Source organism: Cibotium barometz, chromosome 45 (assembly GCF_041138505.1).
Source record: "Cibotium barometz isolate CiBa-2024 chromosome 45, ASM4113850v1, whole genome shotgun sequence".
NCBI lineage: Eukaryota > Viridiplantae > Streptophyta > Polypodiopsida > Cyatheales > Cibotiaceae > Cibotium > Cibotium barometz.
This window is the reverse complement of record NC_141090.1, coordinates 40,340,786-40,412,874: the sequence shown is the minus strand read 5'-3', so window position 1 is coordinate 40,412,874 and position 72,089 is coordinate 40,340,786. Positions and strand designations below refer to the sequence as shown.

The following is a 72,089-nucleotide window of genomic DNA, read 5'->3' as shown; positions in this document are numbered from 1 at the left end:
CATGAAAAGAGGACTTCCTACCATATTCTAGGAATTATCATCCTAGATTAATTGAAAGAATTTCATTGTAATCATGGAGAAATTGATTTTTTATGTTATGCATAATTGATGAATTAAGAAAAAGAGGATTTCTAATAATTAAATTTTATGTTAAAAAGAGTAATCCCCATCGTATGAGTATTCTTAAAGGGTTATTTTCATTCTAGGCATAGAAAAATGTATACTAGAAATATTTTATTATAAAAGTGTGATTTTCATCATCGTAATTGATTTTTATGTATAAGTAGATGCATAAAAGAAAATTTTCTATATATTAAAAGTGTGATTTTTATCAAATTTGATTTCTATGCATAAGTAGATGCATAAAAAGAAAATTTTTATTATAAAAGTGTGACTTTCATAAAAAATTTGATTTTATGCATAAAAATATGCATAAAGAATTTTATTTTTAATTCAAAAGAGATATTCTTATCAATTTTGATTTTATGCATAGAAAGATGCATAAAGAATTTTATTTTTAATTCAAAAGAGTTATTCTTATCAATTTTGATTTTATGCATAGATAGATGCATAAAAGATTTATTTTTATTTTAAAAGTGTTAATTTCATTAAGATGAAAATTTATGCATAGAAAGATGTATAAAAGATTTATTTTTATTTCGAAAGTATTATTCTCATTAAAATGGAATTTATGCATAGTAAAATGCATAAAAGGATTATTATAAAAGTGTTATTCCTACTAAAGTTGTCTTTATGCCTAATAAGATGTGTATGAGAAGTGATAGGATGTGATAAGATGTGTATGCTTGAGCCGCCTGGAAACTCTCCAGGACACCTAAGAAGGATCCTGGAGGGTTCTGACCAGGCGATGCATGGGCTCGCGGTGCTTAGGACACCCATGCGTATGTCATGGAAGTGTACGAGGATTAATGAATGCGAATATGTATGTGAATGGATAGGATGTCGAGATGAGTGAATGGATGAGATGTGATGATAGGTGAATCAGAATGGGAATCAAAACCTAACCAAATTCTAAATTGGATCCCATCACTACAGTGGTTGGGCGGTTGGCTAACCCATGGGATTGTTGGATGGGTTTAGGCTAGACTGATGGATCTGTAAAATGAGACTCCTTTCCACCGTTATTACGATAGATGAAGTAAATCCCGGATAGTAATTGTTCTATGGATAGGAATCAACGGCTGTGCCTCTTGATGGGGAAAAAAGCGTTGATTTCTATGATCCAAGTGCAAGTTTCTTCCTTGGTCTGTGTGAGATCCCTGTTCCCACTGGGCAACGGATTCGGGGTACTAGCAGCGGAAGTAGCACTTCTCACGTAGGACAGGGGTCCCACACTCGGGGCCTCGTCCACGGATATCCGGACAAGAGACTATTCCGTCGGTTTTTCCAAAACCGAACCCGAAAAAAACTTCCTTTATCCGGAAAGCACGGACGGTTCCACCAGGATAACTTTTTACTCTAACGTAGTCAAGACCATTACTGATCAAACTGATCCGACTGCACCTACAAGGGTACTCGGTCAAATCAAGGAAGAAACTTGCACTTGGATCATTGGGATCAACGCTTTTTTCCCCATCAAGAGGCACAGTCGTTGATTCCTATCCATAGAACAATTACTATCCGGGATTTACTTCATCTATCGTAGTAACAGAAATTGAGTCTCGATTTACGGATCCATCAGTCCAGCCTAACCCCGTCCGATCCCATGGGTTAGCCAACCGCCCAACCACTGTAGTGATGGGATCCAATTTGGAATTTGGTTAGGTTTTGTCCCGGGTACCAAGGAAAAGAGTTCCAAGGCCCCCTAGCCGGAAGTTCATGCAAACATAAAACTAGCCATACCACTTACACACCCAATATGAAATTGCCTTTTTCTTAGCATCAGCTAACTTTAAAACAATCCTTTAATGAAACCATAGTACCACTGATCACAATCTTCCAATTTATCCGGTTGATTCTTAATTTCCCATCATTCCTTCATCAGAGTATCTATGGCATCATTGGCAACTAGAACGCTCACCACCTGTCCACACAGGGGCCTTTTCAATAGTTCCTCGCCCATAATACTCGGCAATATGATCACTTATAAAAATCAAGATGGACTCTCGTTGAAGATCAGCAAGATCAACCAACAGATCCATATAAAGAGCCATGGACTCATCCATTGAAGACCAGCAAGGTCAATCAACCAGCAGATCCATGCCCAGTTTCACAAAACAACTCTTACTCCTTGTTCCAATATCTTCCTCGACACACGTGTGGGTATCCAGAGCCCGAGCACCGTATGGTCAGCACCCTCTAGGATCCTTCGCAGGTGACCTAGCGCTTCACTCATAGGCCGCTTCCTTGGTCCCTCATCCACCGTACCGGAAGCTCACCATTTTAATCGAACCGAGACTGGTCAAGACCTCGGTCGACCTTGCTACGCGAGACGTCCTCCATTGACTCTCCGTCAGCAGTTGCAACTTTATCAGTTAGGTCTCCATGACCTTAATCACAAGATGGTCAAAATGCTTCCCTAGCATTCTTGACATAAAACAGCCATTTACAAACAGCATTTACAAACAGTTTACAAATACAATTTCTATATTAACTCTCATTTTTCCACATTATCCCTCATTAATCCACATTACTTATTCCACATTCCATTTATATGTGTACTCATCCAATCACATCATTTTCCATCTCTTCACTTCAGATTCCTTCACATCACATATCATATATTCACATCCATATCCACATCCACATCCACATCCACATCCACATCCATACATCCACATCCACATTCACATCCATACATCCATATCCACATCCATACATCCGCATCCACATCCATATTCACATCATACATCCACATCCACATCCACATCCACATCCACATCCATACATCCACATCTACATGCTTACCTCCATTTTCACATCCTCATTTATACATCCACATCCCATATCCACATTCATACATACACATCCACATCCACATTCACATCCATACATCCACATCTACATGCTTACCTCCATTTTCACATCCTCATTTATACATCCACATTCATACATACACATCCATATCCACATCCATACATCCACATCCACATCCACATTCACATCCATACATCCACATCTACATGCTTACCTCCATTTTCACATCCTCATTTATACATCCACATTCATACATACACATCCATATCCACATCCATACATCCACATCCACATGCATACATCTACTATCACGTCCTCATTCATACATCCACATCCCCATACATACATACATCCACATCCACATTCCCATTCACATCTATACATCCACATCCACATCTACATCCACATACATACATACATCCACATCCACATTCCACATTCACATACATCCACATCCACCTTCCCATTCACATCTATACATCCACATCTACATCCACATACATACATACATCCACATCCACATTCCACATTCACATCTATACAGCCACATCTACATCCACATTCACATCTATGCATAAACATCTTCATGCATACATCCCTTTCCACATTCATACATCCACACTCCCATCTCCACATCCACACATCCACACTCCCATCTCCACATCCACACATCCACATTCATATTCATACATCCACATTCACATGCGTACATCCATTTTCACATCCTCATTCATACATCCACATTCACATACATACATCCACATCCGTATCTACATCCATACATCCACATCCACCTCTTCACTCACATTCACATCCATACATCCACATCTACATACATACATCCACATCTACATACATACATCCATACATCCACATCTACATACATACATCCATTTTCACATCCTCATTCATACATCCACATTCACATACATACATCCACATCCGTATCTACATCCATACATCCACATCCACCTCTTCATTCACATTCACATCCATACATCCACATCTACATACATACATCCACATCTACATACATACATCCATTTTCACATCCTCATTCATACATACACATCCACATACATACATACACATCCGTATCTACATCCATACATCCACATCCACATCAACATTCACATTCATACATATACATCTACATGTATACATCCACATCACATTCATACAACCATATTACATCCATTCTCGTCCTAACACATCCCATATACATCTTAACATATCCTAACTCATCTTAACACATTCTATCACATCTCATACACATCTTATCACATCTTTTTACATCTCATACACCTCTTATCACATCCTATCACTTTCCATACGCATCTTATCAAATCTTATCACATCTCATACATATCTTATCACATCTTTTTACATCTCATACACCTCTTATCACATCCTATCACTTTCCATACGCATCTTATCAATTCTTATCACATCTCATACACCTCTTATCACATCTTATCACATCTCATACACCTCTTATCACATCTTATCACATTTCATATCTTTTTTTAAGAGAATTCTTATATTTGATAAAAGATTTCTCTACACATTTATTTATACATAAATTCCATTTAAGGAGACTAACACTTTCGAAATTAAAATCAATTTGGTAGAAAATTACACTTTTAGAATAAAAGAATTTCTCTTATGCATCTAAGTTATGCATAAAATCCATTTATGACACTTTTAGTATAAAAAGAATATAAGTCAATATTAGGTAATTTGGAAAAAATCTCACATTTTGGGAATCAATTACTCCATATAGTTTTGGACATATCTTAAACATACTAACTCCAAATTTGTCGGAGATCATAGATTTAGATTTTACTCTTCAAGATCTTTCTAATGATATGTCACATGAGGGGGTTTTTACAAACTTTTGGACAAGTTCACCATGCTTCCATTTTTCAAATGGGAATGGGATTTTTCCCAAATTATCTAATATGGTGTTATATCTTTTATGCATACCTATATGCATGAAATCCAATATGATAAAAGTAACACTCTTACAATAAAATAATCAACTTTTATGCATACCTCTATGCATGAAATTCAATTATGATAAAAGTCACACTTTTATAATAAAATAATCAACTTTTATGCATACCTCTATGCATGAAATTCAATATAATAAAAGACACACTTTTATAATAAAATAATCAACTTTTATGTATACCTTTATGCATGAAATTAAATTATGATATAAGTAACACTTTTGATATAAAACTTTATCCATTATGTATACTTCTATGCATGAAATAAAAATGGTAAAAGTAACACTTTTGATATAAAAACTTATCCTTTATGCATACTTCTATACATGAAAATAAAAATTGATAAAAATAACACTTTTGATATAAAAATTTATCCATTATGCATACTTCTATGCATGAAAATAAAAATGATAAAAATAACACTTTTGATATAAAAATTTATCCATTATGCATACTTCTATGCATGAAAATAAAAATGGTAAAAATAACACTTTTGATATAAAAATTTATCCATTATGCATACTTCTATGCATGAAATAAAAATGGTAAAAATAACACTTTTGATATAAAAATTTATCCATTATGCATACTTCTATGCATGAAATAAAAATGGTAAAAATAACACTTTTGATATAAAAACTTATCCTTTATGCATGATATTAAAATTCAATTTCTCCATGATTATAATGAAATTCTTTCAGATAAACTAGGATGATAATTCCTAGAATATGGTAGGAAGTCCTCTTTTTATGCTTTGAATAAAATTATTTTATGCATAATTTTTATAAAAATTTTGCCATAGCTCCGCTGCTATGACTGATAAATCTCAATTTTTCTAAGGGATAAAGCTTATCATTAAGGAAATAATTAAAATGATCTCTAATTGGATCATTAATCCATAATGGATTGAATCATCAATATACATAAACTAAAAGCATAGAAAAAAGCCATTAATTTGGCCTCAAGCATAGCTTAATCTTGGGTTAAGGAAAAGCTTTATGAAAAGCTTGATTTGGATTGAGAATGGGTCATGAGTATGACCATTTCTTGAGTGAGAGAGAGAAATTACATAAAAACCATTAGAATTTAAACATAAATGGAAATTAACTTCAATAGCATTTATTAAATTATGTAACTCTTCACTACTATTCCCCAATTAACTTCAATAGCATTTAAAAAACCATACCAATTAAGCTTCTCAAGCTTGAGAGGGGTTGAGAAGAGAGAAACATTGAGAAATTATAGAAAAGATCAATATTCACTAATTACCTTACAAATTGCTTGATTCTTTGTTCACGGTAGAGGCCCCCAACCAATCAATTGGTTAAGTATGTTGATGGAGCCACTAATGGGGATTGAAGAAAGAGGGAAGCTCCAAAAACTAGTGAATTATTAAATGAATTCACAGTTCTTGGCTTAGGTAGAGTAGAGTAACGATGCATAAACACTATATATTTTTCAACAAGGGGGAGGCTTCTATTTATAGGAAAAATTGAGCTCCTAACCAAACAAACTGATTCTAGAATTTTCCAAATCAGTTTGGTCAATTTTTGACCATTTTTAGGTCAGTTAAGCTAACTTTTTGGAACTAGACTTGAATTAGGAGAGAGGAGAGATGAAATATCTCAATTTTTATGAGTTTAAAACTCATTCAAGCATGTGAAATATGCACCTCCTTTAAAGAACTCCCCTTCCTTACATATGTGTCATAATGGAATCATTTTAATATTGCTCATAGTTTTTTTACTAATAAACCTTGTACATTTTCAACTCTTCATCTTATGTGAAATATGCACCTCCTTTAAAGAACTCCCCTTCCTTACATATGTGTCATAATGGAATCATTTTAATATTTCTCATAGTTTTTTTTACTAATAAACCTTGTACATTTTCAACTCTTCATCTTATGTGAAATATGCACCTCCTTTAAAGAACTCCCCTTCCTTACATATGTGTCATAATGGAATCATTTTAATATTGCTCATAGTTTTTTACTAATAAACCTTGTACATTTTCAACTCTTCATCTTATGTGAGCATTTACTCATTTTTGGATACCCAAAGTATCTCATATTTTTAATATTGCTCATAGTTTTTTACTAATAAACCTTGTACATTTTCAACTCTTCATCTTATGTGAGCATTTACTCATTTTTGGGTATCTTCTTTTACAAATTGGATTTATCTCCTCCCTACACATGGATTGATGCTATTGGCCCATAGGAACCTTAATTGGACCATAATCCAAAAATTTCTGAAAATCTAGACCCTTAGGCTAAGGTCCTTTATACCCATTTCCAATTAATTCCAATTGCACATTAGAAAGTTCTTTTTGAATTTCTGTTTCAAGGGAACTTATTTTAATAAGATGAGATAATTTTCTATCCAAAAATATTAAAAATTTAAATATTCTCTCTCTAGAATATTTTCTCTCTCTAGGTTAAAACAGTTAGAAACAAGTCTTTTATATTTCTGAAGAGGGATTGATTACAGGGGAAGTTGCTGGACATTTTGAGAGGCTGGGGAGGAATCTTACATTCTCTCCCACTTGAAAAACGCGAGATGCCCTCATCTCGCAAACTGGGGGTAATTTTGCAAGATGCACAAGTATGAGACTGAGGGAAATTTTTTTAATTAAGATTAATCACCAATTAAAAAAGTCTCAAAGAGAGTAAGGGTCAAGACAAGAACAAGATTTAAACTTTATTCATTCTTGCAACATATACAGTAAAGATAGAAGAACTCATTACACTTCCATAAGCCCGTCCATCATATGATCACAAAAGCAGCACTCACAAGCTGCGCACGTATAAGGTAACTCATCTATGGGAATGATTCTATTGGTTATTGCCACGCCTATCTCAGTGGTATGAGGTGTTCTAACAAAAGGACCTCTGAGAGGCAAGCTAAAAACGGGGTAAAGGCATATCTTCTCATGAGGAAGAAAACACGCCAGTAAGAAGACCCGCTCAGAAAACCCAAGATGCCTTGATCTCATGACGCAGTAGTATCGGGGACCCAAACCCAAGGCTTCAATAACCATGGCCAAGCGGACATTGTTGCGAAAGTGCTGCTGACCCCAAGGTGTTACCCTAGTTATGTCTTGATAGGTCCGCCATTTGGTCTGAGCTACAGACGTTCCCAATTGAGGAAAAAGTGAGCGCTCATACTGTTCTATAAAATCCTTCTTCAGAGACTCGCTTGCGTCTTGAAGGTGAGAAATCATCATGGATAAAACTAATTCCTGTTGCCAAGCCATGAAGGAGATTAAGAAGAAGGAGATCGATGGAAGTAAGATTACTGTGAGCGATAAGTAAAAGTTACGACTTATATAAAGGAAGGAGTTAGCGTAACCTAGAAGCCAACGGTATCTTGCCACTGAAGTTTTACCGTCTTTCCATGATTTGGGTTTGGCACATTATTCTATAGAAGGCGTTAAGAACTTTGAGATGAGGAGATAAAAGAAGTTCGTAGGTTAAGTCACTTACTTCCTTTGGTCCACAATATTTGGGGATAACTACTTATACTCCCCTAGAGATAAAGAAATTCTTTTGGTCCGTATTCAATTGAAGACTATAACTGTTTCTTTGATTTCTCTGACTGTCCTCTTCTTATCCGTATATTGTCTCTGTCAATCCTAGGCAACGTTTATATCTTTATGAATTGCTTGCATCTGATGTTCTAAGTCGCCAAGCATTTGACTGGTCATCTCGACCCTAATCAATGGGTCGGACCTAGTTAATGGAGTTAAGCAATCTTGTCTGAGATGGACCCTGATTAGATTGGTATGAAGGAATTGGTCTCTGAATTTGGGTTCTAGACTTCCTTGTGCCCTTTCCATGGTAGGAGTCGGGCCGTCTTTTTTGACTAAAACCTTGGCATCCAAAATACCGGTTCTCACTTCTGAACTCATCGTTCTGAATCCTTAAAACAAGTGGGCTCCTAAGAAGGTATTCTGGGGAAAGTGTCTTCCCTTTTTAAACAAAATCTTTCTTTTATTTTAGAGAGAGAATAATTATAAGATCAGAAAGGGAGATTCTTACTCCTGTATACCTCTAAGGCTGGGGGATCATTTTAATATTGCTCATAGTTTTTTTACTAATAAACCTTGTACATTTTCAACTCTTCATCTTATGTGAAATATGCACCTCCTTTAAAGAACTCCCCTTCCTTACATATGTGTCGTAATGGAATCATTTTAATATTGCTCATAGTTTTTTTACTAATAAACCTTGTACATTTTCAACTCTTCATCTTATGTGAAATATGCACCTCCTTTAAAGAACTCCTCTTCCTTACATATGTGTCATAAAAATATTGCTCATAGTTTTTTACTAATAAACCTTGTACATTTTCAACTCTTCATCTTATGTGAGCATTTACTCATTTTTGGATACCCAAAATATCTCATATTTTTAATATTGCTCATAGTTTTTTACTAATAAACCTTGTACATTTTCAACTCTTCATCTTATGTGAGCATTTACTCATTTTTGGGTATCTTCTTTTACAAATTGGATTTATCTCCTCCCTACACATGGATTGATGATATTGGCCCATAGGAACCTGAATTGGACCATAATCCAAAAATTTCTGAAAATCTAGACCCTTAGGCTAAGGTCCTTTATACCCATTTCCAAGTAATTCCAATTGCACATTGGAAAGTTCTTTTTGAATTTCTGTTTCAAGGGAACTTATTTTAATAAGATGAGATAATTTTCTATCCAAAAATATTAAAATTTTAAATATTCTCTCTCTAGAATATTTTCTCTCTCTAGAATATTTTCTCTCTCTAGGTTAAAACAGTTAGAAACAAGTCTTTTATATTTCTGAAGAGGGATTGATTACAGGGGAAGATGCTAGACATTTTGAGAGGCTGGGGAGGAATCTTACACTCTGACCAAGTGGCTTCAGGCTCGGTCGAATCAGTTTAGTTAGTAATGACCTTGTTTGCGTTAGTGTAAAATTTTATCCTGGAGGAATCGCCTGTGCTTTCCGGGCAAGAGAAGTTTTTCAGAGTTCAGTTTGGAAGAATCGAGGAATTAGTCACCTGTCCGGATATCCATGGGCGAGGCCCCGAGTGTGGGACCCTGCCCCACGCAAGACATGCTACTTCTGTTGTTGCTAGCACCCCGAATCCGTTGCACGGTGGGGACAGGGATCTTACAGTTGGTATCAGAGCAAATTGGCTAATGAGTCCTAGCTAGAAAAAGCTTTTCTTCACAGACATGTAGGCTTTTATAAACCTTGGATGTCAAGCTATCAGGCTATCATGGGCTTCTCTCAGAATCTTACCCTTTATTCCCACATCATTGGGAATGCATAACCAATTATTATAATACATGCATTCTTCATCCAATTTGTACCCAAGAACTCGACTCATTTCTTGAGGAGTCTTGCTTTCCTGCATCAAAAGGGTAGCAATAGGGGCCAAGAATTTGACACCAAAGTAATTGCAAGGCAAGGAGGCTTTTCTACTGATGAGCGCATCTACTATCACATTTTATTTCCCTGGCCGATACTTAATTTCAAAATCAAATTCTTGTAGGGTCTGCATTCATCTCCTTTGACGCATGTTGAGATCCCTTTGGGTGAAGATCCACTTCAAACTTTGATGATCTGTCATCAAGGTGAACCTCTATCCCAAAACATGATGTCTCCACAACTTCAGAGCATAAACTACTGAGAGTAACTCCAAGTCATGGATGGCATAATTTCTCTCATGTGTTTTGGGCTTTCTGGAAACCATTGGCATCAGTAACTACTTCAAAAGGTTTGGTAAAATCTGGCAGTTTAAGGACAGGGTTGGTGACCTCCCTGCATAAGAGCACCGCATAATTTCTCTCATGTGTTTTGGGATTTCTGGATTCATAGGCCACTGCATGACCTCCCTGCATATAAGAGCACCACCTAAGGCAAAACCACTGGCATCAGTAACTACTTCAAAAGGTTTGGTAAAATCTGGCAGTTTAAGGACAGGGTTGGTGACTAAGGCTATCTTCAGCTTATCAAAGGCACTCTGACACCACATAGCAGTCCACTGAAATAGGGCACTCTTCTTGAGAAGGTTAGTTAAAGGGGATGCTATCTGAGCATACACGGGTTTAAAGATTCTATACCATCTAGTTAATCCTAGGAATCCTTTGACTTCTTTTACCATCTTGGGATCTGGCCAATTTATAACTTTTTGCGGGGTCAGGAGAAATCCCATCTTTAGACACTATGAATCCCAAGTATTCCAGCTAGTCAACAAAGAAAGAACTCTTGCTCTTTTTTGCAAAGAGTTGGTGCTTCCTTAGGATCTCCAAGACCTTGCGCACATGATCTTCATGATCTACAGCATTCTTCAAGTATAGCAAGATGTCATCAAAGAAGACAAGAACAAAATCATCCAAGTATTCTCTGAGAATATCCTGAATGAGATGATTAAACGTCATCGGGGCATTAGTCAATCCAAATGGCATGACTGTGAACTCAAAATACCCATAGCGAGTATTGAATGTTGTCTTCGGGTTGTCTTCGGGATGTCTTGTTCCTTGATTCTGATCTGGTAGTACCCGGATTTGGGATCTATCTTTGTGAACATTTGGAATCCAGAAGTTCATCGATCCTAGGGATAGGATACTTATTCTTAATTGTATTCAATCCTCTATAATCAATATAGAGTCTTAACGTTCCATCTTTCCTCTTCTGAAAGAGAATGGGTGCACCCCAAGGTGAAACACTGGGTCTGATGAATCCCTGCTCTAACAGTTGTCTTAACTCTCCTTAAGTTCTATGGCTTCAGGGACTGGCATTTTGTATGCACGCTGGGCTACTGGCTGAGCTCCGGGGGCTAACTCGATCTCATGATCTGCTTCGCAAGTCGGAGGCATCTCAGTCAACTCTCCAGGGGAACACATATGCATACTCACTTAACTGCTCTATCTACAGGATTCATCTTAATGACATAAATAGCTCGCCTCTTTTTGAGCCCCTTTAACAATTTAGAAGCTTTGACTAATTGAGCACTGGGGATCCGCAAATTCCAGTTCCTTGAGCTTTATTACCATGAAGGTCAAGGAAAGAGATGGTTCGATTGTGACAATGAATGTCAGCCTAATTCTTATGGAGCCAATCCATTCCAAGGATTCCATCATAGATAAGGACATTATGGGGACCACTTACTAGAGTTGGGAGCCATGCATCGTCTCGTTATTTATAACGGGATGCTCCACTAAACCAATTTTGGGTATATATCAATTTGTTGATTTATCCACATATAAATATCTTAAAATATTCTTTCCACTAAGGTAATCATCAACATTAGTATACCCTAATTTTCTATGTGGAATTATGATGAAAACTCCTCTTTTATCATCAAATTAATTTAGATTTTTTTGTATACGACGAAAAATTCTCCTTTTTAAGTTCAATAAAAAGATATATATTTTGAATATGCCAAAAATTCCTCTTTTACCATTAAGTGATTGAATCCTGAATGTCATGGAAATTCCTCTTTTAATATTTAAAAATTCTTATGCATAAAAATAAATTTATCAAAAATTACTCTTTTCTCTTAATTAAATAATTATGCATAAATACAAAAAAGTATTCTTTCATTAATATGATAAAAATCACTCTTTTTGCTTAAAATTTCTAAACCTACAATATGGTAGGAATTACTCTTTTAGAATTATGCATAAAAATAAGATATGGATTTTTTTCTGAAAAATTTACCATAGCTTCGCTGCTATTACTAACAAATTCTCAAATTTTTCTAAAAGAATAAAAACTTGTAATGAAAATATGATAGAAGTTCTTCTTTTAAGCTTAAATTTAAACTATGTATTCATATCATAATTTTAACCATAATTATAAGCAAAATTATGATTATTCCCCTTTGATTAAGCTAATTTAAACATTCCTCTTTTCCCAATTTGTTAGGATAATCTTTTTCTCATTTAGAATGAGTTAAAGTACTTTTTATCTACTCATAAACAATATAAAAAAGAAATAACCATTATTTTTACTAATACAAAATCATGAAAATATCAATTCTTAATCTCTAGCTCATCAAGCCTTGAGTTTAGTTTTGAAATAAGACATTAACATTGAGAAACATTCTTTTGCTAAAGATTTAGCCATAAAGATGACTATTCTGTTTAAGAGAGAGATTTACTTAAGGGAAAAACATAAAAAGGAAACTGAGTTGAATGGGATGGGAGTTGCCAAAGTAACGAAAGTACCCACTCGAGTTACAGAACTGAACAAGGAACCTAAAGGTAGAAACAAAGAAGTTCAGCAAGGAGACATAGATAGAAGCCCTCCACCACCAAGCACAGTGACAACATTGTTCAATTGGGTGGAAGGAACAATTAAAAACTCCCACGTAGAGCTAAAACGACTGCATCAACAAATGCCCAAAAGTGCCTAGGTGACCCCTTGGTTCTCATGGCAAAAAAGGTGTCCAATGATTGCACAAAGGGTACGAGGTAAGCAAGGGATCATTCACTCATCATGTGCATGTTTGACTCCTTGAGCATAAAGGAAAAAATCAAAAGTATTCGATCTTATGCATTCCACGTAGTGAAAGTGAATTTTGTTCACGCCATGAACCTTTTTAAGACTTTTCACGCCGTGAACAAAATTTCAAAGGTTTATGTTGTGAAAAAATTTCAAAAATGTTCATGCCGTGAAATAGTAATTTCTCACTTGCCAATCACGCAGTGCCATGTGGCATTCTTCATTAAGGTAGCCACCTTGTCCGACACAGCGACTACATTATAAAATCACATTGTAAGATTCCTCCCTCTAGATTTTGATGATGTAAAGGTGTAAGAACCTTCCCTTCAGTCTCTTGTAATCATCCCCCCTTCAGAAGTGGAAAACGATCTTGTTTGGCCCTGTTTTGGTCTAGAAAGAGAAAATATTCTAGAGAGAGATAATACAGTTTTGAAATATTTTTGGATAAGTATTTTCTTCCAGTAAATAGGAGGAGATCCCTTGAAACAAAAATTTAAAAAGAGTTTTCCAATGTGCATTAGAAATTAATTGAAATGTGCACTAGACACCTTAGCCTAAGGGTACCTATTTTCTGAAAATTATGGATTAAGGTCCAAAGAGTGTTCTAATGGGTCTATAGGATTAATCCAAGTGTTTGAATAAGAAAAATGCAAGAATAAAAGAAAATCCTCCAAAAATGAGTAAATTCTTACATAAGATGAAGAGTTGACTAGCACTAGCACTTAATAGTACTTAATAGTAAAAAAATAGGAATTTTGACACCTCAAGAGGGTGAGTGGAGCTCATGAAGGAGGCGCCTACAATCACCATCATTACCCTAATTTTTAAATTAAAAAAATGAGATATTTTATCTCTCCTCTCTCCTCTTTCAAACTAGATCAGAAAAGTTGGCCAAACTGGTCCAAAACTTGTCCAAATTGGATCAAACTGAAGCTGGAAGCCTCTCAATCCCAGTTGGACTTGGTTGATGTCCTCCCTCATCTAAATAGACCCTCATTCCTTTATATTTTTTATCTTAGTGTATTTACATGCTAGTGTAATTCCATTATCCCTCTACCTTACCTCTCGATTGTGAAGCTTTGGGGATTCACTAATCCTCTTCTTCTCTTGGAGATTACCCTCTTTCTTGGTGGCCAAGCCTCTTCCTTGGAGGGCTACACACTTCTTGCAAGGTAAAGAATCAAGAAACCGAGGGTAAGCCTAAACAATGAAGTTTATTCTCTCTTTTTGATGTTAATCTTCTTCCTAACCTCCCTCATGCTTGGGAAGCATTTTATTTTATGGGTTTCCTCTTAAAACCATGCTTTTCTTGATTTATAATGAATTAATGTTTATGTTTAGTCTTAGGTTTATGCATAAACTAATTTTTATATTAAAAGCATAATTTTGAACATTCTCAATTCATAAAAAATATGGGAAAGTTATGCCAAAATTTTATTATTAGAAAATGATGGTTTATGCATAATAAATTTTATCCTCAATGTGTAATTTTAAGCATTCTCATTTCATAGAAAATGTGGGAAAGCTATGGTAAAATTATATCATTAGAAAATAAAGGTTTATTCAAAAATTAAATTTTATGCTAAAAGAGGAACTTTGAGTATTCTCATTTTATAGAAAATGTGGGAAAACTATGGCAGAATTTTTATCATTAGGAAATGAATTTACGCATAATAAATTTTATGCTAAAAGTGGAGTTTTGAGCATTATTCATTTACTAGAAGAATAAAGAAGGTTATGCACAAATTCTTTAGATTTGTTTAATTTATGAGAATTATGGAAATAATTATGAATAAAATTCATTTAGATAAAAATGAACTAGTAGGTGTGCATAAGTATTTTATGCTAAAAGAAGGATTTCATGATATTTTATTTTGAGAAAACTGAGAAGAGAATGTGAAAATATTCATAGGAATGCATCGAGAAAACATGGATAAATTTTAATCATAAAGAGGAATCATGAACATATTGGAATTATGAAGTATACGAGAAATGGAATCTTAAGTACAGTCTGAACGGGAAAAGGATTTCCTTGAAAAAGACCAGAAACATGCTTAGTTAGATGAATGTAAATACTTTTGATTGACTTATTCCTAGATTCCCTGGGAACGCAATCTTGAATTCTTGAAAGGACCAAGGGTCCAAAAGGGAATGAAATTTAAACTTCATTGAATTGAGTCAGGAAAAAAGTTACCTTTAACTGAGCCAAGTAATGGCCAAGACTTAGAAAGTTCTGTCAGTATAAAAACTAGAGTAACTATACTTTTAACCTGGTTGATGTGGAACTAGAGTAACTATACTTTTAACCTGGTTGATGTGGAACAAAGATTCTGATAACTAGATCAAGGAAAGTTGATAATCAAAACTAATTCGCTCAAAGCGAAAAGAGACCACCTTGTTTGTGAAAATTGGACTGAGGTGAGGAAATGATGTGGAGTGATGAGAAGTGTGATGTGTGGGATGTGTGAAATGATGTGAAGTAATGAGAAGTGATGTGTGGGATGTGTGGAATGATGTGGAGTGATGAGAAGTGATGTGTGGGATGTGTGGAATGATGTGGAGTGATGAGAAGTATGTGTGAGATGTATGGATTGATGTGGATTGAGGAGATTGATGTGGTTGATGTGAATGAATGTGAGGATAATAAGAAATGATGTGGAATGATGAGAAATGATGTGAAATAATGAGGAATGATGGGAATTTTGTTTGGACATTGTATTTGTATGTGAAACCTATTTTTTAAAGACTCTTTCATGTCAAGAATGCTGGGGGAAGCATTTTGACTATCTTATGGAATGAGGTTGTGTGGACCTAAGTGGAAAATGTTGTAACAGCTGATGGAGAGTCAAAGAAGGATGTCTCGCGTGGCAAGATCGGTCGAGGTCTTGACAAGCCTCAGTTCAGTTAAAATGGTGAGCTTCTAGTATGGTGGATGAGGGGCCAAGGAAGCGGCCTATGAGTGAAGCGCTAGGTCAGCTGCGAAGGATCTTACAAGGTGCTGACCATACGGTGCTTGGACTCTAGGTTGCCCAAGATACCCATGCGTGCGTCAAGGAAGAAAATGAGTTGGAGTTGTTTTCTGAACACGGGCATGGATCTGGTTGATTGGATGTGCTGGTCTTCAAACGGATGAGTTCATGGCTCTTTTAAATGGATCTTGTTGGTTGATCTAGCTGATCTTCAACAGAGAGTCCATATGGATTTTATGAGGTTATACTCCTAGGTACTATGAGCTAGGGACTATTGAAAAGGCCCCTGAGTGACTAGGTGGTGAGGGTTTTGGTTGCCAATGACGCCATAGGTAAACTGAGGAAGGAATGATTGGAATTTGGATTTTATGGTTTGAAAAGTGAAAAAGTTGGAATTGGACCCTGGAAATGGAATATTGAGGATTATGATGGAAAAACTGTGGTTTTATTTCTATGATGTTTTGAAAATAGTTGAATCTAAGAAAAGGTAATTTCATATCGGGTGCATAAGTGGTGTGTCTATTTAATGTTTGCATGAGTACCGGCTAGGGGGCATGGGAACTCTTTTCCCTGGTACCCAGGACAAAACATAACCAAATTTTTATAATGGATCCTATCAATACAGTGGTTGGGTGGTTGGCTAACCCATGGGACTGGATGGGGTTAGGCTAGATTGATGGATTCCTATAATAAAATTCAATTCTGTTCAAGTTACGATAGTTGAAGTAAGTCACATGATAATCCTTGTTCTATGGAAAAGAATCAACGGCTATGCCTCTTTTGATGGGGAAAAGGGCGTTGGTCTCTATGAACCAAGGACAAGTTCCTTCTTTGATCCGACCATGTGCAAGAGCGTTGGCCTCAAGCAAGTTGGGGTCAGAATACAAAGGATAGTTAAGGCTCTTGACTACGTTAGAAGATTTTCCACGAGGAATCTCGTATGCTTTCTGGGTGAGGGAAGTTTTTTTTGGGTTTGGTTTTGGAAGAACCGAGGGATTAGTTTCTTGTCCAAACATTCGTGGGTGAGGCCCCGAGTGGGAAGCTTTGCCCTCTTGCGCATGAGGTTGCTACTTCCGTTGCCAGCACTCTAGAGTACAATGCGCAGAGGGGGCAAGGATCTCACAACTGGTATCAGAGTGATTTGCTTGAAGTTGATAAACCAAGAAGCAAGAAATGTCAAAAATTTATGAGTTAGCAAGTGAAAGATTGCAATTGTGTGTTGAAATTCATACGAGTTGATATTCGGGATGGAGATTCATAAATTAGGAATTGGGTTTTCAGATGGAAGTATCACAATTGTGTGGAATCCCCAACTTACTTGAGGCCTAGATATGATGACATTTGCCTTATAACACCAAAAGGACCATGACTACCTGTATATATCATGGGTATAACTCCAGCTCTATACTCACAATATATATGAGTGAATCTAAGACCTTGAAGTTATGAGCAAAATTGCTATCCTTAGATGATGATTTCGAGTGCTGGTTGATATGATTTTAGAATTATGGTTGAGAATTGATGAATTGATTTGGATTCTGATTGAAGGATGATGATTTTTTTGAATTCTGGTTGAAAGTAGATGAGTTGAATAAGTCATGATGATAAATGGAGAGAATTTGAGAATTCTAGTAATAATGTTAGTAACTTTGTAGACGATCAAGACTTTCAGCAAATCACTATAAGATTAGTGGATCGTGCTGATAGACTGTTGACCTTTGGCCCAGTGGACCCAATTGTGGAATGATGAATCGAGAACCTGTATAATTGAAATTCCCGTGGGGAATGTTCAGATGATAATTGGAAATTACTGGTCTGATGGAACATTATTGTGTTAAGGATATGAATGAACTATTTTTTGTGATAATGAGTTCTGTATGTTTCTTCTTATAGAAGGGATCTTTATCCCAGGATTCTAAGAGGGTTGACCAAACTTTAAGGAACCCCAGAATCACTTGGATCTAAAGTTTAATTTATTTTTGGATTCGAATTATAAATAAAGTGGTCTTTTCACCTGAGATTCTTTGAGCATCTTGTTAAGTTGGAAAAACGGACTTGACTAAAAAGAGAGAGTCCCACCCCAGATGGCCGTACAGCAAGAGCCACCACAATAGCTGATGTAGTGGAGGAAGAAAAAGGATGGATAGATTTATGTCACCATTGATGATCAAGTCTAAAATCTTCAGTTCCTTGTCACGAATTTGATTTTTGAAATTAAGTACAGCCCTGGGAGTAACAAGATGATTTTATCGAGATTATCCTCCAGCTACTACGAGATGAGGACATCTAACGTTTTTTAAGTGGGGTAGGATGTAAGATTCCTCCCTCTAGCTTTTGATGACGTAAAGGTGTAAGAACCTTCCCTTCAATCTCTTGTAATCATCCCCCCTTCAGAAGTGGAAAAAGTTATTGTTTGACCATGTTTTGGTCTAGAGAGAAAAAATATTCTAGAGAGAGGTAATATAGTTTTGAAATATTTTTGGATAAGTATTTTCTTCCAATCAAGAAGGAGATCCCTTGAAACTAAAGTTTAAAAAAAGTTTTCCAATGTGCATTAGAAATTAATTGAAATGCGCACTAGACACCTTAGCCTAAGGGTATCTATTTTTTGAAAATTATGGATTAAGGTCCAAAGAGTATTCTAATGGATTAATCCAAGTGTTTGAATAAGAAAAATTCAAGAATAAAAGAAAATCCCCCAAAAATGAGTAAATTCTCACATAAGATGAAGAGTTGACTAGTACTAGCACTTAATAGTAAAAAAAATGAGAATTTTGACACCTTAGGAGGGTGAGTGGAGCTCATGAAGAAGGCACCTAGAATCACCATCATTACCCCAATTTTTAATCAAAAAATGAGATATTTCATCTCTCCTCTCTCCTCTTTCAAACTAGATCAGAAAAGTGGGCCAAATTGGTCTAAAACTTGTCCAAATTATGGATCAAACTAAAGCTGGAAGCCTCTAGATCTTGGGTTGGACTTGGTTGGTGGCCTTACTCACCTAAATAGACCCCCATTACTTTGTATTTTCATCTTAGTGTATTTACATGCTAGTGTAATTTTTAATTTAGTGTAATTCCATTATCCCTCTACCTTACCTCTCCATTGTGAAGCTTTGGGGCTTCACTAATCCTCTTCTTCTCTTGGAGATTACCCTCTTTCTTGGTGGCCAAGCCTCTTCCTTGAGGGCTACACACTTCTTGCAAGGTAAAGAATCAAGCAAACCAAGGGTAAGACTAAACAATGAGGTTTATTCTTTGTTTTTTATGTTAATCTTCTTCCTAACTTCCCTCATGCTTGGGAAGCATTTTATTTTATGGGTTTCCTCTTAAAACCATGCTTTTCTTGATTTATGATGAATTAATGTTTATGTTTAAGCTTAGGTTTATGCATAAACTAATTTTTATATTAAAAGTGTAATTTTGAACATTCTCAATTCATAGAAAATGCGGGGAAGTTATGGCAAAATTTTATTATTAGAAAATGAAGGTTTATGCATAATAAATTTTATTCTGAATGTTTATATTTAAGAATTCTCATTTCATAGAAAATGCGAGGAAACTATGGCAAAATTTTATAATTAGAAAATGAAGGTTTACTCTTGAATTAAATTTTACGCTAAAAGAGGAACTTTGAGTATTCTCACTTTATAGAAAATGTGGGAAAACTATGGCAGATTTTTTATCATTAGGAAATGAATTTATGCATAATAAATTTTATGCTAAAACTGGAGTTTGGAGCATTATTCATTTACTAGAATAATAAAGAAGGTTATGCACAAATTCTCTAGATTCATTTAATTTATGAGAATTTTGAAAATGATTATGAATAAAATTCATTTAGACAAAAATGAATTACTAGGTGTGCATAAGTATTTTATACTAAAAGAGAGATTTCATGATATTTTATTTTGAGAAAACTGAGAAGAGAATGTGAAAATATTCATAGGAATGCATCGAGAAAACATGGATAAATTTTAATTAGAAAGAGGAATCATGAACATATTGGAACTATGAAGTATACGAGAAATGGAATCTTAAGTACATTCTAAACGGGAAAAGGATTTCCCCAAAAAAAACCAGAAACACACTTAGTTGGATGAATGTAAATACTTCTCACTGACTTATTCCTAGATTCTCTCGGAAAGGAATTTGGAATTCTTGAAAGGACCGAGGGTTCAAAAGAGAACAAAATTTAAACTTAATCGAATTAAGTCGAGAAAAAAGTTACCTTTAACTGAGCCAAGTAATGGCCAAGACTTAGAAAGTTCTGTAAGTATAAAAAGTAGAGTAACTGTACTTTTAACCTGGTTGATGTGGAACAGAGATTTTGATAACTAGATCAAGGAAAGTTGATAATCAAAACTGATTTTCTTAAAGCGAAAAGAGACGACCTTGTTTGTGGAAATTGGATTGAGGTGAGGAAATGATGTGGAGTGATGAGGAGTGATGTGTGGGATGTGTGGAATGATGTGGAGTGATGAGAAGTGATGTGTGGGATGTGTGGAATGATGTGTAGTGATGAGAAGTGATGGGTGGGAAGTGTGGAATGATGTGGAGTGATGAGAAGTGATGGGTGGGATGTGTGGAATGATGTGTAGTCATGAGAAGTGATAGGTGGGAAGTGTGGAATGATGTGGAGTGATGAGAAGTGATGTGTGGGAAGTGTGGAATGACATGGAGTGATGAGAAGTGATGTGTGGGATGTGTGGAATGATGTGGAGTGATGAGAAGTGATGTGTGGGGTGTGTGGATTGCTGAGATTGATGTGGTTGAAGTGAATGAATGTGGAAATGATGTGGGATGATGTGAATGAATGTGGAAATGATGTAGGATGATGTGAATGAATGTGGAGTGATGTGGGATGATGTGAATTGATGTGGAATGATATGTGAATTGATGCGAAAAAATGTGGAATAATGAGAAATGATGTGGAATGACGAGAAATGATGAGGAATGATGTGAAATGATGAAGAATGATGTGGAAAGATGGAAATTTTGTTTGGAAATAGTATTTGTATGTGAAACCTATTTTTTAAAGATTGTTTTAAGTTAAGAATCCTGGGGGAAGCATTTTGACTATCTTATGGAATCAGGTCATGGGGACCTAAGTGGAAAATGTTGCAATAGCTGATGGAGAGTCAAAGAAGGACGTCTCGCATGGCAAGATCGGCCGTGGTCTTGACCAACCTCGGTTTGGTTAAAATGATGAGCTTCCAGTACGGTGGATGAGGGGCCAAGGAAGCGGCCTATGAGTGAAGTGCTAGGTCACCTACGAAGGAGCCTAGAGGGTGCTGACCATATGGTGCTCGGGCTCTTTGTTGCCCACCAGGATACCCACGCGTGCATCGAGGAAGAAAATGAGTTGGAGTTGTTTTCTGAACACGATCATGGATCATGTTGATTGGCCTTGCTGGTCTTCAATGGATGAGTTCATGGCTCTTTTATCTGGATCTTGTTGGTTGATCTAGCTGATCTTCAACCGATAGTCCATATGGACTTTATGAGATTATACTCCTAGGTACTATGAGCAAGGGACTATTGAAAAAGGCCATTGAGAGTTTCCAGGTGGTGGTGAGCATTCTCGTTGCCAATGATGCCATAGGTACGCCGAGGAAGGAATGACTGGAATTTGGATTTTATGGTTTGAAAAGTGGAAAAGTTGGAATTGGACCCTAGAAATGGAATAGTGAGGATTATGATGGAAACACTGTGGTTTTATTGCTATGATATTTTGAAAATAGTTGAATCTAAGAAAAGGTAATTTTATATCGGGTGCGTAAGTGGTGTGTCTATTTAATTTTTGCATGAGTACCGGCCACCCCACGGGGCTTGGGAACTCTTTTCCTCGGTACCCAGGACAAAACATAACCAAATTTTTATAATGGATCCTATTAATATAGTGGTTGGGCGGTTGGCTAACCCATGGGATTGGATGGGGTTAGGCTAGGAATCAACGGATGTGCCTCTTTTGATGGAGAAAAAAGCGTTGGTCTCTATGAAACAAGTGCAAGTTTTTCCTTTGATCTAGACATGTGACCTATGGGTTCGGTCGGAATAGAAAGGATAGTTAAGGCTCTTGACTATGTCAGAAAATTTTCCTGGAGGTCCAATCGCCTATGCTTTCTGGGCAAGGGAAGTTTTTTTCGGGTTTGAGAACCGAGGTATTAGTCTCTTGTCCGGTTGGGCGAGGCCCCGAGTAGGAAGCTCTGCCCTGTGCATGAGGTTGCTATTTCTGCTGCCAGCACTCCAGAGTACAATGCGTAGAGGGGGCAGGGATCTCACACATTTGTTTCCTATATTCATCATTTTGCATCATGTGCATTGTATGATCGACTGTGAATCGCTCCCAATTGCATCTTCTGAGCCCTCTATCTCCCTTCAACCTATTCAACCATCTACTTCGAGGTGGGAGCTTGATACTCTTCTTTTTGTTTTCTTTTTTATTTTATTTTTGTTTTTGTTTTTGTTTTTGGTCTTCTTTCAGAATTCATCACATCCTAAGTATACACATTGAAAATTGTATAACCAATGACTTCATAACCCCTTCACATGTGCATCATTCTAAAAAATAAAATGAAAAAATCCTCATACACCCAAAAATCATAACCAACGATTAACAATACATCCTGCAGTTTCACGAAAACTCAGGTTAGTGTTTTATGAAACTTGTAGTTTCATGGAAACTAATATTTTCATGGCCAAACCTTTCACGGCCTGTGTTTTCATGGCGGCCAGACATTTCACGGCTAAACATTTCACGGCCCTTTCATGGCCAGACCTTTCACGGGGCCTGTGTTTTCACAAATAACTCTTTCACGACTTGTGTGTTCACGCCTGCTTTTTCACGCTTGACCTTTTCATGGCCTCACGAACTAACTCTAATCATGCACCTCCACACCATAACTTGACTATTAACACACCCCAGGATTGTTCCTACACTAACAAACTCTTCAATCCAACTAACCTATTCCCCAATTTATTTAGAAGAAGAAGAAGAAGAAGAAGAAGAAGAAGAAGAAAGATGATATTAACCCCACTTGTTAGTAGACTGATCCGATGTGTCTTTACAGATGTCAACCTCGAAGTCAAAAGCTCACGAGACCCTAGCTACAACTCAAGCCAGCAGCGCTACTAGATCCCCAGCAAGTTAGAGAAGGAGGACAACACAATGGCCCATAATGAATTTTTTGGGTCCTTATCCCCAAGCCTTCCATGGGACCATCATCAGCAGGAGGCTCAAACGGCCCATGGAAAGGTAGCCCTCTAGTACCACAGCCCAGAACGCCTACAAATACTGGAAGAGTCCAAAGTTAGGCCTAACCCTTGCCCCACTAGAGCATGTTCCCATGCTTACATGTTCACATGCCTAGGGTGGGTTAGCCTCCTAGTATATGCACATATAATGTGCACATAACATATTTCCCCTCTCTCAAAACATTGCACTCTTGCAAAATGAAAAGAAGGAAAACTATGCTAAATATTCTCAACTAACTCCCAAGTGAAATCCTCAATTTCCCCGTCTTTCCACTTAATTTTTTACCTCAAGGATTAGGCGACTACAAAGTTTCCTTTCCTTGAATTCAAGTACCTTTTCAAGTTCATGTGGAACATGAGGCAAATTTTTGACTTCAATGAGTCTTGAGGAGTAATTATGTTATCCTCACCTCCCAGCTTCTCTTTCTGTCTACTGACATGAAAGACTGGATGAACTCTGACATGTGGAGGTGGTAGTTTTAATTCATACGTAATCGTGCCAATCCGGCGTATAACTGGGAATCGACCACCATATCTAGGACATAATTTTTAGCACTTTCCTATTGACAAAGTTTGAGAATCTTTAGGTGCTCCTGGCTTAAAATACCGAGGTGAGCGTCCCCTATTAGCATAAAACTATGCTCTATCCTGAGCTCTCTTGATAGAATCCTGAGCTTGGGTCAGCATTTCCTACATATCTTGCAAGAAATCCCTCGATGCATCAAGACATGAAAGACTGGATGAACTCTGAGATGTGGAGGTAGTCTTAATTCATACGCAACCGTGCCAATCTGACGTATAACTCGGAATCGACCACAATATCTAGGAGATAATTTTGAGCACTTTCCTGTTGACAAAGTTTGAGAAGCTTTAGGAACTTTCAAATAAACCATTGCTCCTGGCTCAAAAGACCAAGGTGAGCGTCCCCTATCAGCATAAAACTGTGCTCTATTCTTGAGAACTCTTGATAGAATCCTTAGCTTGGGTCAACATTTCTTGCATATCTTGGAAGAAATCCCTCAATTCATCAAGATCAATGTCCTTAAGACCGACATCAACAGGTGCCCTGGGTTGATACCCATACATAAGCATGAATAGACTATAACCAGTATAGCTGAATGCTTAGAACTGTTATAGGTAAATTTCATCATTGGAAGATATTTTTTCCAACTCGATGGTTTTCCAGAGACATATGCATGAAGCATATCCTCTACAATCTAATTCACACGCTCTGTTTACCCATCAGACTACAGGTGATCAGAGAAACTCATACTCAAAGTAGTTTCCAATCTCTTGAAAACTTCTTGCAAAAAATGAGCCATGAACTTACAGTCCTCATCACTCACAATATCAAAAGCTAGACCATATAGTCTAAACAATTGCTCGACAAATTGGTAAGCCAATTCCAACGCTTTAACTCTTGTCTTTGTAGGTAAAAACCTAGCCATCTTTGTCAATCTATCCAACGACTACCGAAATGGTATCGTGACCCTTTCTGGTACGTTTAAGTCTTGTAATGAAATCCATGGAAATACTTTCCCACTTTCGAGACGGAATATCCAAAGGATGTAATAACCCAACAGATTTAAGGTGCTCTACCTTATCAATCTGACACTGATGACATTTGACCACATAATTCTAAACAAAATCCTTCATTTTTGGCAAATAAAAAGTCCTTCTAACCAAAGCCATTCTTCTAACCAAGGTACACTGTATGCCCGGATGTCCTTCCGAGGGTGCATCATGACACTTAAATAGGATCCTCAGTTTAATTTCTGGCACATTTGGTACGTAAACCTTATCATTTCGGAATAAAAGACCATTCCAAATAAAAAATTGGTTGGCTTTTCCTTGATTCACCAGGTTTTGATCCACCTCAGAGTTAGACCCTAATTTTGCCAAATTCTAATATTTTCCAAAGAAAATATCTATACTGCATTTTTTCTTGAGTGAATCGTAAAAGTTAGAAGTAATTTCTATATAGCTAAGTTCATTAACTACACCAATTTGACTCAACACATTAGCAATGCTATTCGAGCTACCTTTTCTATATTTAATCATGAAATCAAAGTCCTGTAGCATCAATTCAGCCCATCTGGCCTTTCTACCTTTCAAGTTTGATCACAAATAAACTGCAAAGACTCATGATCTGTCAAGACCATAAATTGAGACCCGTAGAGATACTATCTCCATGCCTTTAAAGCATAAATAATTACATACAACTCTTTCTCCAAAATGGGTACCTAGTCTGTGCATCGTTGAGTTTCTTACTCTCGAAGGCCACATGCTTCCCATCCTACAACAAAGTTGTGCCTACCCCGCAAAATCACTAGCATCAATCTCTACAATGTAAGGCCTACTAGGATATGGTAAGGCTAACACAAGAGCATCTCGAACTTTATATTTCAAAGTATCGAAAGATCTCTCTAGCTAATGACCATGCATATCATGCATGAACCAAGCATATACTCATCCACCCAACCAGCCCCGAGCCCAAGCGTGCACACATAAATACAATGAAGTATCACATATCTTACCTTAGTGTCCCATACTACCACCATGAGAAGGTCGTACGAATCCAAATGAATTTCAATGGCACTGTCCAATTTCAAGAAAAAGGATGAAGCAAGGTCTTACTTAGGAGACTCTCCAAAGTAGTGTCTGATGCTTTACAACAGAGATTAGTTCTTAATGACACTTGATTAATGCAAAGATTAAGCAATGCAACTCTCCCCTAACAAGAAAATGTACCCTAATTTGGAGGATTAAATTGAATCATGAAATCAAAGGGTATATGCAATCTAAGGTGATAGAAAGTTATAGCAAGACCTTAAATCTAGTTTAGCATCATTAATTATAGTGGTTATATCTATTAATCTCTAATTATCAGTTGATTAAAAAGAACATGAAGATTTGGGGAAAACTGTGAAATTAACCATGGAAGGTGAACATTGATAAAATTGGGCACATGTACCTTTTGTACTTGATGAGGAAAGAAGCCTTGTAAAATCAATTGCATTGATTTGTCCTCTGGTTAGCTCAATTTTGCAGTGGAACATGCACTGAATGAGTGCAATTTTCAGCGTGATTTGCATGAGACTAGTGGTGTGAGCTAATGTGGAGTAGCACCACCTAGGGATGATTTTCAATGCCCTAAAAGGGATTTGAGCATTGTAGGAGATTTACGCTAGTGACACGCAGACAGCTCGACAGGGGGTACAATCAGTTGTATGCATAGACGGGAAACAGTAGTATGCGCAGCCAACCAGCTGGGTGTATGTCTAGGGGATGTAACAGCTCGTATACCAATGTAGTATCATGAGGCCTCGTAATATGAGGTTAGTAGTATGATTAGTAGAGGTAGATAGAGTGATTATCTTAATCTAGATTAGTAGCACTTAATGGCAACACAATAACAATGTAAATGAGCGAAATAGAGTGTATGGTTGCATTGATTTGATGCCTCTTAAATAGGCTAAGATACATTGGATTAGCTTAGAGATAATGATGTGATTAGGTACTAATGACTTTCACAATCTTCTCCTTCATTATTGCCTTGATTATCTCCACCTCTTGCTTGATTAGAGAGCCACGAATATATCTAATGCAAGTGGATGTAGGCGAGACTTTTGTAGTAGTAGATGTATAAGCTTATTAGTAAGAGTAAAAGGGAGAAGATTAATGCCTCAATAGCCTTTGAGATTTGGTGGTGATTGAACTCAACCTAGAGGATGCTCATGTGTGCATGTGATGGAGCATATCCAGCAGCTATCCCTATAGGCTTCTCTCCTGTGTCTGCTGAGGAAATTTTCTATTGCATTCTAATTGCCGGGAGTGTGCCCAATGGTGAAATGAAATTTTTGCAATAAAAGCATCCACCTTGCTAACTTCCTTATTAGATCTTGCTTGTTTACCAAATCCAGAGTAGTGCCTGATGATCTACATGAAACACAAATTGATTGCCTACTAGCAAAATAATGACAAAATTTGTTGACTGAGTAAATCAGTCCTAGAGCTTCTCTTTCAGGGGTGCTATAAATCTTTTAGCATTTCACAACATCTGACTAACATATTATATTGGTGTGTACTACCCTTCTTCTGTCTACTACATCATCAACACACTTCCGATGGTGGCTATGTCCGATGCATCCACAAACACATGGAATTTCTTGTTCCATTTTGGTGGTTGAATTATTAGTGCACTAACAAGCATTTTCTTTAGATTTTGGAATGCCGCCATGCATTCTTTAGACCAAAAGAATTTCGCCCCGTTCTTTGTGAGACTATATAGTGGTTTTGCCACATCAACAAGGTATCTAAAAAATATGTTGCGCTACTTTATTTGAGCAAGGAATCTTTTGAGCTTCTTCAAGTTTTGAGGTGGAACTAGCTTGACTATCATCCTGACCTTTACCAGATTAACAACAATTCCATCTTTGGACACTATGCGTCCGAGCAGTGATCTGCTCCTAACAACAAATGTACATTTCATCAAGTTTAGCTTTAGCTTGGTTTGTCTGCATCTTTCCAAGCATAGGAGTAGCTGAAGACAATGAAGTCATCTACAATCACACACATGAATTCTATTAGATAATTATTAAAAAAAATTTGTACCTTGGAGTCCGAAGGCCATGACATTTGAAGCGAATGCTCCCCATTCCGTGATGATGCTGAATGCAGTTTTTTCCTTGTTCTCAAGTGCCATCGTCACACCTGATTGTTGTATCCATTGAATCCATCTAGGAAGGAATACATTTCATGGCTTGCTATAGTATTCATCATGGCGTCTGTAAGGCAATGGAAATAGATCTGGTATGGTAGCTACATTCAGCTTTCTATAATCTACACAGATTCTTAGCTTCCCATTTTTCTTTGGTAGAATCAATATTGGATTCAGTCAAGTTTCTTTCTCAATTGGATGGATAAATCATAATACCAATAAATTTTTAGTCTCCTCCTTGATTGCTGGCATAGTTGAGATTCATTCTGTACCTTTATTGTGTGATCGGAGCTGCATCTTCCTTCAAATTTGTCTTGCGCTGGTAGAAACTTAGGTCGATTGCAAGCATATCTGTGTATTTATAGGCTCTTCTTGTCCCTTTACTTTGTCTCGTTGACCCTTGTACCTTGCGAGGCTTATCTCTCCGCAACTTTTCTTGTTCCACCATCATGCAAGGATTATCTTCACACACGACACTTCTTCATTTGACTCCTTGTTGCAAGTCTTATCTTCTTGCGGCACTTCATTTGAATCCTTATGAGGCTTATCTTCTTGCGGAACTTCATTTGAATCCTATGAGGCTTATCTTCTCATGACACTTCTTCATTTGAATCCTTATGAGGCTTATCTTCTCACGACACTTCTTCATTTGATGCCTTGTAAGGCTTATCTTCTCGTATCTTTTCTTCTTCTACCTCCTCTAGTCTTTCCTTTACTCCCCCTAGACCTTGTTCAATCTGAGGGGTTTTCTTCTAACTTCCCTTATGTGCTTCTTGCACCTCCTTTGACACGATGTCTCTGACTTGTTTTTGCTTTTTCCATTCCATGGTGGTTTCCTCCTAACTGACTGGTTTGTTTGACATAGTCATCTTCTCTTTTCCCTTTTGAGACCTAGTGATTACTGTCACAGTTAGTTGTGCATCTTCCAGTTCTTGATTTTAATCACATTGATGGACGATGTTGTAGCATTTGCCCATCCTAATTTTTCTTACAACTCTTGTTGGTGCTTCTGAAACAATTAACAGTGGTTCTTCTTGTGGCCAAGTATTAGACAATAATAACATTGGAATCCATTCGACTGCCTAGCGCTCTCTTACTCTCCCTTGCCCTTGGCCATAGTAAGGTCTGTATGGTGCTGGTGCAGTAGCCATGTATGTTGCTATTATTAGTGCATTGATAGCTATGGTTGCATGATTCCTAATATTATATATGCAATTTGATGTCAGGTGTGTAAAGGTTTGGTAGATGGCGCAGGTTGGCTGCATCTTGCGTTTTTCTTTCCAGATGTTTCTCATTCTTTGCAGATTGAGCAGAAAACACCTATTTTGTAGTTAGATGAGCTGGGGGTCTTTTCATAGCCCACAACGAGCTTCTCTGCAACCTTCTTGGCTAGGACGTTTACTTTGTCCTTCTTACCCTTGTGTTTTCCTTGAGATAGCCTTGCACACAGAGAGTGAAAAACTTGGTTACCCAATCTTCGACCTAGTAGCGTCTTCTATTTTAGACATCTTAGCTTGTCTTACAGTTAAGAGTTAGTTTTTTGATAGTCTAGAACCTTTTTAGGTGGAGTCTAGCCCCTAATATTTGTGTGTTAGACTATGTGCTGGAAGCGGATTTTATCCTAGGATTGGATTGGGCTACCTTGGTGTAACCTACACCAAACTTCGTTAGCCAAACATGTGCCATGAAGATTTCTAAAAGAGAAGCGATGCAATTATGTAACAAGGAAGATTTAATACCACACAGTGGTGGTGCCATTCTGTGAGATAAGGAAGAAATAACACTCAATTCAATGGTGGTTCCATTGTGTGACAAGGAAGAAATAACACTCCACTCTTGTCTTTATGACCTTTTCTAAAAGAGACGATTAGCCTTTACATCAGAAACACCTCCTGCTATATGAAGACCCTGTTGAAAATACAAGTGAATAGGATGTGTTGGAACAAGCCCTTGGTTAGAGGCTGTAAAAGAGGATGTGTAAATGTGAAAGAACCTATGAAAAGGTGAGAAGAATCTACTCGGAGTGAATAAAGGGTAGCATGAGAAGATTTAGGAAGTATGGAGATATTCTGGGAAAGTGAAGAGCTGGAGAGAATCAGGGAAAAGAGGTGGAGAGAATCAGGGAAAAGAGGTGGAGTGAATCATGGAGAAATCAGTGGGATTTGATGCTTGATGTAAACTCTATAAATTGAGGCATTACCCTAATGAGAATTTGCTGGTTTTTGAGTATCCATGCCTACATTAATCTATTTGTTAATTATCACTAATTACGTCTTAATTATTTACTAATCACTTTGTTAATGATGTTGATTCTAGTGTTTGATCCACCATAACTCATCACAATGCTCGAATTTCAACATGGTATCAGAGCCATGCCTAGAATCAATCAGGTTTATGAGCCCATTATTTAATTAATTAGGATTAGTAAATAATTAAAAAATAATCAAAATTTTAGTTAGTTTTCAACTAGCCTCTGTACCCCTAGCCAGTGGAGGAACTCATTCACCTTGCACTCACAATTAGGTCAAACCCTTCTAGCACATGGTAGCCAACCCATTGCTCTTCAAGCTCATCCAAACAAAAGCGCAAACCGCCAAGGAACGAGGGAGAAATCGCGAATTTTGCTGGCACCTTTTTTCTGAGGAGTTTTTGACATTACTGCTTCACCAAATCAAAGTTCTCTAATTCCTCTTAGCCCAAGGTGTTTTCAAGCATGCTCTACAAGCTGGTGAAGACAAAATTTAGTTTCATCAAATCTACAGTGAGATCCAAGCTCTTCACGAAATCTGCAGGTGACTTTGGTAAAACAGAGATTAAGCTTTCAATATTTGGTCAAATCTTGTGTTTATTGGCTTAATCCTCTACTACTCATTGCTATTGATGCCTTTGAAAGCATTTGATCTCATTTCAAGTCTAAGGCACCAGATCTGGACTCCCCGCATACTCTGTTTTCTGCACACAAAATAATGGATTAATTGCTAATCAATGATTAATCAGTGCTAATCACTGTATTTTGGTGCAATTGAGGGTTCAAATTAACCATTAGGTATCTGATACATATCCCTATAACTTTAGATTGCAATTCGGAGTTGGTTTGATACTCCAACCATCCGGTACAAATTGGTTATCCTTGATTCTGGGAAAATTGTGCTGATAAATTTGTGATAATCATCATTTTGCATTTAACCCTTGGTTAATGCCTATAAATCTCACTCAAAATCAAGATTATTCACAGCCAGAGTTGCATTTGGGAATGTGCATGAGAATGAATGCTATACGCATTATGTATTGGGCACATTGCATTAGTGTAAAAATGGGAACAGACACTGTCCTTGTCCAGAATAAGGCAAGAGGTAAGACCTCCTGCATAAATTTGGGTTTGCAGAAGAATCTACTGGGAGAGAATAAAGGGTATCATGAGAATAAAGGGTATCATGAGAAGATTTAGGAAGTATGGAGATATTCTGGGAGATATTTTGGGAAAAGTGAAGAGGTGGAGAGAATCAGGGAAAAGAGGTGGAGTGAATCATGGAGAAATCAGTGGGATTTGATGCTTGATGTAAACTCTATAAATTGAGGCATTGCCCTAATGAGAATTTGCTAGTTTTTGAGTATCCATGCCTACATTAATCTATTTGTTAATTATCCACTAATTACATCTTAATTATTTGCTAATCACTTTGTTAATGATGTTGATTCTAGTGTTTGATCCACCATAGCTCATCACAATGTTCTAATTTCAACAGACCCACCCTCTCCATCAAAGATACTTTGTGATGAACTCTCTAAATCAACCATGTCTCCAAAGAAAGAACCAATGCCAAATCTACATATTTAGAGTTCTCAAACTGCAAATCTCCATGAAGGTGACCATTCCATTTCACCAATGCTCGGAGGAAGGGCCACATCTTCTGAAGGAAGAGTTGTTCACGATACAACCATTATGTCTCAAGAACCTATTATACCAAGGAAGCAGCAAGATCTCAGCCACAAAACCTCGTCTATAATAACCACTCCAAGAAACAATTCCCAATCACCAATGGTCAAACCCATGTCTAACAAAGAGCCCAAGAATGAAAATTCTACTACAAGCACATACAAAAGAAAAGACTTGCATTAAGGGATTTTGAACATCAATAGCCTCTCTATATTGCCACCTCTATTACCCAGAAGTTATTACTATAGCTAACAAAGGAAAAGCTATCATCGTGAACTCGTCACCCACGATAAACTTCTTGACAAGTCCCAAATTCTATAATAGCACATGACATTGAATCCACAATTGGATTTGGTAAAATTCAAGACATGGCCTCAACATCGACAGGCTACCAAAATACATAACAGAAGTGTCACTAGTGAATCAAATCAAAACATTTACAAAAGCTTCAACTCCAGTTTGGAAAGTTCATTCTTTGCCAAAAAGAAGACCATCAAGATATTTCCAAAGCAAAAGGTGGGTGAAAAAGTGACTATTTCAAATACAAGGATTCTATAAGGGTATAAATCTTGTTTCGCTACCTAGTTAAACTAAGTTTCCTTGAGGGGTTCACTTAAAAATATGTAAGTCTAATACGTGTAGTCATTAGGAGGGTTTTTAAATCAAGAAATTTTAAAAAATTTGCAAAAATCTACTTACCTAAGGGGGGTTTTAAATGTCATTTTGCAAAAAAAAACATAAGTTTATAAGGAAAAAAGGATCATTTATTAAGTTAAAATCACAAAAAAGTAATTTTTAATACCTTTAAACGCGCGTTGTATATAGGTCTTCCTAAAAGTACACCCCCTGAGTAAGCTCTATATTCACATAGAGAAATTTAAAGGCCCGACAAAGAAGAAGAAAATAAGACAAAATCAAACATGGCATTCAAATTACCGAGAAAATGTCAGTAAAGAAAGTAATGGATTCCAAAGGTAATACCGCAAGCCCAAGGATATCATGAAGGTGCAACCCAATTTTAGATCCCATTCTCAAGGCCTCCCAAAGAAGAAGCGATATACACCCAGGAAGAAGTCTACACCAAAACAAAGAGCCTATCAACTAAGGTACCATGCTTGATACCCAAGAATTTATCAAATATGGGTACCACAAACCCACCTTAGGCTCAGGGACATTATGAGGACAATACCATCATAGGGGTGCCTGAAGCTATCAAGATTAATCAGGTTTCATCATAGGGGTGCCTAAAACTATCAAGATTAATCAGGTTTCATCATCAACTTTAACTTAAGGAGCCCAAAAAAATTCTGTGGTGTGGAGACCAAAGCAAAAATAGTCTAACCACATGGAAAACTCTACTTGTCCACACTAGGAGGAATTGCCTATCACTTCATCCAATTAAGGGATGCAATTGGAGCTTTAGGGTTGTACTTTTAGGAAAACCTACATACACTGTGCATTCAAAGGATATTAAAAAATACCCTTTTGTGAATTTTGACTTTATAAAATGACCTCTTTTTCTTTATAAACTTATGGATTTTTTTTCCAAAATTCCATTTAAAACCTCTTTATATAAGTAGATTTCTCTTTTTTTTAAAAAAAAAATCTTGGTTTAAAAAACTCCTCTCAACGATCACATGTAGTAGAATTACATATTTTTAAGTGAACCCCCTGAGAATTGGAGATGTCCCCATAGACCATCTACATGAACCCACTCTTTGAACCGGTAGTTGAGGTTGTAGAAGCTTAGTGGGGTAGACACAAGAACCTACTCTCCTAAAAATGAAGGTAGACACAAGAACCTATTGCTCACATGGTTATAAAACAAATGCTAGGGAGCCATAAGGACCATTTCCTCTACAAGGTAGAATGCCATAAGAACCTCCTGTAAAACACAATCTAGTGAATCATCACCAGAAGGAGTGCACAAGTCAAAGACTTCAATCACTATATGTATGCTACCAGGCGGAAAGATCAACATAAAAACTCAAATTTGACTCATGGGTGTTCAACTCCTAGCAATCAAATACTTCAAGGGTCGAATGACAAAAGATAGACAATGATTCCAAGTGTTTTCACCACGATGCTTCTCCAAAAATCATGGTAGTGATTCAAAAGTCAGGTCGTGTGCCACATCAGCAAAAGTCATGTCATTTAAATCTCAACAAACCATCACAAAGGATGGTTTCAAACAATGAAGCTTAAGAAACACGGAGTGCAAAGAAGAATCACCATCAGGTTGTTGCAAGATCAGGGTGTCCAGTTTTATCCAGTTTATGCTGGACTGGGACAATGCTTGGAGAGAAAATTTTGGGGGGCAAGGTACTTAAAATGAGATCAAGCAAATAATAGAAAATACACTTACCCTTAAATTAAACCAATATTACTTAAATTTATATAAATTAGTCTAACTAATCAAAATTAATCAAAAATATGATGAAATGATAAACAAATGATCTTTCCATATACTTAGAGTGATCCAATTTATTTTTCCATAGATGCACCATTACAAGTACACTAGTCCCTATAGGTTTTAGATGATTCACATCAAAAATGTAATTTTACTAATTAGATTATTAATATTTACAAGCCTTCTGATAGTTTGGAAGAATTTTGAAAAAGAGATCATTAAAAATCCAACCATTGGAGTTGTAATTTTTACTAACCACCACATTCTACTAATGTCTCAGTATCTACCCACTCTTTTGATCTACAAGATTGAGGATTTTAAGTGGTAGCTATTGTGGGTACAAAAAGTGGCATATATTATAACACTTTAAAGACCTTGAAATATTTAAAGAAAATAGACAAATATCTTAAAATTTTCTCAAAAAATCAAGTTAAGCTCCATATTATGTGAAGATCTAAGGTACAAAGTGGGAATCTCATATGAGTTTATATGTAAAAGATATTAGCATTTTATAGAATTAGTTCAAATTTGGGACAGGGTGTATACATTGACATTGTACCTAAGAAAATGAGGACTTTTGACTATCTAATGCTTAATGAAATTATGCAACTATATTTCCAACTTTGAATATGATGTTCCAACTAAAGAACTTGAAACGAAATTCCTTCATTTACTAGGAGAGATTAGCCACTAAAGGTAAACAAATGCCTGTTTTTTTACTGTTTACAGCGTGCCTGAGTGGACAAAACTGGGCACCCTGATCTTGCAACCACCCACTAAAACATCAACTTTAATTACCTTGATTTCGTAGTCAAACTAGATAGGAATCATGTCGTGGTTTGCATTCAATCCACTACCATGATCAGTAAATCGCACCAAGAAAGAATTACCCAGCTTAATAATCATGCTAATAAAGAATCACGTAGCTTAATCGTTTTCATATACAAGGATGTTACACATATTATGTACATCATTAGAATGAAGAAAAACATAAGTCTAAGCTGTCGTGATTTTCAAATCATGCCTATGTCACTTGTAGAAACATGGTCGCGATTCCTTGAGTCATGTCCACCAAAAATGATTTCAATGTCGGAGGTCACATATTACTTATGAAAGCCTACTACACTAACAAAAAAGAAACACATCTAGTGATTTAAAGTTTTTCGTTACCATGATTTTTGCCATACCATAAAAAATCATGCTAGTGTTGCCATGATTGGTTAATCACATTGTAGAATAATGGTTGCCAACATGTGTCCAAATGTATTCACATCATGCCAATTGCTTTCAAATGCACTTTATATACATTTATACATTCATTGATTGTGTCGCATCAATTCTCATCATGGCCATTTTTTTAAAGAATCGTGCCTGTGATTCTTTAAAATCAAGCTAACAAATCTTCATCCAAATGTTCAAGTACACAATATTTTGTCATTCTCTCATCATGTCTGAACGATTAAAGTCATTTCCTTGTAGTATACAAATCTTCATCTAAATGTTTAACTACATAATATTTTAGCATTCTCTCATCATTTCTAAACTACTAAAGTCATTTCCTTGCAATATACATGAGATATTATCACTGTGAATCACGTCCGTGATTCTTATCCCTACATATCACGCTAACTTGGCTATCTTAAATTCCATTAGAACCATCTCTAACATATGTTTCCCCTTTTTCTTAATTCATATTAATCATTATCTGGTGTAAACATAAGCTCTTCATCATCATGATTCTTCAACAATCATGGGTCGTGATTTCTAACAGTTGCAAAATAACGAAGGCTAAAACTCACTCAAATGTGCAACCACATCGCCACAGTGTTTCATTCCTACAAATCATTTTTTTATAATTTTAAACAAGTTTCACCATCATGGTTCTCAAAATCACACCTATTGTTATTCATTCATAAATAAGAATAGTCTTCAACTGGCCAATTATCCTTGTCTACTATAATCAAAGGAAGCAGTTGCTTAGTGAGTAGCACCTTCAAGGTACATCTCGGCATGGTACGACCCATCACCTTGGAATTCCTTAAAGTTTGATCTTGCCAACATTAGCAATAATTAGTCCAAATAGCCTCTTACCCTTTACAATAAATAGCTCCACAACCTCACAAGTCGACTAAATCCTTTCAATCCTCTCCAAATATTTATACAGCTCCAACAAAAGTTTAAGGACTCACCCCTTTTGTACTTAATTTATAACAACTTGACCAATGGTCAAAGAGAACATAATTATTCTTAATAGATAAAAAGGCACATGGGAAGTAAAGCACTTTAGGTCACTACAAAATGCTCAAATAATCTATAAAGGGACAAATTAAACCAAAAAAGTGTGCTCATAGGGCTTGCTTGTTAATGCTCCTCCGGACCTCTACCTCTATTTTTCTATTGCTAACAGCCATAGAATCCCTGCTAACCTCAATAAATATTATAACCTTGCATGTAATTTTTAAAACAAAACAAAAGTTAAAAAAGAGAGCAATCACACATAGTGGCCCCCATCTCAATTTATGATCCTATCTACTATTAACTTTTCCTTTACTAACTAGCTTCTTATTCATTCCTCTAGAGGATTAAAGGCATGCAACATTTACTTATCAACATCAAGCATACATCTACCCCTCGACAAAGTCTTCAATGAGGATGTGATCGATATCAGGAAGGGGCGGATGTTAGCCCATTTTATGATAAAAAAGGTTTGAAACACCCAATTATATGCCAAATCATGAGTAATCTACATAAAATTTCAAGGATAGACACACTAAACTCATGTATAAACTAGCCATGAAGTGATGGTATCCAAATCTCAAACTTGGACCAGCATTATAAAGGTCTAATGGATAATTAATGGTGTTTCCTACTCTAAGAGCATGTGGTAGTAAGCTATGATGTGCCCCCTAGTTTTGTAATGCATCAATGTATTATTAGATGAAGCAATGTATAAGCAATAGGCTAAATAGAAGCTTTGGGTGCATGCCTAGCCACGGTTTGTGTGTGTGAACACTTATGGCCATGTATATAAGGTAATTTCTCCAATAATCCAAGGACACTCTCCCATTATGCAATTGAGCTTTCCCTCTTTTGCTAATTATTTGAGGTGAGAGGAGTTAGCAGTGCCCAATAGTGCAACATGATAGTGTGACAACGCTCACAGGAGAAGGCAAATGGTAAGCTTCCCGGGTGGTGTTGAGCTTGGAGATCTCAAGGGTTACTTACAAGCTTGGCCATCGGAATGATCCCCACAACATGTCGAGTTGAGTAGAGGTGAGTGGTTCCCTTCAAGATATCTCTTAGCCTTAAGGATTACGAGCTTGGAGACCTCAAGACTTATGAGCTTGGCCATCAAAAATATCCCCACGACATGTTGAGGTGAGTAGAGGTGAGTGGTCCCTTGAAGCTATCTCTTAGTCTTAACATTACTTTCTCTTTATAATTGTAGAGAGAGATTTTATATGTCTTGTCATTCTGTCTCACACTCTACACCCTTGTGTAAGCATTGTGTTTGTGTGAGTGTGGCTCTCCATTCTACAAGATCTAATAGTGGTATTAGTGTAAAGCTTTTTCATAGCTTGATTTTTTATTTTCTCTATACTATGTGCAAGCTTCCATACCGTATGTTTAAGCTTTCAATAGCTTGTTTCAATTGGTCCATAAAAACAAGCTACACAAATTTATAAGTTGTCCATAGCTTGTTTCTCTCATATAGATTTCAGTTCTTTTTTGTAGTGTGGAGATTAGGCAGCTACTATAGTCATACCTATAGTCCAACTACAAAACATGCTCTAGAGTTGACTACTATAATCGTGCATGTAGTGCAGCATTAGGTGGCTTAATTTGATAGCAGGTAGCATCAGGTGGCTCAATTGTACATATGATGCAGCATTAGAAGGTTCAAATCTATCGTTGTAGTTCCTCTATCAATTATCCTCCATCAAAATAGCTCCGACAGTTACCACCACTTCACCACAATGCAACACGTGGCAAATAAAATCCACAATCGTTTGCAATTCTCTAAGATTTCAAACAACTATCAATTCACCTAATTGAGCAATTGTCAGTTCGAGTAATTGCCAATAGTTCAATCGTTATCTTTTACTAATTGTGGCTTCCTTAATTGTTGTCCAATTGCCCAATTGTACTTTTTCAATTGTCCAATTGGTCATCGCCAAATCGTTCGATCGGTTATCTCTAATCATCTAATTAGAGATTCTCCAATAATCCAACTAGTTGAGTCCAATCCTCCAATCACAATTCTCCAATAATCCAACCACTTGAGTCCAATCATCCAATCACAATTCTCTAATGTTAATCTAAGAGTCCAATCATGCTGATTTTTACAGAAGTTCAATTGAAGATTCATCCCACTATCCAATTGGAAATTCTTCATCTCCAATCCATCAATTCTTTATCTTTAATCATCCCTCGGATAGCTTTTGTTTTGCATCTTTCCTTCTAAAATTCACCAATAGGTCAGGTATGGCAAACAACTCTGTAAATGATTTGTTGGGTATTTTTTTCAAATAGGATAAATTGAATGGATCAATTATTCCCTATGGAGTTTTATGTTCATAAATTTCCTAGTTACAAAAGTCCACTGGGAGCATTTCAGTGGTCGGTGTGATGTCGCCTTCCTTGGTGCAATTTCTTCAGCTACTTCTCAAACGGGTTAGGGGGGCAACAAATCCAATAATAGGTTGCTTAAATTACTATGACTAAAGACGATAGGATTTAAATGATACACTCAAGCTTTGGTAATAATTATCTTGTGAGTTAAAAGGTTTATTGTTCTACACATTTGCTCTTACAGAACATCCATGCTTACTTGGAACACTCTAGAAGTTATATATCAGGCTAAAAATGATGCAAGGATTGCCTATCTCAGAAGGCAACTTGACAATCAAAATATGCAAGAAAAGGGATCCATGAATGAACATTTAACAAAATTACAAGACTCGAGAGAGCAACTTCTAAACATTGATGCAGCCATTCCTAAAAAGGATATAATTAATCTCACTCTTAATTCATTTCATTGCTTGAATCTTATTTGTGGTTTGATACTTCCCTCCTCCTTTCTTTGAGAGGCAATGCAACCCCTCTTACCCATGAGAGGAGGTTATTAGCTCACTATTGCAAAGAATGTTTTTGAGAGTTCTAGTAGGAATTAAGCTATAGTAGCCAAGGATAAGAGCAAAATTTTAGTGGGCTAAGGGTAATTCTGAACAACCAAAGAAGGCCGGTACTACAAGAATCCCAGCCATGCAACTAAAATTTACTTCAGACTTCAAAATAATTAGGCACATCTAACATGTTCAATCTTCTATTTCCAAGACATTCATCATTGTAGCTATTATTTTCATAAGAGGGAAGAATATTTGAGTGTTAACAATTTATGTGTAAAACAAGGAGTTGTATTTTAATGCCATTTTAAATTAGAGATAGAGGTTTAGCAATTACTATTTTTTTTAAAAGAAGGAGTAGTGTTTTAATGCCGTTTAAAATTAGAGATAGAGATTTAGCACTTACTAAATTTAAAAAAATAAAGGAGTAGTAGTGTTTTAATGCCATTTTAAATTAGAGATAGAGGTTAGCACTTATTAAATCTTAAAAAAATAGTAACATGTAGCTTATTTGTTTTTATGCACTAAAATATCATATTTTAAGTAGCTATAATAGATGACATTAGAAAAATGACAAGTAGAAATATAGGCATAAAGAAGAAAAAGAAAATTATCATGATGTAAGCACATAGAGGTCCCATTTTTAAACCATGCACATGCAAAGCAATTGGATCTTATACATAGGCAATGTGCATGGACACAAACATACAGGATTTGGCAAAAGATAATTGGTACCCCTTAACTAATACTTTAAACTTATGACATATTATCTTATATGCACTTACATCCTTCCCAATACAAACACTTCAACATAGGATTTTTTTTTAAATCACCACTTTTTCTGATACTCTTTCCTCTATTATGCGTAGGTCAATTTGACCATGTCACTTTTTTCATTTTTACACCTTCAAGTGTGCCTTTATCTCATTAAGTGAACTTTACGCTATGCATTTTGCATGTACACATGCACTATGCTATGTATATCATGTGAGTTCATCCTTTACAAGTGGCTATTGGGGCCTCCAACTGGAGCTCTTGCTGCTTGCAGTGGTTTGTGGTGGACAAGGCTCTTCAATTGGGCTCACTTACTCTTTCTGGAGTATCTTGTGATGGATGTAGCTCTTCGATTGGGCTTACTTGCTCTTTCTTTCGACTAAAGGCCTCCAAACTCCACCCCAAAATTCTCAAGAAAACACATACACTATACAACACAGCTATGATAATGAAGAGGCCTCCAAAATTTTCAAGGGGAATGTAAGTTCCTGTACTACTTGTGATGCATTTTCCAGAACCGAGCCAACTATCCTTGATGTTTTGAAGCTCACCATTCTGCTCTAAAGAGATAATGGTTAGTGATATATCATCTGTTAAGGAGGAGTTTTTTTGAAATGCCTACATATAAACAAAAACCCATTTGATGTTAGAGTATGTATAAGAAACACTCATGTAAAAAATTACAAAAACACTATTTTTTTATTTTTAATAACATAATGACTTTCATATAATGGTTAATCACCATGGTAAAAAATAAGATGCCTCCATGAATATACAAGTGCAGGTGGGTTGGTGCTTATTCCTCCTATATAAATCCAAAATTATAGAAAATGGGGTGAATGTTTTAAAAAAATGCCCTAAAATGTCTAAAACTGGGTGAATATATTCTAAAACCATTCAAAATGGCTAGAAATTGGGAGAATATTTTAAGATACTGAATGGTTTTTTGTGGAAAAACCCTAAAAAATAGCCAATTGACGAAGATTAGTCCCTATTTTTTTCCTTGTTAATCACTACAAGCCATTCAAGATCATGGAAGGCTATGTAATGAAAAGACTCATTGGTAAGCAATGGAAATAATTTCTCCATATGAAACCCAAAAGCCCAAATCCGAGAAATGAAGCACCTTATGTGTTCACAGTAAGAGTTAACCTAGGGATCTTAATAAGCATCCATGCATGGACACTCTCCCCTACCTTTGCAACAAAGTCTCATAAATGCAAAGTGTAAGTTGGGCACTCACAAACATCCATGTGAACACTTCCCCCCAACTTTGTGACAAAATCTCATATAGATGAGAAATGCAAGGTCCTTCATAAAACTCCACATTTTATGGCAAAATCTCTTTTGCAATTGCTAGTTTTCTAATTTCTCAAGGTCTGTGGAAATGCAAGCGAACACTAGCCATCCAATGTTTTGATCCAGCAGGCCTTCCAGGATGGGAGGTTGTTTGGGGTAGCTTAGGGAATGCTCTCACGCTACTTAGGAAAAGTCGTCTAATTTGTGTAATGTTTGTGGCGGTGGGAAAGTCGTCTAATTTGTGTAATGTTTGTGGCGGTGGGAAAGTCGTCTATTGTTATGGGCCGGCAACAAGTAGCTATTGGTGAGAAGAGGCCAAAATTAAGAAAGAAGACAAGAGTGGACACCTCATGGCCTCCTTTTTCTTATCGTCTCTCATCAGATATGGCCTCCTTTTTCTTATCGTCTCGCATCAGATGAAGAGAGTATGTAGGGGCCTTGGGGACGTTTTCTGCATAGGCTTCAACTGTGGAAAATCTCTCAATCTCTCTCTCTCTCTCTCCCTGTCTCCCTGCAAGTTCTTTATCAGGATTCAGGTTAACTGTAGGTAGGTCGAAAATCGGGATTCCCCTCCCCAAAAACACACAGGGACGTCTCTCTCCTCTCTCTCTCTCTCTCTCTCTCTCTCTCTCTCTCTCTCGCCTTTGTCTGCAAGGGATTTCTCCCGAGGCATTATCTTCGATCACTGCAAGGGTTATGGGATCTCCCGCAAGAATGGTTATGCAAATACATGTGAATTTATAATAATGATCAAATCTAAAAACTGGGCAGGAGAGGTGTGCTGCACTCACAAAGCCAAAGCCTCCAAAGTAGGCGATTTCACTGCCGACGGTAGTGTATTGGCATTTGGAGTTGAGGAAGGTTTGGATGTAAGGGGACTCGTCAAGTATGGCGGCAACTCCACCTTCGCGCAGAGCGGCAGGGCCCAATTGGAGGGCAGCGTCGTAATCTTGCTCGGTGATCAGCTTCACGAGCCTGGGTGGCCTGATGTAGAGTCTCTGCTCCAAGTAGCGTTGTGTGAAGGAGCCGTCTTGGTATCCCACTGGCAAATTGCTTTTCTGCAGATCCGCAAAGTTCTGTATGGTCGGACTCGGATTCTGAGCTGCGAGTAGCGACGCCAGGCTAGCTGTGTAGCTCGACGTTAATATGAGTACCAACATCAGCCAACACACCGTCAATATTCGCCCTAGCCTTGTCGAAATTTCGGCCTCTGCAAATTACACATCATTATACATCAAATCAATGCGCTCTAACTTGCATGGTCACCCTGTCAAAAGCAGCTAATTATTGGCTTAATAAAGCTTACTTTGTGAAAAGAAGAGAGTCATCGCCGTAAACCTGCTCATGATCAGTACACGAAGGCACTTAAGGTTAGATCATAGCAGTAACGCAGCATTAGATGGGTGAAAACCATAGAATTTGCAAATAACAATCCTAATAATAGCAAGGCATAATTAGTCTATGGGTACTGCAATGGACACATACTCTATTATAAGCAATCGTAGCCAAAATATCCATGCAGCGATTGATTAGTGCCTAGATGTATACAGAGCGATTGATTAGCGCCTAGATGTATACCAAGCGATGGATTAGTGGCAGGGTACTAACCAAAAGACATTTGCAAGGCGAGTTTTCCAGTGTAGTCCTTCTGTTTGGAAATGTGCGTTATTGTGTTCCAAGATGAAGATGACCAACCCCGTGGAGACAAACACTGCCCCAATGCTCGCCCACAGTTCTTGAGAGAAAGGTTGGAGGAAATTCCAAAGCCGCCCGGAGCTTGCATAGTTAAAAGGCACTACCATAACCAAGGAGGATTGTATGTAAGGCTGTGTAAAATCCACCACCCTCATTCTGTCTTCTGTGATTGTAATGTCAGCCACCACCCCATCAACTTCCTGCGGAGGAATATATATCAAGCCAATTTAGGAGCTGCAGGAAGGCTTAAATCAAACGATCTTTACCAAGTAAGAAACATAGATGGCCAAGAATGCAGTCCTCAGTACCTTGTCAATGAGCTTCTGCACCATGGCATTGTAACTGGGGTCGTTTACGCCGTCGCCGAATCCAACAAATTCATAAGGGAGGCTGTAAGGCAGTCTGTTGACGCATCTTTCAAAGACTTCAACTGAGAAGCCAGAGAATGTGAGGTTGTTGGGAGGCTTGCCCTCCCAAGAGACGAACTCTTGGAAGCCAAGCTTGAGGGGGACAAGAATCTTGAGAGGCGCTGATGGGGGATTCTCTTGGGACTGCACAGCTAAGGAGACCCAATCTATGGCGATCACGAGGAGCAAGGCCAGCTTGTACACAATCATGGCTACCAGATCTACAGCACTGAGTCTCACACCACCCACAGGCAGCCCCTTTTATATTGCTAAACTTCATATTAAGATTAACGTTTAATATTAAGATTAACATGAAGCCCGTTGAAATGTCAAATCGTAGAAACCACACATGATATTAAATCATATAGCTATAACTATACTATGCCACGGTAACAAATAACGCTTAATATTATATATGTATTGGAAAGCACCACCAACCATTGCGTTGACTTCCATGCAAAGCTCCAAGTGCAAAGTGTACCTCCTCTCCTTCGTTGACAAAAATGTCAAAATTGACATCTTTCCCCCATTTTGACAAAATGTCCTTTTTCGAACTTATCTCAAGAATTTGAATAAGTCTTCTGACTTCAAGTTTTTTTTGAATAAAAAAGATCCGATAAAATCATATTCCTCACGTTAGTTGAAACAATAAATAAAAATTGTGCCTATGCCTCTCTACCAGGAGGTCTTAGGTCAATTCTAATCTAGTGGCATCTAAATTTTAAACATCTCTCTCAATTTAAAAAAGAAATAGTGGAAAATCAATGGCTTGGCCAAAGAAAAGAACTGAAGATGCAAGGAAAGGATCTAGGGATAGGGTAGAACCCAATGGTTGCAATCTTCACAGCTAGACTTAATGGTTGGAGTCTACATAGGTTGCTCCTCAATGCTTAGAGTAGCCATAAAAGTGCATGAAGAAAGCCACGTGAAAGCTTATATAAAAAGCTAATAGCCCCAGAAAAGGTAGAGTGCATATTATGTCAAAAAGCTACACAATAGGCCATAAATGACTTATATAGTCACTTATGCTAAGGACTCATTCCCACTAGCCCATGCCTAAGCCCATGCAACTATGCCCTGCTAGCTTGCATGATCTAGTTGTATCAACCACGTTACAAAACCATCCCCTCCTATATTGGTTTCGTCCTCGAAATCAAAGGTGGTCGTGCATACAAAAGCATATACAGGGTGCTATATACAAAAGCCAAATGAAGAAAAAACCTCCCGGATCAAATCGAAATCCAGGTAGTTGCCTAACCATAACCATACACTTGGATCACACAATCGAAAGGTAGTTACCAAAGATACTTGGAACAAGGATAAAGTGTTGCCCACTGCACATTTGAAAGATGGCCACCAAGGATACTAAAATCAAAAGAAAATCCGAAAGAGCCTGGTGCTCTCTATTAGGGTTTTGTGAGTGAGTGAAGAAGAGGGAAAAATCTGGTTTTTGGAGCTTTCCATTGAAAGCTGTGGAGCACACCAACTCAAGCAGATCTGAAATCTAAGGTCCATTGGTGAGTGGTACTATCCTTCTTGAGTGGATTGGAAGTGATTTAAACAAGATTAGAGCCAAGACTTGGTTGCCCCATGCAAGAGAAGACAATTTGAGCTTTCCATTAAAGAATAGAAGCAAGAGATGTATGTGATGTATTTGACACCAGGGATGCATTAGCAATTGGATGTGGAGTAAGAGAAACTTCAGAACTTGCAATATCTGAGATTTGGAGCAAATCTATGCATTATAGAAGAGGTCAAAATTCTGGTTTGAGAGCTACATAAGAACAGAGAATGTATGCATGAAATTGGAGTCATTGGAGGTTCATTCTATGCATTGATGTGATTAGAGTAAAGCTTAGACTTCTCTATCTCATCCCAATCACTTGCCATAGCCAACCAACCAGCATTGGAGTGATTAAAGCAATTACAATCAAGCTGAAAATCAGCATAGAAATCCACATGGGAGCATAAAAATTGAAACAAACTCAAATGGAGGTATATCTTGTATACAAGAAGCTTAGAGATTGACCCCCACATATGTGTGTACCTTTGGATAGAACCCACAAGCACTCATCTGAAGGCATTGATGCAAAAAAAAGGATTAAGAAGGATTAACAGGTCCGTTAATTGAGATTAGCAAAATAGAGGAGATTAATCATGAAATTAATCACTCACTTGGTCAAAATTGATAAAAATTGATCTTATAAATAGCTATAAAAACTTGATATGAAGCCAATGAATGCTAATTGGGCCTAAGATTTGGATGCATATTGAATGAATTGGAAGCGGATTAGTGCCGGTGTTTTGTTTGCAAGTTCTCGACCAAAACAAAGAGCTAATTTTTGGCATGTAATTGATACATGGTGACCTTGGATGATATTTATATGCAACATGGAGGATTTATGGATGTCAATGTATATGTTCTACACTTGATTTGATCAGTTCTTATAATGTGCACATAACAGTGAGAGACAATCTGGGCATAGACATATCACATAACCTATGTCATAGGTGGTCAGAGGTGATTTACATGTGGGAATGGAGAGCATTACATGGCTTTAAAAATCCCAAGATGCCTTTTTATCAGCATAATAAATGTTTTCATGGTTGCATGGTTGTGTAGTACTTGCAATGTTTGCTTCATGTGTAGAGGTGCTAGCAATGCTAGCTTCACCCTTGTTATTATAGCATTTTTCTACAAGATGTCCTAGCTTTCCACATGTTGTGCAGCATTGGAGATTTGGTTTATCCTTATGGTAGAAATTCTTCATGACATGGCCAATCCACAACAATGAGTACATTTAGGAGGTTTGACGTTCTTCTTTTGAGTGAGATATGCTTGATCCAAGACTCCATTGTTGAACCGTCCCTTCAATTTCTTCTCTTCTGCTAAGAGAACACTCTCAATTCCTTCCAAAGTGGGATCCTTCATGTACTTGATAGTAGGCATAATGTTGTTGTACTCATGGAGCATGGATTTGAGTAGAATGGTGATGGCATCACCATCTTTAACTTCCTCCTTGATGGCTTCAACTTGTGTCATTAAGTTTTTCATCTTGTTGATGTGTGAGGCAAGTGGTTCTTCCATAGTCATTTGAAGGCTAAAGAATTCAACCTTAAGGCGTATCTTGTTATTGATGCTTTGAGCACAAAAAGATTTATTGTGCATATTCCAAGCTATTTGAGATGAATTCCCATTCCCAATGTAGTGTATATATTCATCTTCCAAGCCTAGTGCAATCAAGCCAAGAGCTTTGTCATCCTTGTTTTGCCAGCTTATTTCAAAATCCCTAGTAGTTGGTTTGGGAATGGAGCCATTGAGAATTCCCCAAACTCCTTCCTTCATCAATAGGAGCTTCATATTTACTTGCCATATGTGAAAATCATGGCCATTAAACTTCTTAACAAGCAAGTGCGAAGATGTATCCATGAGGTCGTACCAATTCAAATGAATTTCAATGGTAGTATCCAATTTCAAGAGAAAGGATGATGCAAGGTCTTACTTAGGAGACTCTCCCAAGCAATGTCTGATGCTTTACAACAAAGATTAATTCTTAATGACACTTGATTAATGCAAAGATTAAGCAATGCAACTCTCCCCTTAACAAGAAAATGTACCCTAATTTGGAGGATTAAATTGAAGCATGAAATCAAAGGGTATATAAATCTAAGGTGATAGAAAGTTATAGCAAGACCTTAATTCTAGTTTAGCATCATTAATTATAGTGGTTAGATCTATTAATCTCTAATTATCAGTTGATTAGAAAGAACATGAAGATTTGGGGAAAACTGTGAAATTAACCATGGAAGGTGAACATTGATAAAATTGGGCACATGTACCTTTTGTACTTGATGAGGAAAGAAGCCTTGTAAAATCAATTGCATTGATTTGTCCTCTGGTTAGCTCAATTTTGCAGTGGAACATGCACTGAATGAGTGCAATTTTCAGCGTGATTTGCATGAGACTAGTGGTGTGAGCTAATGTGGTGTAGCACCACGTAGGGATGATTTTCAATGCCCTAAAAGGGATTTGAGCATTGTAGGAGATTTACGCTAGTGACACGCAGCCAGCTCGACAGGGGGTACAATCAGTTGTATGCATAGACGGGAAACAGTAGTATGCGCAGCCAACCAGCTGGGTGTATGTCTAGGGGATGTACGAGCATGCCACAGCTCGAATACCAATGTAGTATCATGGGGCCTCGTAATATGAGGTTAGTAGTATGATTAGTAGAGGTAGATAGAGTGATTATCTTAATCTAGATTAGTAGCACTTAATGGCAACACAATAACAATGTAAATGAGCGAAATAGAGTGTATGGTTGCATTGATTTGATGCCTCTTAAATAGGCTGAGATAAATTGGATTAGCTTAGAGATAATGATGTGATTAGGTACTAATGACTTTCACAATCTTCTCCTTCATTATTGCCTTGATTATCTCCACCTCTTGCTTGATTAGAGAGCCACGAATATATCTAATGCAAGTGGATGTAGGCGTGACTTTTGTAGTAGTAGATGTATAAGCTTATTAGTAAGAGTAAAAGGGAGAAGATTAATACCTCAATAACCTTTGAGATTTGGTGGTGATTGAACTCAACCTAGAGGATGCTCATGTGTGCATGTGATGGAGCATATCCAGCAGCTATCCCTATAGGCTTCTCTCCTGTGTCTGCTGAGGAAATTTTCTACTGCATTCTAATTGCCGGGAGTGTGCACAATGGTGAAATGAAATTTTTGCAATAAAAGCATCCACCTTGCTAACTTCCTTATTAGATCTCGGTTGTTTACCAAATCTAGAGTAGTGCCTGATGATCTACATGAAACACAAATTGATTGCCTACTAAGAAATAATGACAAAATTTGTTGACTGAGTAAATCAGTCCTAGAGCTTCTCTTTCAGGGGTGCTATAAATCTTTTAGCATTTCACAGCATCTGACTAACATATTATATTGGTGTGTACTACCCTTCTTCTGTCTACTGCATCATAAACACACTTCCGATGGTGGCTATGCCCGATGCATCCACAAACACATGGAATTTCTTGTTCCATTTTGGTGGTTGAATTATTAGTGCACTAACAAGCATTTTCTTTAGATTTTGGAATGCCGCCATGCATTCTTTAGACCAAAGAATTTCGCCCCCTTCTTTGTGAGACTATATAGTGGTTTAGCCACATCAACAAGGTATCTGAAAAATATGTCGTGCTATTTTATTTAAGAAATTTGTTGAGCTTCTTCAAGTTTTGAGGTGGAACTAGCTTGACTATCATCCTGACCTTTACCAGATTAACAACATTCCATCTTTGGACACTATGCATCCGAGCAGTGATCTGCTCCTAACAGAAGTAAATGTACATTTCATCAAGTTTAGCTTTAGCTTGGTTTGTCTGCATCTTTCCAAGCATAGGGGGGTAGCTGAAGACAATGAAGTCATCTCTACAATCACACACTTGAATTTTGTTAGATAATCATAAAAAATTTATTATATTCTGGAGTCCGAAGGCCATGACATTTGAAGCGAATGCTCCCCATTCTGTGATGAATGCAGTTTTTTCCTTGTTCTCAAGTGCCATCCTCACCTGATTGTTGTATCCATTGAATCCATCTAGGAAGGAATACATTTCATGGCGGGCTACAGTATCCATTATGGCATTTGTAAGGCAATGGAAATAGATCCGGTATGGTAGCTACATTCAGCTTTCTATAATCTACACAGATTCATCATAGATTCTTAGCTTTCTATAATCTACACAGATTCTTAGCTTCCCATTTTTCTCTGGTAGAATCACTATTGGATTCAGTCAAGTTTCTTTCTCAATTGGATGGATGAATCATAATACCAACAAATTTTTAGTCTCCTCCTTGACTTGTTGGCATAGTTGGGATTCATTTTGTACCTTTATTGTGTGATCGGAACTGCATCTTCCTTCAGATTTGTCTTGTTGACCCTTGTACCTTGCGAGGCTTATCTTTTCACAACTTTTCTTGTTCTGCCATCATGTAAGGATTATCTTCACACGACACTTAGATTCATTTGACTCCTTGCAAGTCTTATATTCTTGTGGCACTTCACTTGAATCCTTATGAGGCTTATCTTCTCGCGACACTTCTTCATTTGATGCCTTGTAAGGCTTATCTTCTCGTATCTTTTCTTCTTCTACCTCCTCTAGTCTTTTCTTTACTCTCCCTAGACCTTATTCGATCTGAGGGGTTTTCTTCTAACTTCCCTTATGTGCTTCTTGCACCTCCTTTGACACGATGTCTCTGACTTGTTTTTGCTTTTTCCACTCCATGGTGGTTTCCTCCTAACTGGCTGGTTCATTTGACACAATCATCTTCTCTTTTTCCTTTTGAGACCTAGTGATTACTGCCACAGTTAGTTGTGCATCTTCCAGTTTCTTAATTTTAATCACATTGATGGACGGTGTTGTAGCATCTGCCCATCGTACAACTCTTGTTGGTGCTTCTAAAACAACTAACAGTGGTTCTTCCTATGGCCAAGTGTTAGACAATAATAACATTGGAATCCATTCGACTACCTAGCACTACCTCTCACTCACCCTTGCCCTTGGCCATAGTAAGGTCTGTATGGTGCTAGTTAGCAACCATGTGTGTTGCTATTATTAGTGCATTGACGGCTATGGTTGCATGATTCCTAACATTATATATGCAATTTGATGTCAGGTGTGTAAAGGTTTGGTAGATGGCGCAGGCTGGCTGCATCTTGCATTTTTCTTTCAGATGTTCCTCATTCTTTGCAGATCGAGCAGAAAACACCTATTTTATAGTCAGATGAGCTGGGGGTCTTTTCATAGCCCCCACAACGAGCTTCTCTGTAACCTTCTTGGCTAGGACGTTTTCTTTGTCCTTCTTACCCTTGTGTTTTCCTCTTCGTATTGGTATCCTCCGCATCTTCCAACTCAGATTTTGAGTCTTTTGATTTTGACTCGCTTCTAGAGTCATTGTTTGAAGAGTCATACTTCTTTCTTTTCTTTTTCTTGGACTTGTTCTCTAAGCCCATATTTTATTTTGCTCACTTTCCTACTTCCACGAGCCTGTTGAACCCTTCGGTGTCGATGTTGGTGATGGCTGTTTTGCTGTCGGCTTTAGTTTCTTGTTTAGACCATGTAGGAATCGGTCCCAAGAACTACTTCTGATGGTATGTCTTCTAGAGATAGCCTTGCACACGGAGAGTGAAAAACTTGGTTACCCAATCTTTGACTTGGCAGCGTCTTCTATTTTAGACTTCTTAGCTTGTCTTACAGTTCAGAGTTAGTTTTGACAGTCCAGAACCTTTTGAGTGAGGAATGCCTCTTTCAATGCATGGAAGGTATGGAAGTGGTTCGGATCATGTTGGGACACCCATCTAGTTGGTATATCTCTGAATGTGGCACGGAACTCATCTCTCTTTCTTTCATTTGGAACATTTTGCCCAGTGTGATTCACCTTCCACATAGCCTCGAACTTTGGGCGTGTGTGTCAAACCTTAGCCTTCTTACCCTTGTATCGGTGGGGTACTTGTTGCTTCCTCCTTGGTTAGCCATTTGGTTTTGATTGATGTTGGCGAGAGGGGAAGCATTTGCCAAGACAAGAAGGGCGTACTAGTGGCAGTTGATGTTGCACTAAGTTGGCAAGAAGTTGTCTTGCTATAGCTTCTATAAGAAGTGCCTCTCCCGTATATATTGGAGTGCTACACCATAATGCTTCCTTAGTGAGTAAATGGTGAGAGTGAATGGAGTAGGATCATCGAAGTGTCTATGGTCAATCCTATAGATAAGAAATTCACTACTGATTGAAAATGGATTTATGAATGCCTAAGCATGATGGGCTCAAAACTCATAGACTCAAACTGATCACATAATACATAGAAAACACAGATGCTCACTCTCTCACTTGCTCACTCAGATAGTACTTGTTGCTATAGCTTCTATAAGAAGTGCCTCTCCCCTATTGGAGTGCTACACCAATAAGTTTCCTTAGTTGAGTAAATGGTGAGTGAATGGAGTAGAATCACCAGTGTCTATGGTCAATCCAATAGATAAGATAGTCACTACTGATTGAAAATGGATTTGTCAATGCCTAAGCCTGATGGGTTCAGAACTCATTGACTCAAACTGATCAGATAATGCATAGAAAACACATATGCTCACTCTCTCACTTGCTCACTCAGATAGTACATAATGAATAACATTCAGACACTCTGTACTACTATGCTCACTCAGATAGTACATAATGAATAACATTTAGACACTCTGTACTACTATGCTTCTCAAACTCGTACAAATTTACTCTGTCTCTATATCTTACTCCTATCTACAGATATGCTCACTCAGATAGTACATAATGAATAATATTCAGACACTCTATATTACTATGCTTCTCAAACTCGTACAAATTTACTCTGTCTCTATATCTTACTCCTATCTACCTCTTACTTTATTATCTTGGAAGGACTCTCTTTCTTGTCCCGCCATTGGCCTTTCTGTTCCAAAAACATTCTATTACAAGGCTGCATATGATTACAATGTATGTGCATGACAGACAATTCTTCATGTCCCACCAGTCTGAGGCTTTCGTCAAATGATCAACAATGGTCAAAGTGTCAGTGGTCAATTTGGCAGACAAGATAGTCACTTACCAATTGAAAAAGGATCTGTCGATGATGGGTTCAGAACTCACAGACCCAAACACTAATTAGACAGTGCATAGAAAACATAGATGCTCACTTTCTCACTTGCTCACTCAAACAATACTACACAATGAATAATATTCAACACTGTATTAATTTGTGTGTTTCAAACTTGTAGAATTCTACTTTGTCTGTCTATTATCTCTATTTTCTCTATATCTTACTCCTATCTGCTTCCTACTTTATTATCTCGAAAGGACTCCGTTTCTTGTCTCATCGTTGGCCTTTATTTTACAAAAACATTTTGTTACAAGACTGTTACAAGAAAATACATATGATTACAATGTATACGCATGTACAGTGCCATTTACTTTCAACGTGTCCAACGACTAGTTCTTCAAGTCCCACTAGTCCACGGCTTCCGTCGGATGGTTAACACTCACAATACTATTTTGGGGGAAGGATTTAGGTATCTCTTTATGGGGTCACTCATAAATATGTAAGCGTGCAACGTGGGTTCAACAGAATGGGTTTTTAAAATCCTTTTTTTTCACATTTTTTACATACATAAGGGTACCCTTTAAAGGGGGTATTCATAGGTTGAATAGAAAAAGAGTGTGATTTATTAATGAGAAATTCACATATAATGGGTTTTACAAATAGGTCTTGAATGCACGTGATATATAGAGTTTACACATAGTGAACCCCCCCCCCCCCCCCCGAGAGGTATCTTTAGTCCAACTCATGCTCACTCTGGTTGCACTAGATGCAAAATGACAAGACCTACAGGTTTGGAGTTATTTCTCACATACAGGTCTCAATGAGGATTATAACTTCGAATGTGAATTTTAAGTTACACTTGAGGAACTAGAAGAGTTTATCCTGGTAGGTCTCAACACGTGGTACTCCATTAATGGAAGCAAGCAAACCATCTTCTTAGAAACTCCTAAAACATCCTTCACATTGCTCCTATATGAATGGAGGAACCCTTAATTGTTGAAAGTGAGAACATAGAGACTGAGCTCATCTTGTCATCAAAGGAAAAATAGCTAGATAATCTCAACAACTTGAAGCTTATGAACCTAAGACTCTAGAATCTAAACCATTACAATGGATTCCTAGAATACAAAATGGCTTTGAAATGAGCTTGGGAGAGTCAAAAGCATTCAATCACAAATCTATCCTTATAGGCAACACAACCTCATGACATATGAGCGATGACATTGTATAGGCAAGCCAAACTTGCAGGCTCATGAATGAGATTGGGAGAGTCAAAAGCATCCAATCATAAATCTATCCTTATAGACAACATAATCTCATGACATATGATAAATGAGAAATGACATTGTATAGGAAATCCAAACTTGCAGGCTCATGAATGGATTGTATGGAATGATACTCAAGGCATTCCATGTCTAGGATCTTTTGAATGCATGGTTAAGGTGGATTCTAACCCCTAATATTTGTGTGTTACACTATGTGCTAGAAGCGGATTTTATCCTAGGATTGGATTGGGCTACCTTGGTGTAACCTATACCAAACTTCGTTAGCCAAAGATGTGCCATGAAGATTTCTAAAAAAGAAGCGATGCAATTATGTAACAAGGAAGAAATAACATGCAGTGGTGGTGCCATTCTGTGAGATAAGGAAGAAATAACACTCAATTCAATGGTGGTTCCATTGTGTGACAAGGAAGAAATAACACTCCACTCTTGTCTTTATGACCTTTTCTAAAAGAGACGATTAGCCTTTACATCAGAAACACCTCTCCTGCTATGAAGACCCACCCTCTCCATCAAAGATACTTTGTGATGAACTCTCTAAATCAACCATATCTCCAAAGAAAGAACCAATGCCAAATCTACATATTTAGAGTTCTCAAACTGCAAATCTCCATGAAGGTGACCATTCCATTTCACCAATTCTCGGAGGAAGGGCCACATCTTTTGAAGGAAGAGTTGTTCACGATACAACCATTGTGTCTTAAGAACTTGTTATACCAAGGAAGCAACAAGATCTCAGCCACAAAACCTCATCTATAATAACCACTCCTAGAAACAATTCCCAATCACCAATGGTCAAACCCATGTCTAATAAAGAGCGCAAGGATGAAAAGCATCAAGGGATTCTCATCATCAATAGCCTCTCTATATTGCCACCTCTATTATCGAGGTTATTACTATAGCTAACAAAGGAAAAGCTATCATCGTGAACTCGTCAACGATAAACCCTCTTGACAAAGTCCCAAATTCTATAATAGCACATGAGATTGAATCTACAATTGGATTTGGTAAAATTCAAGACATAACCTTAACATCGACAGGCTACCAAAACCCATAACAGAAGTGTCACCAAATCAAATCAAAACATTTACAAAAGCTTCAACTCCACTTTGGAAAGTTCATTCTTTGCCAAAAAGAAGACCATCAAGATATTTTCAAAGCAAAAGGTGGGTGAAAAAGTGACTACTTCAAGTACAAGGATTCTATAAGGATACAAATCTTGGTTGGCTACCTAGTTAACCTAAGTTGCCTTGAGGGGTTCACTTAAAAATATGTAAGTCTAATACGTGCAGTCATTTAGGAGGGTTTTTTTAATCAAGAATTTTAAAAAAATTACAAAAATCTACTTTTCTAAGGGGGTTTTAAATATCATTTTGAAAAAAAACATAAGTTTATAAAGAAAAAAGGGTCATTTATTAAGTCAAATTCACAAAAAGGTATTTTTTAATACCTCTAAATGCACGTCGTATATAGGTCTTCCTAAAAGTACACCCCCTGAGTAAGCTCTATATTCACATAGAGAAATTTAAAGTCCTGACAAGAAGAAGAAAATAAGACAAAATCAAACATGGCATTCAAATTACATACACAAGAAAATGTCAGTAAAGAAAGTAATGGATTCCAAAGGTAATACCGCAAGCCCAAGGATATCATGAAGCTGCAACCCAATTTTAGATCCCATTCTCAAGGCCTCCCAAAGAAGAAGCGATATACACCCAGGAAGAAGTCTACACCAAAACAAAGAACCTACCAACCAAGGTACCATGCTTAATACCCAAGAATTTATCAAATATGGGTACCACAAACCTACCTTAGGCTCAAGGATATTATGAGGACAATACCATCATAGGGGTGCCTAAAGCTATCAAGATTAATCAGGTTTCATCATAGGGGTGCCTAAAACTATCAAGATTAATCAGGTTTCGTCATCAACTTTAACTTAAGGAGCCCAAAAAATTTCTGTGGTGTGGAGACCAAAGTAAAAAATTTCTGTGGTGTGGAGACCAAAGTAAAAATAGCCTAACCACATGGAAAACTCTAGTTGTCCACACGAGGAGGAATTGCCTATCACTTCATCCAATTAAGGGATGCAATTGGAGCTTCAGGGTTGTACTTTTAGGAAAACTTGCATACACTGTGCATTTAAAGGGTATTAAAAAATACCCTTTTGTGAATTTTGACTTTATAAAATGACCTCTTTTTCTTTATGAACTTATGGGTTTTTTTTTTCAAAATTCCATTTAAAACCTTTTTATATAAAGAGAATTCTCTATTCTATTTTTAAAATCTTGGTTTAAAAAACCCCTCCTAATGATCATATGTAGAAGAATTACATATTTTTAAGTGAACCCCCTGAGAATTGGAGATGTCCCCATAGATCATCTACATGAACCCACTCTTTGAACCGGTAGTTGAGGTTGTAGAAGCTTAGTGGGGCAGACACAAGAACCTACTCTCCTAAAAATGGAGGCAAACACAAGAACATACTCTCCTAAAAATGGAGGTAGAGACAAGAACCTATTGCTCACATGGTTATAAAACAAATGCTCTAAGGAAGCTATAAGGACCATTTCCTCTACAAGGTGGAATGCCATAAGAACCTCCTAGTGAATCATCACCAGAAGGAGTGCACAAGTCAAAGACTTCAATCACTATATGTATGATACCAAGCAGAAAGATCAACATAAAAACTCAAATTTGACTCATGGGTGTTCAACTCCTAGCAATCAAATACTTCAAGGGTCGAATGACAAAAGATAGACAATGATTCCAAGAGTTTTCACCACGATGCTTCTCCAAAAATTACCGTAGTGATTCAAAAGTCAGGTCATGTGCCACATCAGCAAAAGTCATGTCATTTAAATCTCAACAAACCATCACAAAGGATGGTTTCAAACGATGAAGCTTAAGAAACACGGAGTGCAAAGAAGAATCACCATCACCAAAAACATCAACTTTGATTACCTTGATTTCGTAGTCACACCACATAATAGGAATCATGTCGTGGTTTGCATTCAATCCACTACCATGATCAATAATCGTACCAAGAAAGAGTCACCGAGCTTAATAATCATGCTAATAAAGAATCACCCAACTTTATCGTTTTCATATACAAGGATGTTACACATATTATGTACATCATTAGAATGAAGAAAAAAACATAAGGCTAAGCTATTGTGATTTTCAAATCATGCCTATGTCACCTGTAGAAACATGGTCGCGATTCCTTGATGAGTCATGTCCACCAAAAATGATTCAAATGTCGGAGGTCACATATTACTTATGAAAGTTTACTACACTAACAAAAAAGAAACACATCTGGTGAATTAAAGGTTTTCGTTACCATGATTTTGCCAAACCATAAAAAATCATGCTAGTGTTGCCGTGATTGGGTAATCACATTGTAGAATAATGGTTGCCAACATGTGTCCAAATGTATTCACATCATTTTCAAATGCACTTCATATACATTTATACATTCATTGATTGTGTTGCATTAATTCTCATCATGGCCATTTTTTAAAAGAAGTGTGCTTGTGATTCTTTAAAATCAAGCTAACAAATCTTCATCTAAATGTTCAAGTACACAATATTTTGTCATTCTCTCATCATGTCTGAACGATTAAAGTCATTTTCTTGTAGTATACAAATCTTCATCTAAATGTTTAACTGCATAATATTTTAGCATTCTCTCATCATTTCTAAACTACTAAAGTCATTTCCTTGCAATATATATGAGATATTATCACTGTGAATCACGTCCGTGATTCTTATCCCTACATATCACGCTAACTTGGCTATCTTAAATTCTATTAGAACCATTTCTAACATATTTTTTACTTTTTTCTTAATTCATATTAATAATTATCTGGTGTAAACATAAGCTCTTCATCATCGTGATTCTTCAACAATCACAGGCCGTGATTTCTAATAGCTGCAAAATAACGAAGGCTAAAACTCACTCAAATGTGCAACCACATCGCCACAGTGTTTCATTCCTACAAATCATTTTTCTATAATTTTAAACAAGTTTCACCATCATGATTCTCAAAATCACACCTATTGTTATTCATTCATAAATAAGGATAGTCTTCAACTGGCCAATTATTGTTGTCTACTATAATCAAAGGAAGCAGTTGCTTAGTGAGTAGCACCTTCAAGGTACATCTCAGCATGGTATGACCCGTCACCTTGGAATTCCTTAAAGTTTGGTCTTGCCAACAGTAGCAATAATTAGTCCAAATAGCCTCTTACCCTTTACAATAAATAGCTCCACAACCTCACAAGTCGACTAAATCCTTTCAATCCTCTCCCCAAATATTTATACAGCTCCAACAAAAGTTTAAGGACTCACCCCTTTTGTACTTAATTTATAATAACAACTTGACCAATGGTCAAAGAGAACATAATTATTCTTAATAGATAAAAAGGCACATGGGAAGTAAAGCACTTTAGGTTACTACAAAATGGTCAAAGAGAACAACTTGACCAATGGTCAAAGAGAACATAATTATTCTTAATAGATAAAAAGGCACATGGGAAGTAAAGCACTTTAGGTCACTACAAAATGCTCAAATAATCTATAAAGGGACAAATTAAACCAAAAAAGTGTGCTCATAGGGCTTGCTTGTTAATGCTCCTCTGGACCTCTACCTCTATTTTTCTATTGCTAACAGCCATAGAATCCCTGCTAACCTCAATAAATATTATAACCTTGCATGTAATTTTTAAAACAAAACAAAAGTTAAAAAAGAGAGCAATCACACATAGTGGCTCCCATCTCAATTATGATCCCATCTACTATTAACTTTTCCTTTACTAACTAGCTTCTTCTTCATTCCTCTAGAGGATCAAAGGCATGCAACATTTACTTATCAACATCAAGCATACATCTACCCCTCGACAAAGTCTTCAACGTGATCATGAGAGGATGCGATCGATATCAGGAAGGGGGAGATGTTAACCCATTTTATGATAAAAAAAGATTTGAAACACCCAATTATATACCAAATCATGAGTAATCTACATAAAATTTCAAGGATAGACACACTAAACTCATGTATAAACTAGCCATGAAGTGATGGTATGCAAATCTCAAACTTGGACGAGCATTATAAAGGTCTAATGGATAATTAATGGTGTTTCCTACTCTAAGAGCATGTGGTAGTAAGCTATGATGTGCTCCCTAGTTTTGTAATGCATCAATGTATTATTAGATGAAGCAATGTATAAGCAATAGGCTAAATAGAAGATTTGGGTGCATGCCTAGCCATGGTTTAAGTGTGTGTGAAGCAATGTATAAGCAATAGGCTAAATAGAAGATTTGGGTGCATGCCTAGCCATGGTTTAAGTGTGTGAACACTTATGGCCATGTATATAAGGTAATTTCTCCAATAATCCAAGGACACTCTCCCATTATGCAATTGAGCTTTCCCTCTTGCTAATTATTTGAGGTGAGAGGAGTTAGCAGTGCCCAATAGTGCAACATGACAATGTGACAACGCTCAATCACGGGAGAAGGCAAATGGTAAGCTTCCCGTGGTGGTGTTGAGCTTGGAGATCTCAAGGGTTAGTTACAAGCTTGGCCATCGGAATGATCCCCACAACATGTCGAGTTGAGTAGAGGTCAGTGGTTCCCTTCAAGATATCTCTTAGCCTTAAGGCTTACGAGCTTGGAGACCTCAAGACTTATGAGCTTGGCCATCGAAAATATCCCCACAACATGTTGAGGTGAGTAGAGGTGAGTGGTTCCCTTGAAGCTATCTCTTAGTCGTAGCATTACTTTCTCTTTGTAATTGTAGAGAGAGATTTTATATGTCTTGTCATTCTCTCTCACACTCTACACCCTTGTGTAAGCATTGTGTTTGTGTGAGTGTGGCTCTCCATTCTACAAGATCTAATAGTGGTATCAGTGTAAAGCTTTTCCATAGCTTGATTTCTGATTTTCTCTATACTATGTGCAAGCTTCCATACCGTATGTTTAAGCTTTCAATAGCTTGTTTCAATTGGTCCATAAAAACCAAGCTACACAACTTTATAAGCTATCCATAGCTTGTTTCTCTCATATAGATTTCAGTTCTTTTTTGTAGTGTGGAGATTAGGCAGCTACTATAGTCATACCTATAGTCGAACTACAAAACATGCCCTACAGTTGACTACTATAATCGTGCATGCAGTGCAGCATTAGGTGGCTCAATTCGATAGCAGGTAGCATTAGGTGGCTCAATCGTACATATGATGCAGCACTAGTAGGCAGTCCAAATCTATCGTTGTAGTTCCTCTATCAATTATCCTAGATCAAAATAGCTCTGACAATTACCACAATGCAGTACGTGGCAAATAAAATCCACAATCGTTTGCAATTCTCTAGGATTTCAATCAATTGTCAATTCGCCTAATTGAGCAATTGTTAGTCCGAGTAATTGCCCCAATAGGTCAATTGTTATCTTTTACCAATTGTGGCTTCCTCAATTGTTGTCCAATTGCCCAATTTTACCTTTTTAATTGTCCAATTGGTCATCGCCAAATCATTCAATCGGTTATCACCACTTCACCACAATGCAGTACGTGGCAAATAAAATCCACAATCGTTTGCAATTCTCTAGGATTTCAATCAACTGTCAATTCGCCTAATTGAGCAATTGTTAGTCCGAGTAATTGCCCCAATAGGTCAATTGTTATCTTTTACCAATTGTGGCTTCCTCAATTGTTGTCCAATTGCCCAATTTTACCTTTTTAATTGTCCAATTGGTCATCACCAAATCATTCAATCGGTTATCTCCAATCATCTAATTAGAGATTCTCCAATAATCCAACGAATTGAGTCCAATCATCCAATCACAATTCTCTAATGTCAATCTAAGAGTCCAATCATGCTAATTTTTACAGAAGTTCAATTGAAGATTCATCCCACTATCCAATTGGAAATTCTTCATCTCCAATCCATCAATTCTTTATCTTTAATCATCCCTCTTTCCTTCTAAAATTCACCAATAGGTCACATATGGCAAACAACTCTGTAAATCAAAGTCCCCTGCAAAGTCCACTTTTAGCTCACCCATTAAGCGCAGATCCACAAATGGGGCATCGCCATGCAACACTCAAAGATCAAGGCTTGCACTAGAAAAGTCCCAAGTGAAAGGAAAGCACCTAGTGGTAATGAGGATGAAGAAGATGTGTACTTGTCATCTATGGTTACAGCCAAGAGATGTAAGTCATCTAGGAAATATGTATCCTAGTGTGTGATTGTATGTGCCTGTGTGTGGGGGGGGTGTGCGCTGGCATTGCTGACACCTCTTATCATTTGTAGTTGCAACCTTTAGGAATCGTGTATCCTCTACCATGGAATCATTGCCACCTCATGTACTGACAATTTATCTTCAATGTATTAATCTTTTGCAAAATCATGTGTCTTATGCCTCTATTGTGTATTTGAAACATGTCTCTCTTTTTTTGTATTTGATAATGATCTAATTTTGTGAATTATGTAGTAGTGTGTCGATGTTTATATGTAGGTTCAACCAGGAGTTAGACACACACACACACACTCACTCACAGTTACACACAGTTAGACACACACACACACTCACACATAGTTACACATAGTTAGACACACAGTTGCACCCTGTAGATTTACAAACATAAAGTTAGACACACAGTTACACACACAGAGTTATACACACAAATAGTTACACACACATAGAATTACACATCCATTTACACACACACACACACACACAAAAAGCTTATCAAACACAAAGGTGCTTTAAAGCTGCATTAATTTTAATGGAAGTTCATGGAACTTCAAAGCTGCATAGTGTTTTCATCTACATAAGGTAGTGAACAGTATATAGCCTCATGCACGCTCGATGACAAGAAGTAGATATTACTTGTCTCATGTTTTAGGGGCAGTTCAAACTTGGCGCACCTAACAAGATGGGATTGGATGATAGCTTCAGGCTCTTGATCCAACAAAGTATAGTGTTGTGCATCTGTAGCCTTGTAATAATGTCCAATAACATAGTGGAAGCCCCGAGAACACTCATTTCTCCATGCATCTCTCATTTTTGCGTGTAGCAACACCTCAGCATGTAAAAGTCCACACCCTCTTCATTATCCTTTTCTGTAGGTACAACAAAATTATCCCCTACTTGTACATAAATTCCAATAAATTCATCTGATCCCTCAAACATAGGTTCATCTGTAGTAGCAGCATCTTCAACAAGATCATGTTCTTTAGGAATGACTGTTATGTGACTCCATTTCTTTACATAGGCCTTGTTCACACACATCCTAGTTGCATTGCGCATGCAAGCATCACAATAGCAAGATAACTTCCTGGTTTTGAGCTGGGTTGAGTCAACCTTGCTGTATCCACAAATGCTATGGAGTGAGCGAGAGCCAGTAATTGCTGCACAATGCCATGGATTTGACCTATCCACATCACCAATATGTACATTCCAAAAAAGTCTTGTCACAAGACTCTCCTTAATATAGCTAGTAATTGCTGCAATGCTTATGGTGTCTTTCAAGAATGCCACCACATCAGTCGCACACTTCAAATCCACACAATCTGTCTTGAGTTGCTCATGAGTAAGTGCCGCACCTGCTCCGTCATGCTCACCTTTACCACCCATGACCAAACTCAAAAAAGTTCCATGTCATCTCCATATTGGTAATGGCATAGTACCTGCTCATAAAATAAAATGGACGTTTAGCCTTGAATTGAGTAGCACATCTGTCAGACCCCAATGCTTCTTGAATTCCAAGCCTTCTTTCTGTAACCACTGTGAATGCATCAAGAAGAAATGTTGCACAAAGAGTGTATCATGAGCTTTATCATCTGAGACATAAAAGCGCACCTCTTTAATCACTGTGTCATCTTCAGCCTTGCGAGACGAAAGGTTATGTGTACAAATAACGTGACTTGATTGGTGTGCCAATGCATGGATTGTATCTCATTTTTCTCCTTAAATGAGTAATTCTCTACAAAATCCATAATTGAGACAATTACATCTTGCAGAAAGTTCTTTATGCACTATCGAAATTGCTCGGCTTGCCACCTGTACACAAAATTATGTGCAGTGAACTGTTTAATGTGAACTTTCAACATCTTCCATACATCAGCACAACAAGCATGTCCTTTTGAGAGAGGAGCTTTCTTACTTTTGCTTTACCCTCATCGTCGTCAGCACCCACAATTTTGGAAAAATGTGGGGTTGGTGTTTGGCATGTGGTGTGTCCATTCGAGCGCCCGTGACCATTCAAATTCCTTCAAAAATATATTTTTTGACCCAAAAAATTAGAAAAATCCATTTAAATTTTAAATTTTCATTGGATTTGAGAATTGTCGAGCGGAATTGGAAATTTCGTGAACGATGGGATTCTCAGGAAAAATTAGGAATATTCTGAAATTATTTTTAGATATCCTAAAAATTGATATTTTTAAAATATCAATGGTATTTAGGCAAATTTAATTGCTAAAAATTTTCTGGAAAAATATAGGTTTGGAATGCCATAAGATAGGTTTGGTGGAATTCAAAATTATCATATTTTGAGGCCCTAGAAAATTAAGAAAAATTAGGAAAAAAATCATGATAATTCTTTTTCTCGAGAATTTAATATTTTCGAGGGTTATTTAATGTTGAAGTATGTTTTCTCGTGCTGACATTAGATAGATGCAAGTTATTCGCATATTATTAATACGAGTATACTTTGTATTAATGGATATTTATGTTTGGATTAATTCTAAACGATGTATTCATGATTTTTTACAATTGTTTAGTCATTCTTTTTGGACATATTCCTTAATTTCTTTTGATGGCTATAATTTACGTTCAAAGTGTGTTTCACCTTTGACACTTTTTCATGATAATTTATTTTGCACTTATTTAAGTGTGGTTTGTGCTTAATTTCTTAAGCCTAAGACAAATTCTATCATGGATTAGTTGATCGGTTTGTTTTGGTGGATTTTTATTGGATGTTTTCCAAGTTTTATATGGACTCATCAGGTTCTGCCTAGATCACTTATGTCTAGGGTTTTCTTATTGAGTGCTACACACATGTGTTTCACTTTCTTACTTTGGAGTTTTATTTGAACAACACAATGTTCATATACTCTAGATTGATGAGTTGGCCACACCAATTTTAATGCTTCTTTTGGCATGATTTATATCCATTAGATGGTATGCATTGATTTTTATGATCAACTATGGTTTTCATGGATTTAAGGAGCTTCTATGCTTTTATCCATGGTTTTATAAGGATCTTTTGATCTTTTGGATAATTTCATGTGCCTTGAAGGTAGCATTTGCCTTCGTTTTTTGCACGTAATTTTGGACTATGTTCCTTGTACTCTTATACATATTCCAACTCGGATACCTAGTTGCTTATGTATCTAGGTGAGTTATTTTTCTACCCTGAATTTATTGTGTTTTGGGTAGTTATTATTAGAAAGGCGTCAATAATTCAATTTCTTTTCTAATGATGTACTCGGAAGGAGTTATTCCTTGATGTAGTCTCAAGTATATAGAGACAGGTTTTAGTATGTGAAAGTCTAGATAAGTCCATCTTATTCCTTTTATACAGGATTTTTATTCATATTTCCTAGACAACATACTAGGGAGTTTCAAATTGTTAAGGTATGTATGGGTGGTATCATGGTGGTATGGGACGCTAGTGATCCCTCACATATATTATCTTATGGGATAATTTGGGCTCAAGATTGTTGCTTTGCTTACATCACTTAGCATGTTGACCTCAACATTCAAAGACAATCTTATTTTCTAAATTCACTAGAAGGCATTCTTTAGATAAACTTCTTTTATCTATAGCCTGCATATTTTGATGAGGGAAATCTCGTCGGCATTTTCACTTGTTGAAATCTCTTTCTTTAGAGTTCAAACAAGTTTATCTTGTTGTGTTCGGATAAGGAAATTTGGATTCTTCCTTTGTTGGCATTTCTTTCTCTAGTTTCGTACTTTAGGTGATTTACACAATCAACCTGATAGGTTTAGGGATGGACATATGTAACTCATCGAGACGATGATTCTCTATGTTGATATGGGTAACTCGAGACGTCGATTATTCAATATGTAGATGTGGATATGTCGCGGCACCGATGAATCCCTTGTTTCTGCTGTTATAATGCCATGTTTTCTTACTTTATTCCGAATGGTTTACAACAAGGAAGTTACTTTGAATGTGAATTGCTCTGATCATCTGCAGTAGTCTGATGGGCAAACAGAGTGTATGAATCATATTATAGTGTATATGCTTCGTGCATATGTCTCTAGAAAATCATCATATTGGAAAAAATATCTTCCAATGATGGAATTTACCTGTAAACAGTTCTAAATTTATGGCTATTATTTTTTAGTCCGTGCATACTTATGTATGGGTATCAACCCAGGGCACCTGTTGATGTCGGTCTTAAGGACATCGAGCTTGATGCATTGAGAGATTTCTTGCAAGATATGCAGGAAATGTTGACCGAAGCTCGGGATTCTATCACGAGTGCTCATGATAGGGCACGGTTTTATGCTGATAGGGGATGCTCATCTCGGTCTTTTGAACCAAGAGCGTTGGTTTATTTTAATGTTCCTAAAGATTTTCAGACTTTGTCAATGGAAAAATGCTCGAATTTATCTCCTAGATATTGTGGTCCATTTCGAGTTATACATCGGATTGGTATGGTTGCGTTTGAACTTCATCCAGTCTTTCATATCAATATATTGAAAGGGAAACTGGGAGGTGAGGATAACACAGTTACTCCTCAAGAACTCGTTAAAGTTGATGAATTATCCTATGTCCCACATGAACCTGATAAGGTACTTAAATTCAGGGAAAGGAAACTTTGTAGTTGACTAATCCCTGAGGTTAAAATTAGGTGGAAAGATAGGAAAATTGAGGATTCAACTTGGGAGTCGGTTGAGATTGTTCAGCACAGTTCTCCTTCTTTTCATTGCAAGAGTGCAATGTTTTGAGAGAGAGGGGAAGTATGTTATATGTACATTATGTGTGCTATGTTATATACACATTATGTGTGCATATACTAGGAGGCTAACCCACATTAGGCTTGTGAGCATGGGAGCATGGGAACAAGCTCTAGTGGAGCATGGGTTAGGACTAACCTTAAGGGTTAAGGTTAGAGTTAGCCATCCAAGGGTCACACATGAGAAATGAAAAGTCAAGAGTCACTTGAGGACCCTCCTATATAATAGGGACATGGGGCACACTCAAGGGGGCTTGGGGGCTTGGAGGCTTGGAGGTTTATGCTATGGTCTCTTGTGTAGAGGTCCATATCTATTCATCTACCATTTCACACTATAGCTACATGCTATTGGATTGGAGTTATACCTCTTGATGGTATGGGACATCAAGGTAGAAGTATGATGTATTTCATTTATAATTCATGTGTGCATCCCTTGGGCTCAGGGGTGGTTGGGTGGTTGAGTTTATGCCTGATTTATGCATGTTTATGCATAACAATTATCTAGAGAGATCTTAGGTTTTTAACAAGAGTATATTGTGATAGAGAGAGAGGGACACAAAATGTCCCACGCTTTTCCATTTTTAACAATCTAATCCTTTTTTATTGTAACAGTTGGAATAACAAACAACAAAAAATAGCCTATATACACTTTTTAAAACATAAGAAAATCCCTTCAAAGCACAAATGAGGTGCTTTCAGCATGTTTTCCCAGACAATGCTTTTTTAGTGCTTCCTCCATTTCTTTGACCCATGGATATCAAGAATGCATTTCTAAATGGTGAATTGCAAGAAGAAGTGTTCATGGAGCAGCCAGAAGGTTATGTGCATCCCAAATATCCTACACATGTATGTAAGTTAAAGAAGGCCTTGTATGGATTGAAGCAAGCACTAAGTGCTTGGACAGACAAGATAAGCAGGTATCTCATTAGATTGATTTTCATGTGGGAACATCAAATTCATCACTATATGCAAAGAAGATAGCACATGGTATTGTGGTGATTATCATCTATGTAGATGACTTGATCATGACAGGTGATTCAAGAAAGGATATTGCTGATGTGAAAGCTTCACTATGTGGTCAATTTGATATGAAAGACTTGGGAGAAGTGAGATACTTTCTTGACATTGAAGTGATAAAAACAAAGAAAGGGATTTGGTTGGTTCAAAGACAATATGCATTGAACATGCTGGCAAAGTATGAAATGACAAGTTGTAAGCCAATGAGCACACCATTGGAAAAAAATGTGAAGTTAAGGGCTGATTGTGGTGAAGAGATTGAGGATGTGACAATGCATAGAAAGATGGTTGGTAGTTTGATATACATAACTATCACTAGACCGGATTTATGCTATGTGGTTGGGCTTGTGAGTCAATTTATGCAAAGCCCAGGGAAACCACATTTGGATGCAATGAGAAGAATCTTGAGATATGTGAAAGCTACTGCACATTATGGACTCCTTTATAAGTATGGCAAAGCTATGGATGTTCATGGATATTCAAATGCAGATTGGGCAGGTATCTCTTATGATAGAAGATCTACTAGTGGCTATTCTTTCACATTGGGAAGTGCAGTGGTGAGTTGGAGTAGTAAAAAATAACCCACGATTGCTTTATCTAGCATAGAGGCAGAGTATAGAGAGGAGAAACTATGGCTGCATGTGAGGTGGTATGGTTGAATAAGGTTCTTGAAGATTTGGGACAACAATGTGATGGAAAAGTTGTCATACATTATGACAACACGAGTAGCATGTAGTTGGCAAGCAATTCGGTCTATTATGCAAGGACCAAACACATTGAGGTCCATTATCGCTTCATTAGGGAGAAAGTGTTGGATGGACAGATAGAGCTGACATATGTGAAGACTGAAGAGCAGGTTGCAGATATCTTTAATAAACCACTTGGTAAAGAGAAGTTTGAGTACTTCAAAGACAGGCTTGGAGTACATGAGATGGATATGGTGAGCTTGAGGGGGAGTTTTTATAATGCAAGCTCATAGGGATTTGGTGGATAGTGGTAGTATGTGTACACCAGTCTAGAAGTGTGTGTGAGGATAATAATGGCCGCGTCCAGCTAGCCAAGTGTGTGGACATTAGACTTAGGTTATTTCAGTGTTAACTTATCACTAGTGTGTGTGCTGTGTTTTGTGGTGTGCAATGAAGGAAAGATATGGAGCTTCTCTATCATGTAGATGTTGATGGTTTGAGATAATGAGAGCTAATTAGGATTTGCCTCTCTACCCTTGTGTCTATCTCCTCTCTCTTTTCAACATAAGCAAACCAATGCCATCAATGCATATGGCATCTTGCATACCACCATAAGCATGGTTCACATCATGAGCATGAGCTACATCATGTCCATCCACCAAGGCGGCATAATCCCCATGAACATATGTATCATGATCATCATGATCCTTCTCATATGTGACCTCATGAACATGGTCTCTAACACATATGTCATGTGTCAAAGTTCCATGGACATCTAATGTAACATCAACATAAGAAGGATCCACATCAAGTACATAAGCATGGTCACCATATACCAAATCATCATATGTACAATCACCATCATATATATGACCATCCCAATCATGGACATGATCCTCATAGGCATGATGAACATAATCATGATGCTCCCTTGTATCATCAAGTCTATCATGAGTGATCCTGCTACTACACCAAGGTCTCACCTTAATGAGGTCATCTTTATCCTTATACACAATGCCTAGTCATCCCAACATGAGAAAAACATCATGAATATAACGACTAGGAAGTCTACGAGAATGAGTGGAAGTAGCCAAATCATAAATGCCCATACATGCATGACCCATACAAGAGTACCCTATACTATCTAAAATAAGTAACTCCATCCTTGACTCCTCATGGAAAATGTCATCATGCACTCTAGTATCATCAATGTCATCACCATCATGAGTAGCATATGTATCCCCTCCATGAACATTATATGCACTACCACAATCCACATCATTAAAATAACATCACCAATGTCATCACAATATTAAGTAGCATGTGTGCATCCTTGTACACAACCATAGTGCGCATCATCAAATACACACTTAACATCATATATGTGATATTATCCACATGATGAGTAACCCTACCTCTCCACAAGATGAGTACTCCTACCTCTCCAATGAGGGACCTGACCTTTGTGAAATCATATCCATCCTCCCAATAAGATACCTAGCTATCTGAATACATAAACCACACTATGGTGAATACCACCAAAAAACTTGCAAGAATGAGTGATCATCATCATTACCATCATTATCACATGGATGATCCATCAAAGTACCAGTAATGGAATCATGCAAAGGTAGCTAATGCAAACCAATGCTATCATCAAATGTTACCCTATAAATCCACGAAGACATGGCTCACATCACCCTGATCTCACTACACATGATCCATTTTTGTATAAGGATAATTGACATCACGAATTCCATCATAACCTGATGCACATGTTGTCTAATGCACATACACCAACTATATGATTACTAGAACACATAATCCTCCAAAATATCCATGTTGAATTCTAATTTCCAATCATTCCTTCATCGGTGTACCTATGGTATCATTGGCAACCAGAACGCTCACCACCTGTCCACTCAGGGGTCTTTTCAATAGTTCCTAGCTCATAGTACCCGAAAATATATTCACTTATGAAAATCCAAATGGACTCTCCATTTGAAGATCAGCAAGATCAACCAACAGATCCATATAAAAGAGCCATGGACTCATCTGTTGAGGACCAACAAGGACAATCAACCAGATCCATGCCCGAGTTCAGAAAACAACTCTAACTCCTTGTTCCATTTTCTTCCTTGACGCACACGTGGGTATCTTCGGTGACCTTGAGCCCGAGCATCGTATGGTCAGCACCCTCTAGGCTCCTTCACAAGTCACCTAGCGCTTCACTCATAGGCCGCTTCCTTGGTTCCTCATCCACTGTACCGAAAGCTCACCATTTAAATCAAACCGAGGCTGGTCAAGACCTCGGCCGACCGTGCTATGCGAGACGTCCTCCGTTGACTCTCTGTCAGCTATTGCAACTTTATCACTTGGGTCTCCACGACCTCATTCACTCACAAGATGGTCAAAATGCTTCCCCTCCTCCAACATTCTTGACGTAAAACAGTCATTTAAAAACAGGTTTCATAAATACAGTTTCTAACGAACTCTCATCTTTCCACATTGTTTCATATCATTTCTCATCTTTCCACATTGTTTCATATCATTTCTCATTATTCCACATTGTTCTATATCAATTCACATTGCTTATTCCACATCCAGTCATATGTATTCTCATCGTCTTCATCCATCCACATCCAATCACATCATATTACATCTATCCACATCTATCCTCATCACATCTCATCCATTCACATCTACCCATATCTACATCACATCACATCACATCCATTCACATCACATCTACCTCGATTCACATCACATCTCATCACATCCGTTCACATCATATCTCATCCATTCACGTCTCACCACATCATATTCACATCCATTTACATCTCATCGTATCATATTCACATATCACATCACATCCATTCAGATATCATCACATCACATTCACCTCCATTCACATCTCATCGCATCCATTCAAATAACATCACATCACATTCACATCCATTCACATCTCATCACATCCATTCATATCTCATCACATCCACTCACATCTCATCACACCCACTCACATCTCATGACACCCATTCACATTCATCACACCCATTCACATCCATCACATTCATTGTGCATCACATCACACATACATCCATCCACATCTATCCTTATCACATCACATTCATTCCATCCATATCACATCACATTCATTCCACATCCGCATTACATTACATCCACATCTTTCCACATCACATCTCATTCCACATTATATCACATCCATATCCCATCACATCCATTCACATCTCATCACATTCATCCACATCCATCCATGCATTCACATTCACATCTATCCACATCCATCCATTCATTCACATTCACATCTATCACATCACATCTCATTCACATCCATTTACATCACATCACATCCTTTCACATATCATCACATTCACATCCACATCTATTTACATCACATCACATCACATCTCATCACATTCACATCCACATCCCTTTACATCATATCACATCTCATCATATCCACATCCAAATCCATTTACATCACATCACATCACATCCATTTACATCACATCACATCCGCATCAACATCCATTTACATCACATCACATCTCATCCACACCTCTTCATTCACATCCGTTTACATCACATCACATCCTTTCACATATCATCACATCTCATTCTCATCTCTTCACATCCACATTTAGTACCATTTTCTACTTTCGATACCGATGGGACTTTTCTAAGTTTCTGCCAATTGCTTGGCCTAGTTAAAGGTACTTTTTTTCGATGGATATTTTAATATTCTTTCTCAAATTTCTCAAGTTAAGTATATTCAATATTCTTCTTTTGAGTAAAAGATTCATGGGATTTACAAAAATCAATTCTACCCATATTTCCCAATAAAAGTAATAATGCTCAAAATTCTCCTTTTGATAAATACTCATAGTTTAAATTATGCCAAAATTTTCTCTTTTACCATTTAATTACTTGGATCTCAATTATCATGGGAATTACTCTTTTTTGCATAAAACAAATTTACCAAAATTTCCTCTTTTACCATTTAATTACTTGGATCTCAATTATCATGGGAATTCCTCTTTTTGCATAAAACAAATTTACCTAAAATTTCTCTTTTACCATTTAATTACTTGGATTGCAATTATCATGGGAATTACTCTTTTTGCATAAAATAAATTTATCTAAAATTTCTCTTTTACCATTTAATTACTTGGATCTCAATTATCATGGGAATTTCTCTTTTTGCATAAAATAAATTTATCTAAAATTTCTCTTTTCTTTAATTAAAATAAAAATATCCATTATTTCAAATATGCCAAGAATTTCACTTTTATCATTTAAATGATTGAATTCCAAATGTCATGGGAATTCCTCTTTTATCATTTAAAAATTTCTTATGCATAAAATAAATTTATCTAAAATTCCTCTGTAAATTAAATAAAAATATCCATT

At 37.1% G+C, this 72,089-nt stretch overlaps 1 protein-coding gene across 2 annotated transcripts; it reads right to left on the bottom strand.

Annotated features, from left to right (window-relative positions):
* Positions 1-40,707: 40,707 nt before the first annotated feature.
* Positions 40,708-44,259, bottom strand: LOC147612756 (glutamate receptor 3.3-like). Of its 2 annotated transcripts, XM_086782855.1 has the most exons (5): positions 43,948-44,259; positions 43,553-43,839; positions 43,251-43,282; positions 42,736-43,154; positions 40,708-41,263 (listed from the first exon to the last, which is right to left on the bottom strand). In XM_086782855.1, the coding sequence occupies exons 1-5, from the start codon at positions 44,254-44,256 to the stop codon at positions 40,943-40,945; spliced, it is 1,368 nt and encodes a 455-aa protein (XP_086638981.1). In that variant the 5' UTR covers positions 44,257-44,259; the 3' UTR covers positions 40,708-40,942. The 2 variants fall into 2 exon arrangements, with proteins under 2 accessions (XP_086638981.1, XP_086638980.1); XM_086782854.1 differs by lacking the exon at positions 40,708-41,263 and having other exon boundaries at positions 41,439-43,154.
* Between the last annotated feature and the right edge of the window lie 27,830 nt (positions 44,260-72,089).

Bases quoted from the DNA above. Each gene is read 5' to 3' on its own strand.
- LOC147612756 (XM_086782854.1), bottom strand. From the start codon at position 44,256: ATGATTGTGTACAAGCTGGCCTTGCTCCTCGTGATCGCCATAGATTGG. The intron at 43,840-43,947 runs GTACTGAGGACT...ATTCCTCCGCAG, and splicing joins TGCAGAAGCTCATTGACAAG to GAAGTTGATGGGGTGGTGGC. The intron at 43,283-43,552 runs GTTAGTACCCTG...GATCATGAGCAG, and splicing joins CGCCTTGCAAATGTCTTTTG to GTTTACGGCGATGACTCTCT.